This window comes from Capsicum annuum, chromosome 2 (assembly GCF_002878395.1).
Source record: "Capsicum annuum cultivar UCD-10X-F1 chromosome 2, UCD10Xv1.1, whole genome shotgun sequence".
Taxonomy (NCBI): domain Eukaryota; kingdom Viridiplantae; phylum Streptophyta; class Magnoliopsida; order Solanales; family Solanaceae; genus Capsicum; species Capsicum annuum.
In genome coordinates, this window is record NC_061112.1 from 134,082,419 (window position 1) to 134,154,507 (window position 72,089).

The following is a 72,089-nucleotide window of genomic DNA, read 5'->3' on the forward strand; positions in this document are numbered from 1 at the left end:
ATTGTCCATTGAACAAATTCTTGCAACTCTATCCACCATTTTGATGTCAGTAAGTACTCACCCTACGTCCCTACCCCATGCCCCCACCCCCCAAACCCTAATATCGTTTGTTATTCATGCATGGTAAACTAAATTTGTTTATTTATTTGACATTTTAGAAAAATAAGAACTCACCCTAATACTCTACTTAATGAAGTGTTAATTAAACATATTTCTTCAAAAAATAAAATGTACAATTAATTTTTTTCTTATCCGGTATGTGAAAATCTTATAATCGATAGTGACCCTACGTGATGAGTTGATGTAATGAATTGAGAAGGGCAAATAATGTTGGGACAAGTTATGTCATTCATTTAGTGAGTAAGTTGTAAGGCGGCCCTTCAAGTGTTAGTACAATTTCACTTTCAACAAGTTAAATTCATGTCCTAGAGTATCATAAGGTTTTCCTAAAATTTGGACTCTTTGATTTCTCAACCAAATAGTACCAAAAACAATGAATCATGAGTTTACATTTTTCGTCGAGTATATAAAAAATTCATCTTCAGTTTTACTTGTTTAATTCATAAAATTGAGATATAATTTGTCACTTACTTTCTAACTTGCCCTTACTACTATATATTCTTATCTGTATTATATTTGAAGAATAATATAATAAAATTATTATTCTATTTATTGATCCTTAAGGGGCGTGCCAAGTTAATAATGAACAAGTAAAAATAAATGAAAAGAGTAATATTTAATACTCACTTAGTTTTATTCATTTTTACTTGATCAGAATGGACTTTACACACATCTTGAAGGAATAAAATGAGGTGCATATTTTATCATGGTAGTTGTATTAATTGATGCATAGTTTTTAATAATTTTGATGGACTAAAGTGGATAAATAAAAATAAAAATTTATTTTTACTACGGTGGACGAGGGAAAGGGAAAGTAAATTGAGTGGGTGAATAAAAAGCAAAGGTTTCACAACTTATAACAAGGAGCACATTGAACGGTTGAGAAGTGTTTGGATATATATGCACAATACAGGACACAAAATGGAACCCACAAGGCAATTGTCTTTAAAGAAATATACAAAAAAACGTTATCATCATCATCATCATCATCATCCAACACTAAATAACATATAAGGGCCCCTTAATTAGTTACTCCCTTTAATTGGTCCAAAAAATATGCACTTTTGAGAGTAATTTCTTCTTAATTAATTTGAGGTAGTTGTTTGGTAACATCTCTCTTCAAAGACTTTTGTATAGTTATGTTACTGTAAATGGAATTGGTGGGAAAGGTGAGAGGAATCTAAAATATAAACATAAAAGGAAATAATAGTTTTTTTTTTTTTAACAGAGACTTGAATGGAGATCTTTATTGCTATAGGAAAATGTAAATGCATTCATGATTTTGACGAGTCAAGAATTTTAATTATGAGATCCCATAACAATTTTTAGGGTCTACATTGTGGCATCGCTAAAACAAAATTCTTATATAAAGATGTTCGCGCGATAATTTATATATATACAATCAATTTTTTTTTTTTTTTATCTGCAGCGTATATAGTTTTTTCCGCTAAGAAATTTCAATATAACCCTTTTGTAGGATAAGTATAGCCTTTTACTCTTGAGATTTTTGAGAGCCTAGCGATAGCTCAAAGTGATTGAACATCATCAAGAGCACTTGTATAGACCCAAATGAATCTGCTGAGTTCACCTGGTTCTGGGGGTTTGGGGGAGTGGGGGTGGGGTGGACCCTTGATTTTTTATTTTTTAACTATACCCCAATTTGATGGCACTAGGCTTGACAAAAGTATCCTATGCTGGGGATGGCCTCTACACTAGTGTTCACAGTGCTAAAATGGACCCTTTGTTTCATTCATTGTAAATTTGATTTATTGTGCTTTCTGCAGTAACATAAACTGTACTTTGCTCTTGTTGCATGGGCCTCATCCCTCATTTACATTTTTTCCTTTTCTCTTTTGTGGTCTCAAATAAGTCACAAAATTTTCACATTTTGATAACCTCCTAAAGTTCACAACTAATCGTTCTCTGTGCTTGCTTGTCGAGATCGAAATATAATATATAAGACGTTATGTGAAAGTTAATAATTACAAATTCTGAAAGAGGAGAAACCAAACAAAGAAACATATACTAAAATATGCATTCATAACTGTAGAAAGAATTAACCATCTCCATCTAAACAAAATTCTCTTAACAATTATAATGTAGATGTTATTATGTTGTACGTGTATGAGAAGAGAGAAACTTTTTTTAATAAAATTCCAATTTTTTTCCTCCAAGAAAACCATTTTACCAAAAAAAGTTGATTCTAATTAACATAGAAAATCAGGACAAACCCTAAAATTGCATTCTTGTTAAAATTTCTAACAAGGCGCCAGTGTTTAAGCTACTTTGGTCAAAACTTTGTATTTACATTAAAATATTCTCTTAATATTATATATAAATAATTTATTCACAACATAAGCATCTTTTTAGAATATCCTCTCCAATATCAATAAACTCAAAATTTTGAATCTGGTCACCCTTCGCTTAATCCCTGTAATTGGTGGCGGAAGAAGGAATATGAATATGAATTATATTCCATGTTTTTTTTTAACTTATGAAGGAAGTGAATATATTATTTAAAAGCAACATAAGAAGAATGGTCTTCACTTTATTGGCTATAATAACCTGACATGAAGTCTATGAGGATTTCACAAAATATTCTGCATGTTTATTGTGCTTTAATTTAGTATTTCACTTTCTTGGCTACTCTTTTAACATCATCCATTGGTTGGACATTTGTTATTTATGCTTGAATAAATTCTTTGATGACTACGAATTTTGAACCTTTTGTTTCAAATATGGAAATTGATGGTCTATCTTTTTCCTATAAGAATAAAGCACATGAGGTATGTTCTAACCAATTCTTTCTTTTTTATTGGATCGATCAACCTATGAATGATGATAAAAGAATGCAAGGTACGTAAAAGCGTTGGTGGATTTTTGGTTGGATTAAAATGAAAAACCTCAGTGATATAAGGTTTAATTGAAACTTACTAATTAAACAATATAATCTCAAGTTAGTGGTTATCGAGTTGTCTTTCCATCTACCATCCTCTTGAAAAATTTTATTCGTTGAAAATTTACACGACATACATTAGCAGTGGTGGAGCCAGGATTTTCGTTAAAGGGTTCAAAAGTAAACATACGAACTAATTGAAAGGGGTTCAACATCTATTGCATATACCTAAAAAATAATTTTAACTATGTATAAATAGTAAAAAAAATTTGCTAAAGAGAGTTCAGATGAACCCCTCGGCCAAGTGTAGCTCCGCCCCTGTACATTAATTAGGTGAAAATCTACTATATATATGTATACACATGGGCACACATAATAGATCCTGGATATTATTTGTTTCTTCGTGAATTTATTTATTTATACTTTGAATTTCTTAGTGAAAATTCTATATATAACTCTATTACTATTTCAAGGCAATGAAACTTTGAAAACGTTCTTTATTTCTTATTTTTCAGGAAGAAAGAATAATATAGTACAAGTACACCAGTAAATCATATATTAAACCTTAAAATGACAGCTTAATAACACTTAATATAGATAATAAAAGAGAAAAAAAAATAAGGATTCCATCTTAGGAGGTATATATAGTGGGTCATTGATTTGTCTATTTCTCTGATATTTATATATATGATAGAGACACAAAGACAAGATTTTGGTTGGCATTTCTTGCACAGAAATCAGAATCTCATGAATTGCATTGCATGCTGTTCTACATCTCTAGCTAGTTATTTCGTAGTGATTCCCATGTGATCATCTTATGGATTACAGATGGAATACTATATATAAATTTTCTTATATAAATATTATATATTAATATCCAAATTATATCGAACACAATCAGTAACATCATCTGTCTAATAACAAAAAGATATTTAAGGATCAATTCATCAGTAATAAAGAATTAGTATGTGATATTTTGATACTACGTACCTACAAAGTTAAATATGTGAGCCGCATGTTTTCCTTTTATCTTCTTTTAGTTGTCCATCGCAGGTCCTTAGAATCCTAATTAATTTAATTTTGTCAACATAGTAATAAATTAACATACTTGTATGAGAGGCAATATTTTCGTATACTAGATCACTCTTGTCCTCATTATTTGTCTTTTAAGATTTTCAACATAATTACATGAGTATTTATCTAATTATATATTCTTTATTTTTTTTCATAATAAACTACTTGTTATCGAAATACACGAATGGCAGATTTGAAAAAACAAATCCACTAAATTTGTTGTTTTACTAAAACGTCAAATATTTTGAAACGAATTCGATTTTACTATTATAATGAACATAATATTTGGAATCAAAGTTGTTTTAGTCGGTAAAAAGAAAAATATGTTACCATTTTATGATAATCAAAGATATCCACTAGCTAAATCGAGTAATTAGAACGAAGTCATTTTTGGTGCAAGTGGAAATCTACCTCAAATATATATCAACCACCCTTAATTATTTTTATATAATATTAAAATATTGCGAAGATCCACTTTCATATTACTAATATTGTATGATTGGAAATTAAACAAAGCACTAAACCGTCAACTAGTTCATCGACTTTGGGAACATTGCTGTCTTTTCAATTTAAATTGGTGCTTTGTTTTTTTGTACAAAAAATTAAACAGATCTTTAATGATATTATTATTTGATGGCTATTATTTTATTTGGTTTAAAGGAGATCTGATGAATCATGGACCTCGAAATGATTGTACTATGGCTGGATGGTTCATGTTATTCCTTTTTTTTTTTTTTCCATTCAGTATTCGGTGCTCATATTGGAATCCCGACTAATTCGGATCGCGCGTTATAGAGCCCATTAAAGTTGCAACGCTTCCAATTTTCCATCCGATATTCGGTATCCACATTGGAGCCCCGACTACTCCGGATCGCGCTTTGCAGAGCCCATTAAAGTGGTAGCGCTCCCAATAGAGTTTTCTCCATATCCAGGGTCGAACCCTCAACCTCTAATTAAGAATGTAACAGTCTCATCCACTGCACCACAACTTATGTTGGTGGTTCATGTTATTCAATTTTAGTTGTGAAAGGCGCAATTGCTGATTAATTTAATAGATTTATTGTACTAGTATAAATAATAAAAAAATTAAAGGAGTCATTTTTATATTTAATGTTTGTTGAGGGGTTTATTGTAATTAGGTGGGTATGTTTCAGGGGGATTTGTCAGAAAGTCAGTGAGCCCAGCCAATTCCCGTGTGCCTCTCTGATTCTAGAATTTAAGAGACTTAGGACAAGCGCATTAGTGACGCGTGTGGGTAATCGCTTTTATCCGGGAAGGGAGATTCTTCTTTGTATTTGAGTCCATGCAAATTACTCTTAAATCACTGTTGATTTTACACACATATTATAAAATAATAATAGATGTAGTTAATAAATTATATTTAATAATAAAAATTAAATAGAATAAAAAAAATTATGTATTAATTTTTAAACTAGACAGGTATTATTAGACATCTTATTTTAGTATGATGGACAAGTAAAAATGATCAAAGTTCATCCCGTTCTCTAATATTTTCCTTCATTTCATTTTACTTTACCTTTATTGGTTTGACACTCATAAAATATTGTAATTAGGGATTGATTATACAAAATTAGTCCCATTAATTATATTATAAAAATATAAATTTAAGTTTCATACTCTTTATATGGTCATTTAATGACAAAAATAATATCAATAAAACATGATAAACTTATCTTAATTCATAAATTGAATAAATAAATTGAAATAATTTTTTTTAATAAAAGAGCCAAGTAAAACAAAATGCACGCTAGTCAAGAAACTGTGTACTTATCTCGTTTAATTTTACTCGTTTCAATTTGATATTGCACATTGATTAAGAAAAACAATTAATAACATGACTACTTTATCATAGTACCCATAGTAAATAATGTTTATATTTTAATTTGAAGAAAAAATAATTAATACTAAGGGTAAAAAAGAAAAAAAAAATTCTTATCTTGATTAATAAAAAATAACAAGTAAAATGAAAAATCAAATTATAAAATTTGGAACGAGTAAAATGAGACGGAAAAAATATTTATATCATTATACCATTATTTAATTTCTTTAATTTCTTAAATTAATGAAAAATGTGATCTCACTTAATAAATGAAAAGTGTGCTAAAGAATAGTGGGAAGAACATACTCAATTATATCTAAATTTTTTAAATTGACAAGTATCGTGGAATATCTATTTAAAAAAAAGGATAAAATATAAATACTTCCTTCATCCACTTTTACTTGTCACAGTTTCGTATCTCGCAGTTAGTCTGCATGAATTTTGACCAATATTTAAGATGTATAAATTAATATTTTTAAAATTTAGATGGTCGAATACATATGAAATATTGGTTAAAGTTCATACGGGTTAATCTAAAAATGAACGGAGCGAGTATTTAGGAACGGAGGAGTATATACAGAAAAAAAATTATAATCCTATAATTATAGCACATTAAAGTATTAGTTTAATCAATAAAGTGAATTTTAATTCTTTTCGCGTCGACTGGATTTTGAAGATCAAGAATGTTGCACTCGTTTAGTCCAGCTCATTTAACACCATTTAGCTGAACTCTGTCTACAACTTTGTTTCAACACCTTACAATTTCAGTAAACTTTACAATTAAATTTGTTTGATATATTTCCCTCTTCAACTTGCCTGTTAATACTGACTTCTTTCTTTTCTACTAATATTTTGTTCTTCTTGCGTGAGCTTGAAATCTTTTTCTCCAACGTAACACAGTTATGTTCTATACTCAATAATAGAACACACTAGCTTAAAGCTCTAACCTCTATCTCAAGGATCATGATAAAATGATTAACTTTTCATGTATAGATTTTGGGTTCATGATCCTTAATTAATACCAAATTAATTACGATCTTTTTAAGAAGCACTTCATCCTAATTTCAAATTTCTTGGCACGAAATACATGTATCGAACATCATGTGATAAATAAAATAAATTAAAATGCTCATGATGAAAACCAAGACACATGAGTAATTAAGGGGAAAATAAATGTGAGAGTATACAAAGGAAATGAAGAGTTGGCATGAAATGTAATGTAGCTAACACAAGTTCAACAACAGCTTACACAGGAGACGAAAATGACAGCATGAATTTATCCAACACAGTACAATTAAAATTGCATCAAGTAGCCAGTAGGTGGGCTCAAATCTCAACTCATGATCAATTGTTTTGTCCTTTTATTTTGTCCAACATATTTAATTTCCTAGTCTTTTCAAAGCGTGATCATTCTACAGGCACAAGCACTCTCCATGGCCTCCTCAATCTTCTCCCTTACAAATCTATACGTACAGAATTCTTCGAAAGAAGTGAGTTTATCTAGTTACCTAGCTTTGTGTCAAGTAATTTGTACAATCAATTTTCTTTAAATCGTCTACGTAATGTATATCAGATTTTGGATTCGACCATTGATCTTAATGTATTAATAAAGACTAAGAAAGAAAAGAAAGTTGATGAGAGCCTACCTGATCAAGTTGGCTTGTGCATGCATGTGCAGTTTGGCAAGTTTCTGCTTAGGGCCAAATATCTATAATAGTATGAATTGTGCGTTTCATTCATAGAATTCAGTAGCTTTTCCCTAAATTCTTTTATCTTTATATTTAAAATTTATTATACATGTAAAAATTATCTATCCTGAATACAATAAGTCATTTCATCCTAAATAATTTAAAAATAATAAATTTAAAATCCTGCTGTCTCCCCTTTGATGAATGGCGATTTCATTCGATCCCATTTCCCCTTCACTTGTTGCTGGGCATAACAGTAAGTACGTAATACTATATTTTTTGCTAACTATTTTAAAATATCCTAAGCATATAGTATGTATATAATTGCTGGATCTTTTTTCCTCCATGTTATAATTAAAATTAGATATTATAGACGATTCTAATAGTGTTACTTAGCCGCATTAGTTGATGAACTGATTGATGTAGTTACAAATATTAAACTATAGACGATTGAATTGATGATAGCATAAACAAATAATTGAACGTAATCGTAGGTTCAAAGATTCCAATCAGAATTATTAATCACATGACGATGTCATCCTTAATATAAAGAAATTAACTTAGAGAGAATATCAGCCCTTTGATAATCTGAAAAATTAAAAAGTAAATACGACTTTATTGTTCAGAGGGTTGCAATTTTATCCATCACACAAGAATATAATCACTCTGTACGTCATCTTTTAAGCTCCACCATTGAATTTGTATTTTAGACATTTACCTAATTATTCTTCTTCTTTTCATTCACTTTAATCAATTTCTAACATGGTCACTTGTTATTATTATTATTTTAGTTAATTAGTAGTATTTAAAACTTAATATGCCAATTTCTGAACAAGTTGCAAATGACGACGCCTCCATTTGGAGAAGGAATCAATTGTTATATCAAATTACGCAATCATAAGTTTTGATCAAATAAATACTCAACTGCGTCACGATGACAGTGATATATGCATTACTTTAAATCTCTTTTTTCTTAATTTTAAGGGCAGTGAATAATCAAGATTAAAAGGGGGAATATATAATTAAGACACGCAACATCTTGACTTGATTGAACTATTATTTATTATTAAGCAAAGAGATTACATTATTAAAACTTGATAATCTAGTAATTTAGGAAAAACTTCAAAACATTCGGTAAAGAAAAACGAAATGAAATGCATTCGCTTAATTAAGAAAGTACAAAATATTGCTGCAACGGAAATAAATGAAATTCAATGGACACACAAAATAATAATTAACACGCTCAAATAAATTAGTTATATATATGTAGCAAACAGTAACGATAACAGTCATCTGATACTCAAGTTACTACATATTCTCACTTCAGTATATCAAATAAATATAATTTGCTATAAAAACCAGGTGTGGAATAAGTATTCATCGAATAGAAATACTTTGGACAATAATAAACCTCCGTAAGAAAACTAGTAATGAGCTAGGGGTCGCAACCAACTGTTAAGTCCCTTTCTATGATTAGTTAAAGTCTTAGATCAAATTAAATGAATAATTTTATGTGTTTACTCATAATAGTAAGATTTAACAGTACTTATACCTAAATGCATAATGCAACCCCTCCTGGATTAGCTTGTATTATATGATACTATACAATAATCATCGCTATTTCCTTTTAACTTTACTTCGTATATTCTGTTAATCACTTTGCTCAGCTACAAATCAGAATACTTTGACCGAATTTTCCAAAGTTAGGTTAATAATAGCTGTTGCATTGCAATCATTATATTCTAGACTTTTATGAAGTAATTTAATTAATCCTTAGCTTGTTTGTGTTTTAATTGATTGATGTCCCATTGAATGTGAACTTGTACCTTTAGCTTCTATACTCGTATTTTCCAAGTATCATTCTAATCATAAATAAATTAGAGAATTTTAGGTTTGGCCGGGTACATATATCGTTGTGTTGCTTTGTGGCTTTAGAGGGTTCACAATCTAGTTTGTCGACATGCTTGAGCTTGAGCCTCATTATATCCATTTGTTCTCAGTTCGTGAAAATTACTTTCATTAGTAACCAATTCAATTCGGGTTGTGGACTTTTATGTTTGAATTTTAAACCTCGAATCTGGACATGTTCGAGAAGGCCAGATCCTTGAAGCCGCCTCACTAGCATGGCGTTTCGTAACTGACTATAACTTAAATAGAACAACCAAAATAGTCTACCAGGAAAAATTCCTACATATATACTAAACCAATTTAATGCTTACTGCTATACCTTAGTTTACGGATGCCTAAGCACACATTATCATTGTCTCGAGATATATAAATATTTAGTTGAAATTTTTTAGGTAAGTACATATTTATACTAATTGTTAAGCAGAGGATTTGTCACAAAACATAATGTGAAAGAATACCATGAAAGAGAGATTGGGTTAGCTATGTACCTGACAACCCATGTCCATTAGTGCGAAAGTGTTCCAACGCTGAAGTCCATTAGGCTAAGTCTTCCGCTCCTTAGTGGCGAACCCAGCTTTTTTAGGTTGTGGCTGCTCAAAAAAAAAATTTACTAAACAATGCAGGTATAGGGATTCGATCCCAGGATGGGAGACATGAAAGTTATGTCTAAAGCTAGAGCACCCAACCATGTTTTTGTTCTCTGGGTGCTTTTGTATATATTTTACCATTTTTCTACTGTTTCTTATATAATTATACCTCTTCTACGTTGAGTTTAGTGGGTGCTCGAGGACCCGAAAATTACACGTCGGTCCGCCCATGTTAGGGGTCATTTGGTAGAGTGTAGAAGAATAATGCTGAATAATATGTATTAATAATGCATGCATTATTAATGTAAGTATTAATAATGCTGGTATTAGTTATACAAGCATTACTTTTTACACAGTTTTTGGTTCAATGTATTAAAAATAATATATATTTATATAAATTTTATAAAAAGATGTTTATTTATCAAAATATCCTTCTTTGTATCTTCTCTTTCAAGGGATAAGTAGCAACAACTGCCGTAAAAAGGAAAAGTTGGAAACCCAAAGAAGTTCTCTACATTAACCTTAAATCGGCAAATAATGCCATCTTCCCCAATAGCTGCTTATGCGTTTTGATGAGAATCGATAAATACCCACCGGTCCAATAATCTTCTCAAACACCCACTGATCCAGTAATCTTCATGCCATCAAAGATGGCTAATGTTCAGCAATCAAAGATGGAAAAGGAATCAATGGTTCGTATTTGATTTCTTGTGCACCCAAATCAGTAAATACGGAAAAGGAATCATAATATTTGATTGCTAAAAAAATAGCAGCAATGTTGAATTAGTGAAAAAAAGGTAGCAGCAGCTACATATAAGAGTAGAAAAGATAAAAGAAAGGGGCAAATTTGACATTTAACAAGTTAATACATGTATTCAAAGCCTTTGTATTACTAATACATGGAAATGGTGTGTATTACTAATACACATCTCAATACACAATAGAGTGTATAACTAATACAAGCATTAATTATACATCAACTAAAAAGTGAACCAAACGAGGTACTGATAATACACATTAATTAATGTATGTATTAGTTTTTTCAATACACTCTACCAAACGACTATGACTTAATGAGCCATCCCAGCACCGGCTCTTTGATTCAGAACAATTCATATCCACCATGGATTCGGGCCCAACATACATGAGGCCCAAATCATGTCCACCAAAACTATAGGTTTGTTTGGCACTTCGAAATATTCAAGTTAATGTCAAGTCGACACTGAAGAAAATTTTCCAATAGTAACAATAATAAGTAGTATCAACTAACAATCTTGGATCTGCTTTGACTAGTCCAGAAAGCCCAGTTATCTGTGAATTAAGCGGTTTGGTGATAAAGAGGTTTGAAGGGGTGGATAAGGAAAAGTCCTCTAGTTGCTGTGCAAAAAAAAAAATTTTGCTGACTCTGAAATTCCACAGTAAGTTACTGAAGAGTGTCCTACCTGGATTGATTCAAGGAATCTGAGACACGAAAGTCTGGGGCATGGGTGTCACCTGAAATGATGCAAACAGAAGCAAGAAAAAAATAAAAACAATCACCATCCAGACACACATTATTTCAGCAGTATACTGAAGATATTAACAGATAGTACAACATGGATATCTTTTGTGCCCCTACCCCTAAATCATTAGTAGGAACTAGGAACTAATCCATGGTGAATGAATTCACCACGCATTTCTGAGATCTCTCATTTTCATTTCTTGAGGTCATTCCATATATACTTTGAAAAATATTGAAAGAGATTAAATCTTCAATCAAGGTACAATCACTTTCATTAGTAGAGTCCCCATTGTGAGCAAGTGTTATACCATGGGACTTTGGATTAAAAAGGACAAATAAGTTGTCCGATTAAGTAGGAGTCCTTTAAGTTTTTTAAATTAGGTGGGAGGGACAAATTTTTTTTTTGAGTTTTATTTTTTAAGTTTTTCCGTGCCCCAGTTGTAGAACAACTTTGGTAGTTGTTTGACAACTTTGCGAAGTTGTTCAACAACTACCAAAGTTGTTCAACAACTGCGCAAGTTATAGGACAACTCGGCACAGTTGTCCTACAACTGCACCTAGTTGTTGAACAACTAGTTGTTCGACAACTGAGAGAAGTTGTTCAGACAACTAACCTAATTGTCCCACAACTATCCCAGTTGTTCAAGGGACTTAGTTTTTTTAGGAACAAGTTTGTGGGACCCACTTGTCTCCTTTTTTTTAATTGGAAACTTGCCGGGCCCTTCTGGCTTATTTTTCTCATCTCATCTTTAAGAAGTAACATTCAACTATTATCAAAGGCAACGATACAATGTTATAGTCTAAGGAAGGGCGAGAAACAGTTCAGACTGTTCTTTATAGTCCTCTCTGCTCCCGGTAAACACTTCTGGTTCACCTTCAAAAGTAGAAAAAAGATACCGGGAAAGAAAACAGGATCTTGAGGAAAGAAAGAGTTTAACGTTTAAGATCATGCATAGATAGAAATAACTCTTCGATTTTATATTGATGACAGGATTAAAATGCCACATTTTATGTAATGGAAGATGGCATGTACAAGACAAAAATAACATATCTAATGTGAACTTAAGGGAGATTAATGATATCTGGAAGTTCATTGAGAAGATGAACATCATTGAAATTCTTAAGAAGCAGTTATGAATAGCCAAAACTGTTACAGCTGCTCTCTACCACGTGAATTCAACTACTAGTTCATGAAATTTGTACAATTAATTACCTAAAGCAGTAAACTGAAGCCATTCCCCACCTAATTGAAGTGTTTAAGCACATTGCACAATTGCAATTTTTGGCTTTCAATTCTTGCTTCCAAGAGCTTGGACTTCAAGCCATGCTTCGGGATTCCACGTGTCCATTCAATACATCCTTTCATGGCTCGAGCGGTATGTGGATTTCTTGGACCACCTGAGCAGCAATGACTCACAAAATCTTGGTAGTCTAGTGCTCTTTCAGCTGGTACATTCTCGGACAAAATAACATCCACGTTAGGTATTGATCCATTTGAAAGTTTTCCACTGTCATCAAGTGATATTGTCTTGCACAAATCATCATTTGAGAGTGATGATCTCCAAAGCTTGCGAAAAGAGGATCCTTTCTTCTTTGATTTCTTTGGCAATACCGGGGAGATTTCACTGGTCTCAAAATCCAGAGGACCCGATTGACCAGTGGTCTGCTCATGATTCACTTTGCCACATAAAAGATATCTGCCTCGATCAATACCATTGGCAGAATGCTCAGTTTCACCATCAGTGTAATTTGAAAAGTGATCTTCAGCTTGGGTCACTGTTTTCCTACCACTTGCATCTTTCCAACTCTCGTCGTGATCAAGAAAGACATTCAGACATTCACTGCTGGTGTTCATAGCACCATTTCTACTCTCAGTACCAGCAATTAAGATTGCAGAGGAATGGCAAGGATTGTTATAACCAACACATTCATTAGTTTCCAATTTCTTAGCTTCAAAAATAACAGAACCCTCGTTTGGTGTATATATGCCATTTGATATTGGGGAGCTAGAAGAGAACTCCTTTATTTCTTGGATGTTCAACGAGTCAAAAACATGCTTGACCACTTGCACTTCAACTAAGTCAGTCATGTCCACAATTTCATTATTAGATCTCATAAAGCTCTGAAATTCTGATATAAGATCACTCATCAGGCAATATTTTTCTTCTAAAAGTAGCTTTGCATCAATCAGCTTCATTTGAACCCGTTCTTCGCGCCAAACCTCAGCCAATTGAAGCATTTTTCTCTCTTCTTCCACTTCCTCATCAAGTCTGGCTCTTTCACTCCTCAATGCTTCAATTTCAGCTCTATTTTCTTCAATCTCCTTGACTAGCTCACTGCACACATCCTCCAGCGACTCTCTAGATTTTCTCTCTCTCTCATAATCATGCATATATTGTCTGGAGGATAACTTCGAATCAGCTAGACCAACCAGTAATTTGGAATTAATAATATCCAACTGTTTACAGTTTCTTCTTTCTCTTCTCAAATCATCTTTTAAGCCATCAACTACAGCGTGCATCTTCTGACATTCTTTTCTCATCCACGAGGTTCTTTCTTCATTCAGATTCCTCACAAAGTGTTTGAATTTCTTCCCAAGACGCCTCCTTTCAGATTCTAGCTCTTCAATGCAAATTCTTGCTCTTACTAGTTCAACTTGTAAAGCAGGAGCAAGTGAGGTAGTTGCAGTATGTTGATCTTTATAAAGCTTTACGAGGCCATTGGGATGATCAATTTCACTGGACATTTTGTAGCGGCCAGGATCCCACTTTGTAGCTCCCTCAGACGCAGATTTAGGAATTGGTATCCAAGAAGGGAGCTAGCAATAACGAAAATAATCATGGAAATGGTCAGAAACTCTGGATTTTAATCAAAATGGGACTTCCTGTTATCTAGTAGAATGAAATAGAGGAAAGAGACGAAGAAAAACGATCAGACGTAAAGCAGGAATGGAGTGAGGCATAAAATAAAACTGAAAAGCTTCGCGTCCTACTTTAACTTCGCCTACTTTAGCTGATAACTATAATTGAAATCCCCAGCTACCCCATTAATTAGCAGATCAACACTCATAATTAACTAATCAGTGGTGAAATTGCACCATGTGAACAAGTTGCCTTTGCAGAAATGAGCCAAGAAAATACATAAACCATTATCACTATTTGATTTGTTCATTGATCATCAATTAGTGAAAACTTACAGGGTGAATCGAACCACACTGTAGCCGCTTCATGCCGCCACCACCATCATCGGAGGCGAACTCCGCCGCCAAATGCCACAGACCAGCGGCGAGCTTTCGAGCAGAGACACCCATCTTTTCCCCACCATTAAAACGCTCAAATCCTCTGCAATATTCCATTTCCATCAAAGGATCATTGCATTTTCCCTGAACCTTGCTCACCAAAATATGACTGGCTGAGGCTGATCCACTTTCACCCTTCACCCTCCTCCGACCTCCGGCCATCGGAGTTCTTGTTTTCTTCCGACGGTGATTCAGGTTGTGATCATATTAGTCAACTGACAATCAATTGAACTAGCAGTCCCATCTCTGATCTTCCTATTATTCAACAAGAAAACATCCAACACAATTTCAGTTTGTACGATTGTACTAATATGAAGCTCAGAGTCCTCATTCTATGGTCAGTCGCAGAAATAGTAGCAATGAACATGCAAAATACACACTTAGAAATTCGAACAACATTACATACTTATATGATTTAAGGAATAACATGTAAACTCACATGGGTGTACAGAAGGTAATAGGTGTCTATATTTGAATTACTCTATAAGCAATTAAGAAAGTTTGAAACAGGGGAAAGGGCTGGTGGGATTGTCGGACTTTTGGGATAGTAGGTCCACTGAAATTTAATACTAACATTGACAATTCCTATGACTGACTCTACCTTTGATTGTGTGATGTTATTTTTTTGTCCTCATACACTAACCCCATAATGCTTTAACCTTTTCTCGTAACTTTTTGTGCACGTTTAATTTTCAAAATGTCTAATAAAGAACTTTGGATACTCAAATATAAGAAGTTGATATGAAAACTTTTATTTTCTAAGAGGCTAATTTTGAGTTGAAAATAGTTTTGCTGATTATGCGGGGACAAATTCCTGTTGGTGCTAATTATCCTCACTACATTTTAATCATATATCATGCCTCTAGGCTCTAGCTAAACGTTTATGATTTCGTTAGTGTCAGCCATGTAAATTTGTCGGAAACAAAATGATTATCCATAATATAATTAACTACTGTTTTTCCTTAATTACCTGGAATTGCATTGCATGGGAGGAGAAATATAACTATTCGTGTCAAATTCAACTTATGATAATATAACTATCCAAATTAAATTAGAGACCATCTAACTATGTCCATGTTTAATTTATTTGGTTGATCAATATTTCATCTGATGAAAAAATTACTACTATATATGAGTGATCGTACCCCAATTGACCCTAACGTGTACAAGCATAGAAAGTGTCATGAAGGAGTATGGTATTCATTCGTGTATAACAAATGAAAATTTTGGTCCAACTTAATTTCAAAAATTAGCTCATGAGTAAAATAAGGTCTAAAACTATATATGAAGACTGAATACCTCATCCATACCCAATGTAAGACTATGACACTCCAACGCTTGGAATAAAATATATTAAATATGGATAAAATGGAAATTCTTACATAGTGTGAATCAAAAATGTAAAATAAGTCTAACTTTAATATCATGAAATGAAAAAATTAAGAAGGAAAACTATGTAGATGTATCGTTTGACTATCTAGTTTACTACCATGACTGAAGTATACACTATTATACACTTCAGTTATATATGTTGTGTATATATATGTATATTTTATGTATAGTATATGTATATGAATAAAGTATATTCTCTACTATCTTCCCTACTATATACACAATATGTGTTAAAAAAAAAAATACTAAGCTAGCATTTGGCTATAGATTCTGATCAAATATTTTTGGCAAGTTAATTTTTGAATAAAGATTTGGGTGAAATCTCACAATGTGCTTGACTGTAGTATTTGAAAAACATAGTTCACTTAAATAAGAGTTCACAAAAATAGAAATTTGGCCCAAATACTAGTATTTATTTGCCAAATAATGACAAATTCTATGATCAAACACTATTTGCCAAGTTTTTTCCCAAAAAAACTATTTGGAAAATCTATGGTCAAACGGGGACATATTTTGCAAACTAGATGATCCAAAGACATTGGGCTGTAATTTTCCCAATTAATTAAGAAGCTAAAAATGGGTAGGTACAGCCCAACCCAATCCTGTCTACGGGCTAGAGCAAACTAGCCATTCTAAATGGCAGGCCTTCCAACTTACTAATGTGAGAAATAACTTGATAAAGCACTGGACTAAATAGGCATGTTTGTGTACCTTTGAATTATTGGCCATGTTGATGTATATAGTTGGTTGATTTATCCATATATATATTGCTTGTTTGTTATTAACTTAATCTGATATATATATTGCTTGTTTTGTTTGTTATTAACTTAATCTGATTCCAATTGTAAATTTGTAAGAAACAAACTCAATTGTTTCTTATGATGATTACAAGATAGAGAACCAGAAAATTTGATGACTGGAAACTTACTACCCTTACTATTGATAAGTGTGTTTTGTTGATCTTGACTGTAGTTTCTATAAATGCATGTATGTAAACAGAAAGGCTTTGGATATTTTCAGCAGCTTATGTACTAACTACTATGGCAAACTTAATAATTTAGAACTAATAATTGCTAAATTAACTCAATCAAATCAGAGGGACCATCCTACTTTATTCTATATTTTCATCTGTCGTACAATCTTCTTTAATAATTGAGCTTAAATATTTAAATCGGTTGCATTCAAGTACAACAATGTCACCTAATTTTACTTTTAACTTCACTTTTTTTTTATCTTAATTAAACTTGCCATCCATAAATTCTGTATTCTTTCTGCCTATCCTAAATTAGGGGAGTGAATTTTTTTTTGCTAATTAAATCAGTGAGACAATAAAATATAAGGGCTTGAAGTTCAAGTTAAAGTGCAAATATATAAAAACCTGAGGCATGTTATTACAAACAAGTATGGGTAATACTCTTTCTCTGTCCACACTCCACAAGCAATAAGCAAAAGAATCCTCCTCGAGTGATCTTTTGAATATTTGTTCTGGTCTAGGGAGCTATGTGACCTATGGCTATAAGTGGACTATGACTATATGCTAAAGTATAATGTGGCAAAGTGTAATGTTTGTATACTTTCACTCTTGAATCAATAATTCATCTTAAGGTATAACCAACTCAATTTCTTGGTAACCACCAAAGTATGCATCCAGAATGTGATGCAGTGGATGAGTTGTTTTTTTCTTAATTAAAGTTTTCGATTTCGAGTTCTGAGTATGAATAAATCTTTGATAAAAAGTGGTATCCCAAATAAAATCTACCCGATGCGAATTTGGATGAGTTAGACTTTAATGTAAATACTGAACAGGGGATGAAAACTAAAAAAGGAAAAAAAAAATCTTGGTTCCTTGAGGGGAAAATCTCAAATTATTGTGAATTGATCACACAACAAAACAAGTCTCTTTCTTGAATGATAGGCTCTTATAATCAAGCCACCTGTCTGTTTATTTCTTGTTTGCTTTCGACTATCCACATTAAAGTAGTAATGGCATTTACCTGTCTTCCCTCTTGTATAAGACTCATGGTCCTCTTTCTCTTTGTTTGAACCTCAATATATTATTATCATTATTAGTTTTAGCAGCCATGACGTAAGTGATGACAATGTTGTGTAATCATATTTTCTCATGTAAAGGAACTTCTTTTTTACTTTTTCTTTAAAAATTGAAAGAAAAAGAATTGTTTTCACCATAGTTTATCCAAAAGTATGTAGGCCTATTTTGCTTTTCTGCCTCAACTTCCTGATGCTTTTCTTTATTTATCATTGAATGCCACCTAAAGTTGCTGGTACTGTTAAAAAGTGAATCTTAATGCAAGAATCATGTCCAAAGAACCATCAAGATCAGCACTCTTGCATAGTAAACACATCAAACTAAAACCTTCATAACTTAAAAGGGTAGGCTAAAACAGTGAATTTTACAAACAAAACATGGAATGTAATGAACATGGTCACCACCACTTTCATGCCCACTACACAAACTTACAACACTGAGAAAAGTGAAAACCATCTTATTCCTAACATTATTCACTGTCCGCTACCTCCCTCACATATACACAAGAGGAAGGGGAAAAGTGATAACGAGTACAAGCACACAGCAAAAGCAGTATCTTTAGTGGAGCTTGTTGGCAAGATTACACTGCTTTCTGATCTCACCCTTTGTCCCAGTAAGAGGGTTGTTCTCAGAAAGAATAGCGATGGCTCTTGAAAATTCCTTGAAGAAATAATCTTGGCTTTTTGCCATCTTCTTCACATAGGGCTTAGTCCTCTTGTCAGTTGCTAGTTGGTGGTCAACTAACATTAACCCCTTGTTGTCTAATATGTTCCTGTAGTAGTTGTTGTCTAGAATCATGGGTGTGCCTCTGTCATTTCTCACATACTGCACAGCCTTTGGATCTGGGATTGGGTCTGGGCACTTCTTGAGCATGTGAGGTACATGAGATGGGTTCAACTGAGGGTCTACTTCTGGATACAAACGGTGTACCAACTTCACACAGTGTGTTCTTCCCACACTGTGTGACCCTGTTCAACAACACCAAATCACACAAAATTAGCTTTCATTTCCTACACACAAAATTAGCACACAGTATAAGGTACCTAGCAAGGCAACAACTCCAGGAGTGTTGATTCCAATGTTGGCAAACCTCTCAAGAACAACACTCATGCTTTCATTGTGATCTGGGAGGTGTTGTTCAAGAATGTCTGCTCTGCTCTTCCTTCCATCTCTTCTTCCAGTTTTGAGTGGGATGTGTGGCCCTCCTAGCTGTGTATAATTAGTCCATTATAAATATTACTAGTACTTAACCAAACCACTTTTAAGAACCAAACTAGAAAACACAGACAAATATCTAAGCCCGTCAAGAAATACATAATTGGAATAGTCTGCAGCAAGTATAAGAGTAAATGCCCAGAGAGTAATGAACTACTGTCTTGATGACTACGACAAGTCCGGATCTACTACTAAAAGTAGACATAAAAATAAAAGGAAACAAACATTTCAAGAAAGAAAAGTTCTTGTAAGTCTAGTAAAACTTACAGCCACAATGCCATCTCTACCAGACAAAACAAGAATATCAGCACAAGAAACAACACCAGGACACTCCCTTTCTACAGCTTCCTTAATAGTCTCAATGTATCTGAAATTTCTCATACCAAAACTCCTGTCCGTCTCTTTCTCAGACAGCATCCTCCTCGTTGAGTCCAGCAACAATGAAGCATCACACGACTACACACACACCAAAAAAAAAAACATCAGTTGTCATTTCTTCAAAAAGGGTGTCTAAAAAAAGAAGAACTTTTTGGTACCTCAACAAAGCAGTCATGGAAGATATTTCTGAGCCAAGAAAATGCAGTGTTCTTGTGGCGTTTGTAGAGAAGCTTGACTTGTTCTCTGATGATATCTTCAGCTTGAGGGCAAGTGTCCTTGTAATAGTCCATTACAAGGCCATGATTCTCCTCTGCTAATACAGAGACAGCTGAAAAAAAGAGGATGCTAGCAAAGAAGAAGAGATGTTTGGAAGCCATTTTTTCCTTGTTCCTTGGAAGATCCCTTAGCTATCCTCTTAAATAAGGAAATAAATGCTAAAACTCCCCACTATGAAATCACCTTTTTCTGTCCGTTCAAGTTTAATTGTCACGTTTTGCTTATCGTTAGTTAATTTATTTAAAAAGTTGATCAAGGTTTTTTTTTTTTTTTACGTAACTTAAATTCTCGATAAGCTAAATATGATAACTTTCTTTCGTCTGAAATTTCATATTCATTTTAAAATTTGATTAATTTGAATTTGAATCAAGTAAAGTTCACCAAAGGGAGTACTTTTATCAAGATTTTTTCTAGGAGTTAGACCTTTTACTTAATACTGAAATAATTTAGCTACTAATCTAGTTTTTTCCTATCTACTAAACTATATGCTTGTGCTTGATCATGTAGATCGTGACAAGTATGATTGAGGATTTTAGCAAATAACCATATGCATGGAAACACATTTTCCCATTTTGATTTTCTTTTCTCTCATTATTTCAGAGTTTGGTTCAATTAACTTTTCATCAAAAAAAAGAAAAAAATTACAAAGGCTTGTTGAATTTATTTATATTTTCCTTTCATGTTGCTTATTATTTTAATTAGGCTTCACTTAATTGCGTAAACTTCAATCAAATCTTGGTTTCAACCCCACAATTGTTTTACTAATATTTTTGTAATATAAAAAGAAGCAGTAATATATTACTACTATATTTTAGATTCTATTGAAGAAAGAAAGATAGGGACAACAAAGTCATAGAAGTGAAGAAACCAATACGTAAATTAATAGTAGCTTCGTACGTACATGAAATACTAGTATTCTTTTCGGTACCGTTTGTCGTTTTTACCAAAGACAGTGCTTGAAAGCGGGAGGTGTCGTCACAGACTCACATGATGTTAATTAAGGTAAAAAGATAAGAAAAATATATCCAATTAAAAAGAATAAATAAACATTGGATGGAAAATTATAGAAGTACAATTTATTACTAACATTTTTTTCCCTGGTGAAGCAAAGCTAATGGATGTAGAATCACAAATCTTGAAAACACAGGTCATCTCAGAAGTCTAAGATAAAATAAATAATTTTCTTTCATCGTTATTGTTCTTGAATATTACAAACGCTACAATTATGGACATAAATAAAGTAAAATTTCAACAAAGAAATATTACTCCATATCTTAAGATACACACAGTAGAGAAATTGTCAAACACTCCGCTTGATTAAGTGTATTTTGAAAAAGATATCCAAATAAATATTTTAAAATGAGCAGAGTAATATTTTATGAGAAACAATCAAATGTAATTGATCATTTATTCCAAAGGAAAAAACAAGAGTTTGGACTGATGTTTGCATGGACACATGTACGTGAGAAGCACATCCACATGTCAAGTGGTACTATATATATATATTGGCAGAGGGGATACCCTAAGAAAAATGATGATGGTTGAGAAGCTTTAATCAATGTGGGACATCTACCAAGAAATAAATAAGTGCTTCCTTCTTTGTAAAAGAATAATCTAATTTCTTTTTAGTTCTTTTAAAATAAATATATTTTTTTTAATAATTTTTTAATTTTAAATTTTCATATATTATTTTTAAAATCACAAGATTGAAGAATATTTTGATACATTTGACATATTTTTAATTTATTATTATAAGATTCAAAAAAAAATTTTATTTTCTTAAATTTTATATCAAATCAAAGTAAGTCATTTTTTTAAAACGGAGGGAGAGACACTTATTTGGGAAGCAGTGCCTTCACTCTAATTTAATCCCAAGAAAGGGAGAGATGCATTATTGATTTTTAGAGTGATTATACAACGCTCTGAGGGTCCTTTATTTACTAGTTTGGATATGTAATTTTATGACTGTGATATAAAATTAGATGAAATTGACGTTTGTTTATGTGATTTAATATTATGACATGAAATTTTATATTTTTTAAAAAGAATGATTTAGAACTTTCAAATACAAAAATTAATTCTCAAATTTATATATTGTAAAAAGAATTCTACCATTTATATTTATTAATCATTTATTTCATACATAGATAAAATTTATAATTCATATTATTATTTTTATCAATCTTTAAATTATTTCTATCTCATATAACTATCAATCTCACCAACATAAAGGCTCGTTTGATCATGGGAAATATTCTTTTTTTTTTCGAAAAATCTTTTATTTTATTAAAAAGTGATGTTTGACCATAAAATCTCCAAATACAACTTCAAATTCTATTTAAATCTTTTTATTTTATTAAAGTCTCAACTTATTTTTACTTTTTATTTTTAATTTCAACTTTATCTTTAGTTAAAAAAAATCTCTCCAAAAAGATACAATCAAACACAACTCCTACTTCAAGTTCAACTCCATTTTTTTTCACTGCCAAACACCTACAAAATTTATGATCACTTCAAATCAATTCCTACTTTGTCATTTATTATTCACCAAATTTATCATTGGATCGATAAATATTATATTTTTTAAAAATAATTTTGTGATGGTATATTATACTTTATTATGTACTTTTATTTATTTAATAAGATTATATAAATCATCAAGACAATTTTAATAGATTTCACAACTTATGAAAAAAATTTATTTATAAAAAAAATATAACTTAAATTTTAAAATTACATATTCAAATAAAACCTCAACTACATTTTATATATTTTATATCATAATTTCATCTCACGTCACTAAGCAAACAGGCACTTAAAAACATGTCAGGAACTACTAATATACTAGTAAAAAAATGCTAATTAAATATTATAATGTAAAGATTAATTCTTTTCAAATGTTTGAGTTATCCTTTTCAAAGATTAATTAAATATTATAAATTTAATGATTCAAAAAATATTTGAGAAATAAATAATATTTAATATAAAAAATACAATAAATTAAAAAAAATTATTGAATTTCTAAACTGGATGATTATAATTAGATTGAATCTTTTTTTAGTAACATTGACAAGTAAAAATATGGGAGAAATTTCATCCGTTTTATTTTAATTGATCTTTTTACTAAAAATATTTATTTCAATTGAGTTATTTATAAAATCAAGAAAATTTTATTATGTTTTTTCAACACTTCTCCTATTATTAAATAATTATATAAAATATGTATACTCAAATTTATGTTTTTAAAATATAATTAATAAAAATAATTTGATAAAACAAATTCTGTAATAAATATTTTCTAATGAAAAATATCATAGTCAATAAAGATTTAAATAATTGAAGTATTTAAAATCAGTTTGAGTGCAAGTGCTTAATGAGCACCGACACTTGTGATGAGAGCAGTGACATGAAAGTGCCCCCCACTGCTTGCTGCTTACGCAACGCAGTTGACCCTACTTATCCCAATGCACCAATAGAGAATTTTAGTAACGTAGTTAATTAGTTATTTGAACTCTTATTTTGTTGGCGAAGGTTTGATTCTTCACAGTGTAATTTCCTCCTCATTTTCCTTTCCCTCCGTCCAATTTTAAAAGAAATAAATGCACCACAATTATAATAATTTTTTATTAATTTTATTTAGAAAGATAATTACTAGTCTTAATTACATAAAAGTATTTTTGTATATGTTACTCTCTTCATTCATCTTTATTTGTCTGATGTATTAAAAATAAATAATCAATGATGTTTGTCAAACAGAAAATAGTTTTTACTTCTTCTTTTTCAAATACAAGTCGTTATTTGGTTTGTTTTCTTTTAATTTGAATTTAATTAGACCTTTAAGTTTTGACAATATTGAGGAGAATGAAACTTATTACTACTAGTTTTGGAGTTTCAATTCTCCAGTTTGGAGCTGAAATTGCCGAAAGTCTAAATTCAAATTCTAAAGCATTTTTGAGTTTCAAATATACAAATATGAAATTGATAATATTAAAACATAACTTCAAACATAAATGGCTGAAATTCAAACAATCACATGCGAGATGTTAAGTTCAAATAATTGGATCTAAATTTAGATTTAAAAATCTTCAACTTTAAACTACTCCTGATATACAAGCGATTATCAATTTTAATCTCGCAGTGCCCAGTGACCCGATACCAAGATAAACTAAAAGATCTCGAAGAATTGTGAAGTTAATTATGGGGGTTAAACTTTAAAGCTTTATAAAAATGACCATTCTTTAAATAAAGTATCCCAACTACTGTTACTTGTGCACTTGCCCCTTGCCAAATTCCCATGATGGATTGATTACATGTTCTTTTCAATTGGGCTCTTTCTTTTGTGAGTTTTATATTTAAGAAGTCCCGGCAAATTTTTTTAGAGAAAATTATTCCCTAAATTTTAGTAATATTCTTAGAAAATTGCATTAATATCAATTTAGTTACAAGTTATAGCAACTTATTAAAAGATATATTATTTTAATTGTATTTTTAAAATTTATTTTTTATTATATAATTTAAAATCAATTCCATATTTATAGGGTTGTAATCAATATTCCCCTTAAATTGTGTATTGTTAATTATGGTAAATATATATTATTTTATATTTAAAAGATTGCACATTTTTATCAGATAACTTTATTGAAAGAAGATTATATATAAATCAAATTAATGTTCCGAAAAAGTATCTCAATCACCTCTCCATCTCTATTCAAATACCCTAACCTTCAAAACTTTATTCTCTTTCTCCATTTTAATACTCAACCTTTCAAAACTTTATTGAAAATTCTGATTCCATTAACTTACTCATATAATATTCATATTCTTCCCTTGAAAATACAAGATTGGAAAAAAATGGGTTTCATATAATATTCATTTTTTTCATTGGAAAAAAATGGGTTTAAGATAATATTCATCTTCTTTCTGAAAAACATAAAATTGATATATTTGTTTGTTTTTTTTTCATTCTCCATTGTGAATTATGTCTAAACCAAAATTCGATTCTACTCCTCCGAGTAGAAGTCCTAGAATAATCGAAAATAGTAGCCCTATTAATTTTTCTAGACCTTCATTTGATTTAGGTTGTTCCACTCCTTCTCCTCTATCGAAGTGTAAAAATAATATAGTGAAATTATCTTGTATATACTTATTAAACTGTTTCGTGTATGAATTCTGTATAAAATTAGTATGAAATAAGTATAATGATTGCAGAAGTTGGTATAGAAATCGACTTTCACCAAAATTATACGTTATTATTTATTTTAATGTATGAAATAAATATACAAACTTGTATTTTTTGAATTATTTTATGTATGAAACCTGTATAATATCAATATTACATTCAAGGTCTATAAAATAGTTTCTTACATGTTATATTTATATGGAATGAGTATAATGTTATTGTGATATTCAATTAAGAAGATATACTTAAGATTATAAATTGAATGGAATCAGTTTATTAAGTGTTTTCTCACATGTCACATTTGTATGAATAGATAGATAAATTGATATGTATAGATTGCGATATTAAATTTAGGTGATACCAATTTATATACTCATTCCATACAATATGTGCTTCTCTCTTTAAATCTAGATTTTATCACATCTACGTTTGTATTAAATTAAGATTTAATGAACACTGTCATCTTTCATACTGAAAAAAATAATCACAATTTGTAAAGAAAATTTGCAGTAAATCCAGTTGACACAAACTTCATTGATATTCAATTCATTCAACGATGTGAAATACAAAACAACTGTTAAATTAACATAACACCGAATAAAAACTGCTTAAAAACAAAAACTAAACTTTATTTGTACCAACAATCATAGAAAGACAACAATAATGAGCACCAAAAAACATTAAAATACAATATTCATGTCTATGTATGCAACTTTTACTACCCTTCAATCACAACCAAATTGAGGAGATGGGGTTAAAGTTTTATTAATCAAGTAGTGCTCCCTTGGAGACATATTGATCGTGCTTGTTCATTAAAGCGTTTGTGACTGGAACAACTAAATGGTGTATAAAAAGAAGGTAGTGTATGAAGATGGAAACTCTTAATGAAAGCATTAAAATAGGAGAAAAGAAAAATGGTTAGAGAGATTTAGGGTGGATTGAAATCAATAATTAAGGATAACTATATTTAAGGAAGGATTATTGCATATTAGTTGTATTAAATCTTTATTTTCCTTTTCAGTAATTACTTTTTTGTATTTTTTTTTAAAAAAAAATTAATTTATTTTTTATTTTTTTTATAAGATTTGCTACAATTGAAAAAATGAAAGTTACGGTATAAGGTGTAATTTCCTATCTAATAATTGCTATATACTTTTTTTTTCCCTTGTGTAAGATGTTTTTTTCTCTTTTTCTACTGTATTTTTGTGTAAGATGTTGAAGGTCTTGATATTATTCTTTCACTTTACTCTTAATGACATGATCTTATAATTATTAAAACGTCATGTTTAAAATTATAAATTCAAAAATTTCTTTTGACATGTACCAAAAGTAGCTCTTCTTTTTTCCAAAAATGGTGTTCTCGGTTAAACATTATCATATAAATTGATTTTAAGAAAGTATAACTCAACGTTCAATAGCCAAAAAGTCACAATTTCGAGCTAATAACCTCCCAACTAATAAATTAGTTTCTTTAATTTAGACTCAAAAATCACATTTAGTGTATTCATAGTAATCGTGCAACATTTTATTCTAAGACAACTCAATTTAGAACCCACCAAACAGCAATAATTATGACATTGAAAAGCTGGTAATTAACTAAAATTTTAGTGCTTTAACCACTCAAATTATGTATCAATGGAGAATATAAACAAGGGCATGAAATATCTACCAAGTACAAATCCAGTGACTAATATTCCAGCAGAGAGACCATCCAATGGGGTCGCTGAGAGACCTTACACATTGATGACCATAAGCGTTCTCATCAATGATCACGCCAATAACAACGACAAATTCTCACAAAGTGGGATCTAGCAAGATAGAATGTACGAAGATATTATTACTATTTTTTAAAAGTAGAAAGTTTATTTTCGATAGAACCTCTGCTCAAGTTAAAAAACTCAAATTAAAGGCAAAAGAACAAAAACATGACAGCTAATAGGAGGGGCAATATATGTAAGGAACTGTATATCTAATTCAACCTCTGTGAAGTGCTATTACTATAATATTTATCAAAATATGACTTTATTTACCACTCCCTCCAACTTTATTTGTCAAGTTTGAAAAATTAAAAATAATTTGCTATTTTGTATTTATTTTATACTTATCATTAAATAATAATTTATTTTTCAATATTTAGATGACTTGTAATTAATAAATGTAGTATACTAAAATTATTAATTTATTTATTATTTTTTAAGGATGAAATCAAATATGGAAAAGTAAAAATGTAGGAAGGAGTCCCAACAAAAATTTCCAACGCATGAACATTTTTTCACAAGAGAAATTTAACTCCAAACTATGCAAAATGGTCCAGTTAGCCACAATATCTGTACATTTACCTAGTTAATTTTGTCCTCCGGGATAGGATTTTCGCCTCTACTAATACTTGAAATCATGATCTTTTATACTTTTTCACACTTGACACTGCATTTGTAAAGTTGACTAAATAAATGTACATTAAAAACAATACTTACAAGTAAGAAAAATAAAAAAATCTGACCGACCACTTTCATAATAATAGCAAATCCATACTAGTTTTCATTCACAAGTCACAACCGCAATCTGCAACGGTCTAAATCCCTTATCCAAAAACCTCATCCTATTGCTCTTTCCCTCCACCTCTCATTCCCTCCTTCTCCCTTCACCCCACACCACCAAACACCAAGATTTCCACCATTTTGATAAGAATCAAAAGTACCCTCAAACAAAACCCAATCTTTATCTCCCTCTTTCTCCTCCTCTTTGCTCCCCCATAGGGGCCACGTCTTTACTTTGCATTGGATAGCAAAAAGAAGAACATGTCTTGCTCGAATTTGACAATGTTGGTGTCCTCAAAACCATCTCTTTCTGACTCCTCTGCGCTTTCTTTCCGCTCTGCTGTCAGCCCTTTTCAGCTTCCTAACCATAACTCATCAGGCACTTCAAACCCCTCAAGATCATCATCAGCCGCCACGGTTCGATGCGGTCTCCGTGATCTGCGTGATCGAATTGATTCTGTCAAGAACACACAGAAGATTACTGAGGCTATGAAGCTTGTGGCTGCCGCTAAAGTCAGAAGAGCTCAAGAAGCGGTTGTGGGTGCTAGGCCTTTCTCCGAGACTTTGGTTGAGGTCCTTTACAACATCAATGAGCAGCTTCAAACAGATGACATTGACGTTCCCCTCACGAAAGTAAGACCTGTCAAGAAAGTGGCTTTGGTGGTTGTCACCGGTGACCGTGGTCTTTGTGGCGGTTTTAACAACTACATCCTCAAAAAAGCTGAGGCCAGGATTAAAGATTTGAAAGCTCTTGGCCTTGATTACGTTGTTATCAGTGTTGGCAAAAAGGGTAATTCTTATTTCCTCCGCAGGCCTTACATTCCTGTAGATAAGTTTCTTGAAGGAAGCAACCTGCCCACTGCTAAAGATGCTCAGGCCATTGCTGATGATGTCTTCTCGCTTTTCGTGAGTGAAGAGGTCGACAAAGTTGAGCTTCTGTACACAAAGTTTGTGTCTTTAGTGAAATCTGAGCCAATTATTCACACCCTGCTTCCATTGTCACCGAAGGGAGAAATTTGTGACATCAACGGGAACTGTGTCGACGCAGCTGAAGACGAGTTCTTTAGGTTGACAACAAAGGAAGGGAAATTGACAGTGGAAAGAGATATCATGAGGACCAAGACAGCTGAGTTTTCAGCAATCTTGCAATTCGAGCAGGACCCTGTTCAGATTCTTGATGCCTTGCTGCCGCTTTACTTGAACAGTCAAATCTTGAGGGCATTGCAGGAGTCATTAGCCAGTGAGCTGGCTTCTAGGATGAGTGCCATGAGCAGTGCAACAGATAATGCATCCGAATTGAAGAAGAACCTATCTAGAGTATACAACAGACAGCGTCAGGCAAAGATTACAGGAGAAATATTGGAGATTGTTGCTGGAGCAGATGCTTTGGCTTAAGCATACGAAGATTCCCCTGCAATTGTGCTTCTCTGTAGGTACAATAATGAAGTCCAGACAATTTTTATTTTCTGCTTCTCAACCTGGTACAAACTTTGTGCACAAGAAGAGAACCACATTATATTTTGTACACAAGGCCGGACCAAACCTATATTTGTATTTCAATTTTTTCTGATATATTTGTAAAACATGAATTATTGAAAGCCTGAAATTTTCACTTCCCCAAATTGCTTTCAACTTAACAGTATCAAACTGCATAGACCAGTTAAAGCTCTCATGTCATAGTATAGTGCATCCAGTCTTTATAGTTTCACCAAGAAATATAAAGGTAGATTACATATGGATGCACCACAAGTCTAGCAGAATAGACCGAGTTCATCAACCAGTTACACTTTTAGAATATGGCATGGATTGTCCTCCTCTTAAGTTTTGATGACAAAACTACAGCTCTGTAAACTGATCTGCTATGAGGTTCGATAGGACAAGAAGGATACATTGTAAACTTCAGCTTTGACTCAGATCTCTTCCACTTATTGGTAGAAGATGATCTAGGAACATTCTTCTGATAAATATTGAATCATATGCCAGGGTGATTTCTCTCCTCTTTTAAACATGTTGGCATATGTCTAAGCATATAGTACTGTTCTAATACTATGAGGGTTATTCACTGATAACTAAATCTGGAAGGATGTCTGACTCTAATGTATATGTTGATGCTACTACAGCACAGTAATTACTATATGGATCAATAGAATGTAATAAATGCCAAAAACAGATTAGTAAGTAGTAGCGATTTGGAAATGCAGAAGTGCTGCTCGACATTCACCACCGCGGAGAGTAATTTAATGACTTCCTCATTAGATCTGTATCTATATAGAACAGAGGGAGATGCAATCTAACTTCATTACTACCACATCTAGAAACGTACATAGAAGAAGCTCTATCAGAATCTAGAATCTCAGATTGCCAATTTTATGAATTCAAGATACAAGTTTAATGTGAAATTTAAACGCTGAAACAAACATGAAATTCTATCCTCAGAAGGTCATGACTCAATAAAATACATTTAATGCTAGGGGCAATGAAACTTGCCCTGCCATGTCGCGCCCGCACACACAAGGAGTAAAAGGAAATCATTATGCATTACTTCAGTATTAAAGCTTCTTATATAGAGTGAAAAGATACTTCAAACAGCTATCTCCATGGGTAGCTCTACATGGTTTTTTGCAAATTAACAATTGTGTAACTTCGATAGGGGATTACCAGAATTATTTCTACATTACCTTCTTAACTTAAAGCTAGTGCTAGCTAATCAACCACTTTGCTTTTATAGCTATCGTTATGGCTCCATACCATTTCAACCTGTGAAGATAATATATAACTGAAGAGGATCTAACAGAATTGGGAGGAGACTGGAAAACCTAGTGGATGTTGGTTCATAGTATATGAAAGAAATGTGAATGGAAAAATGGAGAGTAAAATGGTGAAGGAAAGGAGACACTAAAATGGAGAGTGTACTCCCAAATTAGAAAGTTTACTCTTTCTTCCACATTGGTGGAAGAAGAGAACTTGGAAGTGTTTATAATCAAGAACACTTACTCCACATGATAAGTGAGGCAAGAAATAAGAGATGCCTCGCGCCGTCATCGTTGCTCGTGAAAATCTACCTTAGTTCAGTTTAAGGGATGGCAACAAAAGATGTTCTTTTACTGCCCGAGGTGAGCGTTTCGTAATTGTAGAGGCTTGGAAACATTCAGACTTCCTTTCTCAGAATTATATTCTGAGAGGTCTCCAAGACGACCTTTACAATGTTTATAGTGGAACTAAGACATCGAAGGAATTATGGGGGGCACTTGAACGAAAATATAAGACGGAGGATGCGAGAATTAAGAAATTTCTTGTTGCAAGGTTCCTGGACTTTAAAATGATAGATAGCAAATCGGTTGCTTCTCAAGTGCAGGAGTTGCAAGTCATCATATATGATCTCCTAGCAGAAGGTATGATTGTGAATGATGCATTTCAAGTAGCAGCGATAGTTGAGAAGCTACCACCTTTGTGGAAAGACTTCAAAAACTACTTGAAGCATAAACGCAAGGAGATGACTGTTGAAGATCTTATTGTCCGACTGCGTATTGAAGATGATAATAAGGCTGCCGAGAGAAGGTCAAAAGAGAATTCTACAATTAATGGAGCACATATTGTAGAAGATGATCAAAACAATTCTAAGAAAAGGAAGAAAGCTGAACAAGGAAGCCATCAACCTAAGAAGAAATTCAAGGAAAAATGCTTCAATTGTGGCAAGATTGGCCACAAGTCCATGGATTGTCGTGCCCCAAAGAAAGGCGAGAAAATAGATCAAGCAAATATGATTGAATCCAACAAAGAATGCGATGATTTGTGTGCTATGTTCTCAGAATGCAAATTGGTGGGAAATCCTCGGGAATGGTGGATGGATTCTGGTGCCACCTGCCATGTATGCGCTAACAAAAAGTTATTTTCGTCATTTGCTCCGGCTCAAGTAGAAGAAATGATCTACATGGCTAACTCCGCTACTGCTAAGGTAGAAGAAACAGGAAAAATATGCTTGAAAATGACTTCAGGAAATGTCTTGACACTTAACAATGTCTTGTATGTTCCGGAGTTATGTAGGAATTTAATTTCTGTTTCACTTCTAGACAAGAACGGATTCAAATGTGTAACCGTTTCTGGAAAAATTGTAATTAACAAAGAAGAAATGTATGTAGGAAAAGGCTATCTCACTGAGGGCCTTTATAAGATGAATGTAATGACTGTTAAAATAAATAAAAGTTCAAATTCTTCTTACTTGCTTGAGTTATATAATTTATGGCATGAACGTTTAGGCCATGTTAATTACAAAACGTTATGAAAACTGATTAACTTAAAAGTTTTGCCAAACTTTGAGTGCAATAAATCAAAGTGTCAAACGTTTGTGGAATCGAAGTATGCAAAGCATCCTTATAAGTCCGTTGAAAGGAATTCCAATCCCTTAGACTTAATACACACTGACATTTGTGATATGAACTCAACACTATCACGTGGTGGGAAAAAGTATTTTATAACTTTTATTGACGATTGCACTAGATACTATTGTCTACTTGCTAAATACCAAGGATGAAGCAATAGATGTGTTTAGGAAATATAAAACTGAAGTTAAAAATCAGTTAAACAAAAAGATCAAAATGATAAGAAGTGATAGGGGCGGAGAATATGAATCTCCCTTTGCGCAAATATGTGTAGAAAATGAAATCATCCATCAAACTGCGGCCCCATATTCACCTCAATCTAATGGAATTGCGGAAAGAAAAAATCAAACTTTGAAGAAAATGATGAATGTCTTACTTATAAGTTCTGGTTTACCGCAAAACTTGTGGGAGGAGGCTATCCTTACGACCAACCGTATACTCAATAGAGTTTCCCATAGTAAGACACAATCAATTCCTTATGAAAAGTGGAAAGGAAGAAAACCCAGCTTGAAATATTTCAAAGTGTGAGGGTGTCTAGCAAAGGTCCAAGTTCCTGTGCCTAAAAGGGTTAAGATAGGACCTAAGACGGTGGACTGCGTATTCATAGGATATGCTAAAAGTAGTAAAGCATGTCGGTTTTTGGTTCATAAATCCGAACATCCGTATATAAATAAAACTACGGTAATTGAATCAGATAATGCTGAATTCCTTGTAAACATTTACCCGTATAAACTTAGACATGAACAGTCTAGTGGAGGATCTAAACGACCTCAAGATGAACCAAGCGAGAATGTACATAATGAAGAAAATCCAAGAAGTAGTACACGTCAAAGAACGTCAGCTTTGTTTGGATTGGATTTTGTAACATTTCTATTAGAAAATGAGCCTCAAACGTTTAAAAAAGTGATGTCGTCGTCAGACTCATCCTTTTGGAAAGAGGTAGTTAATAGTGAGATTGATTCAATCTTAAGCAACCATACATGGGAATTGGTTGATCTTCCTCCCGAAAATAAACTTTTAGGTTCTAAATGGATCTTCAAAAGGAAAATGCAGGCAGATGACACTATTGACAAATACAAGGCAAGACTTGTAGTAAAAGGCTTCAAACAAAAAGAAGGCCTTGATTACTTCGATACATACTCGCCAGTAACAAGGATAACATCGATTCGAATGTTAATTGCCTTGGCTGCGGTATATGATCTTGAAATCTATCAAATGGATGTGAAAACCTTTTTCCTAAATGGAGAATTGAAGGAAGAAATATACATGGAACAACCTGAGGATTTTGTGGTTCCAGGAAAGTAAAACAAGGTGTGTAAACTTATTAAGTCGTTGTATGGACTAAAGCAAGCACCTAAATAATGGCATGCGAAGTTTGACCAGACCATGTTGGCAAACGAATTCAAAATAAATGAATGTGATAAATGTGTTTATATTAAAGACACTCCAAATCACCAAGTCATTGATTGTTTATATGTAGATGATATGTAATCATCAGTAGAGACATTTCTGACATAAATGCAACAAAACAAATGCTCGAGAGCAAGTTTAATAAGAAAGACCTTGGAGTTATGGATGTGATCTTAGGTATAAGAATCCATAGACTCCACAAGGGTTGGCATTGTCACAGTCTTATTATATCGAAAAGGTACTTGACAAGTTCAAGTATATGGAATTCGATATTGCCAAGACTCCATTGGATGCGAGCTTTGCACTTCGAAAGAATGAAGGTGAAAGTGACTCACAATTGGAGTATGCAAGAGTATTGGGATGTTTAATATATATAATGAACTGTACACGATCAGACATAGCATACGCTATCAGTAAATTGAGTCGGTACACGAGTAATCCCAATAAAACTCATTGGATGGCATTAAAAAGAGTTTTAGGGTATCTTAAATACACTGAAGATTATGTTTTGCATTATAATAAATATCCTGCGGTACTTGAAGGATATAGTGATGCAAATTGGATCACCGGATCGAACGAAGTAAAATCCACAAGTGGATATGTCTTTACTATCGGTGGAGGAGCAGTCTCTTGGAAATCATCCAAACAGACTTGTATTGCTCGCTCTACAATGAAATCTGAATTTATCGCATTGGATAAAGCCGGTGAAGAAGCAGAATGGCTCCGAAATTTCTTCAAAGATATTTCATATTGTCCCAAGCCAGTGGCACCAGTATGTATACACTGTGATAGCCAAGCGGCTATAGGTAGGGCATGTACAATGGTTAATCTCGTCACATACAACGGAGACATAATACCGTTAGGGAACTTCTCTCTAGTGGAATAAAACTGTTGACTATGTAAAGTCTAAGGATAATGTGTCGGATACACTTACAAAAGGCCTATCTAGAGAAGGAGTGGAAAGAACATCCAAGAGAATGGGTTTAAAGCCTAGGACGAGTCAGCTGGTGGTAACTCTACCTAGCAGACTGGAGATCCCAAGAGCTAGGTTCAAGGAAATCAAACAAAGTTGTGTCTGACAGGTTCAACATTGTCAATTACCCAACTCATTCTCGTGATGTAGACAATGTATAATAAACAAGGATAAGACTTAAAGGTGAAAAGGCTTTTAATGATTATCTAAATTTGGCAGATTTGACCAAATAGTTTAATCTATAGGATTGAACGTTTAGAAATCACCTATGTGAGAGCGAAGTGGAAGCCGCTTCAAGGAGAATGTTAGTAAAGGCCTATTCTCTAAGCTTTCATGAAATCGGGATATGTTCATCGCTGAAAAGAACAAAATCGTAAGAACCATAAACGTTAAAAGGCTGGTTGTGTGACATGTATTGTCTAGGTGTACATTAAAGCTCGACGGTTCAAAGATATCAAATCTATCGATTGACCGAGTGCATCCGATGCATGTTCTCTATGAAAAGTTCAAAGGAAAACCCACTTATCCAGATGCAATTAGTCTTTGCTTGATGATCACATACTTGTCCGTAAAACTTTTACGAAAAATATTCATTCCCCATTCATGTGGGGATTGTTGAGTTCATAGTATATGAAAGAAATGTGAATGGAAAAATGGAGAGTAAAATGGTGGAGGAAAGGAGACACTAAAATGAAAAGTGTACTCCCAAATTAGAAAGTTTACTCTTTCTCCCACATTGGTGGAAGAAAAGAACTTGAAAGTGTTTATAATCAAGAACACTTTCTCTACATGATAAGTGAGGCAAGAAATAAGAGATGCCTTGCGCCTTTGTCGTCGCTCGCTTGGCTCGGCTTCGGCTTCGAATTTGAATTTGGATTTGGAAAATGATCGATCGCAGGAAATTTTTCTGTGTGTTTAATAGTCCATTTATATGCATACAGTAACAGATGCAATGTTTTGACCGAACTGATGCACTGTTTCTGTTTCAACTGAACTGATGCAAATTTTCGAAACAATGTCTCCTGAACTAATACATTAGTTCGAACAGATGCAATTCTTCAACGAAGTGCTGGTGCACTGTTTCGTGAAATGGTATACTGTTTCAGCAAAAATACTGCACTGTTTTGGGTAAACAGACATGCATTTTCAAAAAAGTCACACCTCTAAATTGAACCCCTGTCACCTTTTCAAAGAGGCATGTTATGGCTATATAAACCTGGTTTCATTCACAGGTTTTGATATGAACGAAAATTTCAGAATAAAAACACTTTTCTTGCCTTAAAAATATTCTGTGTGATCACTCAAAACGTTCAGTGAGTTCGACAATATTCCAATTGTTTGAGGTACCACTACAGTTGGTTTGTTTGGTCATTTTATCCTGCGAGGAAAATTCCGCAACCTCGGGTACAGTGAGAGGAATTATTTCCTTAAGGAAAGTCCGTGAATTCGGACGACTTGACCATTTCTGTTTCATCTTTATTTCTGAAAATAAAATACACCTCTTATAAAGATCACTTTGATCTTGGGTAGAGGGCATTTTCTGTACTTCATTGCGTTCTTGTTCTTAAACTTGAACTAGTTGAAGTGGTAGTTTCTAGTATACAAATTCTTGTATCCATAGAAGGAAAATAACAGTGTAAACTAAGTTGACGACAGTTGAGCTTCTCCTAGCTCCAACAGAGGAACTTGGAAGTAGCTTGTATGAAGTACGTTCAAACTTGTACTTAAAATACGTATGCTGAAAGTAGGCATATAGTAAAGTTGAAAGTAAAGAGCTTGCATGGAGGATGTGCAGCTTTGATCAGCCAGTAAGTAAAAATGAGGAGCTACTAGCATCCAACTCAAAGAATGTCCAGGTAAAGCTTCATTTTTCAAATTGCTAAAAGAGGCACTCTCATCCATTAGTAGCATAGACTTTTTAACAGTCGAAGCTGATTAATTGGTTACTACCGGATTGGAATCATGAGGAAATGATTCCAAAGACTAAACATTACAAGCCTGATAATTTGATGAAGGCAAAGAACATTAAAGATTAGACACAACATGAAGAGTATGACATCATTTGCTTCTCAATCGAACTTTCTTCCAGGCTCAGATTCGTGAATCTAAAGACTTCTAATATTACCCTGAATTCTTGAAGCATGAAGGTGGCAATACTTTGAAGAGAAACCATTCAATAAGAGCATGATCATACTTGCACAACTACATCAAGCACCACAAGCATAGTAGCCAGTTGCTAATCAACATGCATGAAGCAGTACCACGAATTCACATAACTACCTGATTATAACTAAATAACCATATCAAGTGATCACACAATCAACTGATTGTTCATTTGACTATTTTCTATATTCTCTAAACTCTTGTGCAATAAATTCACCAACTTAACAGAGACTGATCGTGTCAGTAAATGCATTTCCTATCACAACATCCATTTAACTTAAAACTACTATGTTCATAGAAATTAAAGAGAACTAAGATCTCAAGTTAAATGATCTGATCCTTGGCACTTCAAAGAAAGCATTAAACACAATAAACAACTCAGTTAAGTGTGAAACAACACAATTCTTCCTCGCAGGAATTCAAATTTAACTCAATTAACCATAAATAAAGCAGAATTCATCACTATATTTATATAAAAACAAATCCACAATTCTTTTCCGTCCCAAATTCAAGGTAAATACACAATTTTACATTAATCCCAACCCACATAAAATAAACCCCACCAAAAAAAAAAACATAACAGACAATTTAAAAAAAAACTGAATTCAAGTAAAACCCTTTAGATAGTAACGAGAGAGGGGTCGTGATTGGGTTCATAAAAAACAGGCGCAACAGCACTGAGCTTCTTTCGTTGAAGACAACAAGGACGATTGTTCTTGACCTTCAAATTAAAGCAAGGAATTCCCTCCATGGTCGGTGGTGTTGCCGCCGCCGCCTGTGAAACTTGAATATCTGAATTGGGCTTTTGTTGGTACATCGCAATCACTCTTGATTTCGCCGTGATTTTGGAGTTTCTGATTTGGGCTAACGCTCCGGGTTTCAGGTACGTATAGTACGACGGCATAGAAGAACGTCTCGAGTTTCTGGTTTTCATCTTTGATGATTTCATTCTGTTTGGGGGAAATTGGGGATTTGGGGAAGAGCGGTTTATTGGATTTGGATGAAGAAGGAAAAAACGTGGGAAATTGGGTTTTGAAATTATAAGGAGGTTTGTAAAAGCGGGAAAAATGGCAAAGTATAGGCGGGTCAAATTTGGTCTAATTAAATCTTTTTTTATACAAAATTACTGGTTAATTAATCCTCAAAACTTTTTGCCGACAATTTGCGCTTACGAGATTACGATTGGATATATATTGTTATTATCTTAATTTTATGTATTATGTTTCCTTTTATGGCTAATTATTTGAATTGATAAAAAAACTTCATCGTTAAGTTTGTTTATTTTCAAATTTTGAATCTATCTATATCTTAATTATAAAGTGTCTCTTGTGTGTGTTTTAAACAGTTTAACTACTGTGTATTATTGCCCATCGTTATTAATTACCACTGTCCACAATTATCATCTAAATTATAACTCTAATATAGTATTTAATTAATTTAATATTTTATTCAAAAAAGGGTCATCTATATAGAGGCTATTTTCAAAACTTGAAACACCTCCTCATCACATGACAATAACTTTATCAATTACTCTAAGGTTCCCTTTTTAATATTTTATTCAAAGTTTATATTTATTGATTTTCTTAATACAGACAAATTTTGATACATTCAAATATTGAGAAAATAAAGTGGCTTAATTATTTAGGTCGAGGTGCTTCAAAAATAGTTCTTCTTCTTTTAACTCTATTCTACTTGTTTCCCACGTATAAACATAAAGGTTGTTCTGACGCACAGCTTCTTATTGTTACAAACTGGAATGATACATTGATTAAAAAAAATAATTAATAATATGGTTAGTTTATCATAGTATCTATATTAAATGATGTTTATATTTTAATTTGAAGAAAAAATAATTAATAAAAATGGTCAAATATAAAAAAAAAAAAAAAATTATCTCTTCTTGATTAATGAAAAAAGACAATTAAAATGAGAAATCAAATTAAGAAATTTGGGACGGAGAGAGTATTAAAGAATCATTTATTATTCATACAAACTCTAATACTTTCTCAGTTTTGTGTGTACGCACTACAACAGACACATAGAATTGGTTTTACTGTCGACTGCTGTCATATAACTCTTACCAAAGCATCAAAGTAATCTCCAAATTAGAGAGAATGTGAAATTATGCCGAAATAATCAAACCTGTATTTTGATAGTAAGATCTTGGATAGTATAACATATGAATGGTAATGGAAGATAAGAACCCACAAGACCCAAGTTATTAAGAGAAAGCTGATAGCAATGAGGTTGTCAAGTTCAAACTTGATTACAGAACTACAAACTTCTTTCCTCACATGGAAATACTCATAAAACAAGTTTAGACTTAATTAGTTACTATAAGATTCCTTCTCACATGGCAATACTCATAAGACAAAGTTCAGTGCCAGGCTTGGGAGGGGGGGTGCAAAGAAGATGACAAATAGGATATATAACTATCCTAATTTTACTTCTGTAAGAAATTTCAGAATCCTATGCTAACTTTCTGGATACTTCTGGTTGCTGAGTCACAACCAGTATCTCTTTCACTGTAATGGTTCTACCTACAATGAAATGAAACAAACAAGATATCAAACTCTAAAGACATTATCAGTTGAAACTTGGATCTTTGTAAAGGCACAAATCTGTAGAACTTCAGACGAAGATCTCCACAATCATATCATTTTTCACTTCACTTGTAGCAAAACAGGATAAAGATCAAGTCACAAACAGAGAGACGGATCCAATGATCAAACGAACTTAACAGCAGATATCGAAATTGAGAACAGAATATACCATGTTCATTGCGTACATTGTCCCCTCAAATACATATTTGGAGCCAAGCAGGATAAACATACTCACATGTAGTTTCTAGCAACATCATTGCTTCATAGTACTTCGTCTTCAACAACAAGATACAGAGTGTAATTCCACAGGTGGGGTCTAAAGAGGATAGAGCGTATGCCAACCTTAAACTACCTCTTGGAGGTGGAGAAGTCCGAAAGACCCCCTGCTCAGGTAACGCATATCAAAGAACGTACAGAAGTAAACAGACATAACAAATACAAGAGGAAGCATTGCATAGCCTACATGAAAAAAACAATAGCATTCTGTCCTGATGATCATGAATAAGAATCCGAGTAAATTGCCTTGATCCAAATGATCAAATCATACTGAAGGAAAGAAGAAAAGGTATGCAATGACTACAACAAACAAGTAGCAATAATCTCCAGAAATTTCAATCATAGTAAGAAAGCTCAAGTGTTTCACTGCTAGGATTAATAAGGAAATCCATCTAGATACCTTAAGTAAATTGCAGTCTAGTGTCTCGGTAAAACCAAAAATGCTAGTCTTTTAACTAAGCACAAGACACCATAAAGCAGGAAACATGTAAATCCTGCAAGCAATATATCAACTCTGCATCAAACTGACAAATGGACGCAGCCAATGTTATGATAACATATGCAAGAGAAGCAGTTTTGTGGGAAAGCTCAGAAAGTTTACACATTGATCTGTTAAAAGAGCAGCTCATCAGCCTGTAATGTGTAGTTTTGAGCACATAAAGAAACAGAGCAACCAAATTCATGGGGAAAGATTGCTTACCTTCTAATGCATATCACGAGGAGGGATTAACTAGAAACTTCTTTAAAACAACTTTGTCAATTCCCACAAATGCATCAAGAACAAAATTATGTTAAGTTGCCACTGAATAAGCATTGAACACGCTATAATTGAACAACCATAAAAGCAATCTCCCTAACAAAGAAAATCAAATTTCCTTAAATGACAGATCATTTAATACGTGCAATAAAGTAACTGATGAACATTAAATTAATCCGTAAGATTCACTTAAAAAAACTCATGCAAAACAGAAAATATAACTGTGTAGATCTCTTTATTCATATGAATTGTATTTTTCTACATCTTTTGTTTGTTGAAATTACAAGGAACGAACCTCCACCCACCTACCGACACCGCAACCAGCCCCAAGCAAATAAATAAGCAAAAAAAACAAAAATCAAAGGGGAGAAAAGTCTCCCGATCTAACAAAGTTCCATTTTTTCTATAGATTTTTTCACTAGAATTACCCAATTTGAGACCCACAAGTGGTAAACACAGCAGTCCCGGGTCTCACCAGCTGATCCATCAGGCATTGGATTCAGCAAAAATGGGAGCAACAGCACTGAGCTTCTTCCTCTGGATAAACCGAGGATGGCGAACTCGGATCGAGGAGCTGAAACAGGGAAGTCCCTCCATGGTTGGTAAAGGCTCAGATGAAGGCATCACGGTAAACGTAGCAAACTGAGATTGAGCAATTTTCAGCCTTGACTTAGCAGACATTTTTGAGTATCTGAGCTGGGCAAGTGCACCAGGTTTCAAGAAAGTGTGAAAAGAAGGGGATGCAGATCTGCAAGTTCTGGTTCTCATGGAGGATTTCATTGTTGGAGGTGAAGGGAACTTGGATATTTTTGGAAACCCTAGAAAGAGAAAGAGATGGTGTTGTTTTGGGGATAAGAAAGAGAGGGAGGAGGGAGAGTATATAACGGTTTGAAAATACAGAGACTGAAAGGCGGGAAAAGATTGGTAGGGGCGGCAATGGGTGCAGCCTCTTGGGCTTGGGCTGCTACACTCTTTACCAAAATAGCCAGTGTGGGACCCATCTAACTTCATAATATTTGTACTTTAACCACTTCACAATATTGAAGTTACAAAAATGTGTGTGTGAACTCTGAAGTACTCCCTTCGTTTATAATAAATGAATTGTTAGATTTTAGTATAGATATTAAAGAAAAAATATTAAATACATAAATTTAACATAACTTTTTATTTTTACCCAAAAAAAATCTTGTAATATAATCATAAGGGCAAATTTGAAAAAAAAATTCAATAATTCATTTATTTTGAAATACCAATAAATACCCCAACAATTCGCTTATTTTGAAACTGAGGAAGTACTATTTAATAAGTACTCCCTCCATTTCGTATTAATTGGTCCCTATAGATTTGACACATCCATAAAAAAAATATTTATTAGGGATCTATTTTATCAAATTAGTCTTCTAATTATCCTTTGAAAATATAAATTTGAATATATTCAACTTGTTTAGTCATTTAATGTCAAGGTTATTATTGAAAGAACATATTAAAATTCTCTTGATTTCATCAATAGAACAATTAAATTGAAAGAAATATTTTTAGAAAAAGGACCAACTAAAAATGAAACGGATGGAGTAGTAGATTTTATTTAAATTTTGACATATTTTTAAAGAAATATTCTCGATATTTATTTGATACTTGGCTTGTGAAGATCAAACCTCATACATGTATATTTCAAACTAGATGCATAGAGCCCGTGCATGCACGGGCCCAACATAGATTTTTTTTTTTTTATTTTAATTTATATGATATAGTTAAATTTTTAAAAGTTAATTAAATTATTTGAAAGATTTTTAAATATTTTAAGTTATTAATTATTATGATGTATAATACTTTATAATTTTGTAGATAATATATGTTACTTTTGTTATTTCAATTTATGCGACACCAATGAAATTTAGAGAGATGATGAAATTTTTAATATAATTTTAAAATTGTCGTGTGTTTTAAAATATTTTAAGTTGTTAATGATTGCAATTTATAATCTTTTTACATAATTTTCAGATAATATATTTTGTTGTTTCTATTTCAATTTATGTGCATTGATAAAATTTAGAGAGTCAGCTAAATTTTTTATATAAAATTTCTACACAATTTGATTTTTTAATTATTTAATTTATAGTACTTCCTACTATTTTTCAAACAATATATGTTATTCCCTCTATCCCAATATATGTGAGTGTGATAGTATTTAACGAATCAATTAAATTTTTTATATGTCTTTAAATAATTTAAGTTGTAAATCTTTTAAATTTCTTAAGTTGTTAATTATTGTGATTTATAATATTTTTACGTAATCTATTAAAATATATAACAGATCAATTATTTTAGACATTTTAAAATGTTAACTATTATAATTTATAATATTTTTCATGTAATTTGCAATTAATATATGTCACTCTCCTTATCCAAACTTTTATGGTATTGATAGTCAATTATATATTTAAAATAATTTAAGTTTTTAATTATTATGATATATAATATTTTTTCTTCCATTCCAATTTAAGTGACACTAGTATAATTTTGAAATCCGTCAAATATTTTATATGTTTATTTTTTAAAAAGTTGTTAATTATTGTGGTTTATAGTATTTTTTACGTATTCATTTGGTCTCAATTTATATGATATAAATAAAATTTAGATAATCAATTATATTTTTAATATTTTTGTTTAGATATTTTAAGTTGGTAGCTATTGTAATTTATAATACTCTTTCCTTGTCCAGACTTTTGTAGCGTTGATTGTCAATTATATTTTTAAAAATAATTTGAGTATTTAATTATTGTGGTTTATAATATTTTTTTTTCTTCTATTTAGATTTAAGTGACACTGATATAATTTTGAAAGTCAATCAAATATTACGATTGAAGTAGTGAAGAATGCATGTCTTAAATGACTCATAATGATTAATTACAAGTGATATAACAAAATCTCTATAAAAAAAATACTTGTGAAAAAAATTTAAGTGAGTCTCATATAAAACGCCAAATTAATATAAAACATCAAGAGTTAATTTATCATTTTATATCTACTTTATTTTTCTTATTAAATATTATTAATTTTTAATATTTAAATGACTCGTGATAATTAATTAGGGTGATATAGTAAAATAGTGGTTTAAGCAACTGAAACAAACGTGTCATAAATGTTTATTTTTATTTTTTCTTACTAAATATTATTAATTTTCTAATAAGTAAATGACTTATAAAAATTAAGTTGTGATGATATACTAAAATCATGGGTAGAAGCAGCTGGAACAGATATGTCAGAAATGTTTATTTTTTATTACATTTTATTAATTTTTTAATATGTTAATGATTTATAGAAAGAGATGAGTTTAAATTATTAAATTAACACCTTTCCTTTATTTTCGAGGCACAATTCACATTGCTTTTAGTACAACACATAACTGCAGTGGTGGGTAAGCTGACAGGATAACCATGTCCTGCTTGCTTTACCACACTTATATATATTAGTAATATAACCATCCATCTCTGAAATTTTACATTTAAATATATACAAAAATAAAAGAAATTTTGAAGTTTGAACTACCTAGTTGTTTTAATCGTAATTTTACTAAATATCACCCCTAATTGATAATTATAAGTCATCTAAATGTTAAAAAAATAATTATATTTAATAAAAAATATATAAAATGATATGTTAACTCTTGATATGGGACCCATTTAATTTTTTTTTTCACAATATTTTTTTATAATAGTTTTGTTATATCACTTCTAATTAGTTGATGTGAGTCATTTAAGACATGTCTGCTTCGCTGCTTCAATTGAGATTTTATTATATCACCCTAATTAATTATTATGGTCATCTAAGCATTATGCCACTTAAATTAAAAGAGAAGGAAAAGTATTATAAATTAAAATAATTAAAAACTTAAATCACTTAAAAAATATAATTGACTATCAATGTCATAAAAGTTTGGATAAGGAAAGTAACATAGATTATTTGAAAATTACATTAAAATTACTATAAATTACAATAGTAACAACTTAAAATATCTAAAAAAAAATAAGTAAGAAATACTATAAATCACAATAATTAACAATTTAAAAAAGTTAAAAGATATAAAATATTTAATTGACTCTCGAAACTATATCAATGTCGCTTAAATTGGAATAAAAGATAAGTATTATAAATCACAATAATTAAATATTTAAATTATTTTAAAAACATAATTGACTATCAACGACACAAAGTTTAGATAGGAAGAATAATGTATATTATTTGAATTCTACATAAAAACATTATAAATTACAATAGTTAACAACTTAGAATATCTAAAAACACATTAGAAGTATTATTGAATATCTAAATTTTATTTGTGTCGTATAAATTGAGATAAAAAAAATAACATATATTGAGCCCGTGTTATCTGAAAAATAGCAATATAAGCTTATCAAAATTTGTTTTTCATACTCTTTATTAATTTATGTAAAAATTATATATATAACGACATGTTTACCAGTATTTATTAAAAATCCCAACTATTTTCAAAATTTCATTAAATCCCAACACTTAGCCTTTGAAGATATATATAAGTTAAGTTAGATACGTCCTACAAATACATGTATTTGTTAAACTAATTAGCATGTTTTAAGGGATTAGTTAAACTAATTAACATGTTCTAAGGGATGTAACAACTAAACCAGCATTAATATAGCAATTAACCTAACTGATTATGGTAAAAACTAATTAATATCCCACGATATATGGTCATTAGTTTGTTATTCCACCATTTTAAATAAGAACCTTTCCATAATCAGTTTTCAGGTTGCAAAACTTCATACGTTTCATCAAAATAAATTCATACGACCTCTTTTTTTTTTTTTTTTTGAGGTTTGTTGATTTTATTTCATCAATTGCAATGAAAGTTCATGCGTTCCATAAAAAAAATCATAGGACCTCTTTTTTTTTCTCTCTCATCAATTACAATGAATATTTCAGTATTCATACACCATTCCGACGTTTGGATTAACGATATTATACCATAATCACCCAAACCCCTTTCGTTGTTGTTGTTTGATATGAAGGGAAACTAGATCATTACAAGTTGCAAGAATAGTGAAGTTAAGGTTGGACAAATCTACAAGGACAAGCGTACTGTTATTTCAGTTATTGCATGGTATGCCATTGAGCATTCCTTGTAATTGATCTAACAAAAAAGATCTGTAGCTTGTTTATGCCCAAAAAAAACTGACAAAAAAAGTTGTATCTTGTTTACCGTTTCAAAAGTAGTTATTTATTTCTTGTTTATTCAATCATGCATTTAACGTAAAATTGATTGTTGTTTTACGTAGTTCTATTTTTTGTTATTTTTAGTAGGTTGAGATACAGATTTGGTCTAACTAGATACATTTTTCTATCATCTTGTATCTCTAGTTCGGTTTATGTATATATATGTATCTCTTGGTGTTTTAGTTTTAGTGATATCAGCATACCGAAAATACATATTAGTAGTGTTAAAGATACATATTGTGCGAGATTGTACATATATGTATCTCCCGTTAATTTTTTATGTACGATAAAATACATTTTTTAACATATTGCCGTTGAAAGTACATATAACTAACGTGAGATACATCATACAGATTCGTTTATGTAATTTTTCCTTGATATTATTCTTGTTTAAAAAATAAAAGGAAAAAAATGTTGAATAGATACAAACAAACGCTAAATTTCACGTACTATTTTTAATTGTCTTCCACCTATGAACAAATAGATGAGTGACATCAAGAATCTCAATAAAGACACTAATCAAATAACTCATTTCTGCCTTTATTGGTGATATACTCTATGTAAGGATAATGTAACGTAGGTGTTCAAGTGAATGTCTATTTGTATATAGTTGTTTATTATTAGGACTTTACTTGAATGAGTGGTGTAGTTGTTTTAAATCAAGAGTCCTCGGCAGTAATGATTTTAGAGTCTTATTCTCCAAAACAACATATAAAAAAAAAAAAAAAAAAAAAAAAAAAAAAATATATATATATATATATTGATGTAACAAAACATTTTTGTATATGAATTAGGTATGTATAAATGTATTTCTTGTTATTCCACATTTTAAAATAAAAATTCTTCCATATTTTGTTTCCAGATATAAACGATTCCTACGATCTTTTTGGATTAATAATATAAAGTACGAGGTCTATAAGAGCGATGAAATCGTTGTTTGTGATGGACAAGTGTACTCTTATTTCAGTTATGACGTGGTATACCATTGAGCATTCCTTCAATTTCTATGCGAAAAGATACAAAAAAATATTTGTATCTTGTTTAGCGTTTCGAAATTAGTTATTTGTCTTTTGACTATTCAATTATGCATTTAACATAAAATTGATTTTTGTTTTACGTAATTTTGTTTTTGTTATTTTTAGTAGGCCGAGATACATATTTGGTCTAATTAGATACATTTTTTCTTCATCTTGTATCTTTTGTTCAGGTTGTTTACATATATGTATCTCTTGATGTTTTTGTTTTAGTGATATAAACATACCAAATATACATATTAGTAGTGTTAAATATACATAATGTGCATTATAGTACATATATGTATCTCTCATTAATTTTTTTTGTACGATAAAATCCATCTTAATTTTTTAACATATTGCCATTGAAGATACATATAACTAACGTGAGATACATCCTACAGATACATTTAAGAATTAAACTAATTTACATAATCTAAGGGTTGTAATGATTAAAGTTCCTTTAACTTAGCAATTAACTAAACTAATAATGGTAAAAATTAAATAAAATTTCATGAAAATAGGTAATTTGTTTGTTACTCCACATTTTAAAACAAAATTTCTTCCATATTTTGTTTCTAGTTGTAAAGGATTCCTACGACCTTTTTATTAATTTTTCTTGATTTCGTTTGAAGTAATTGCAATGAATATTTTAGTGTTGTTACGTTGTTCAGGCATTTGGATTAACGATATAACGTACGAGGGCTAAATAATTGAATTCAAGAAAATAAATTAAATTAAAATAAAATAAATTAATGCGAGATACACATAGCATACCCTCATACACTATATGTATCTTTAAGCTTACTAACATGTATCTTTAGTATGTTGATTTTATTAAAACTTTAAAACAACAGTTAAACAGATAACTATAGATACAAAATATTGAAAAAAAGTATCATGCATGTGTAAATATGTATCTAAGCGTGAAATTATCCAGATTCAAAATAATAAGAGATACATAAATGAACAATAACACAAAATCAGATATACAAAAATCTTAAAATGTATCGGTAGTTTTATAGAATATGTATCTTTTGTATAAATATTTGAATTAAAACAAAAAACAGTGTGAGATACATACAAAACAAATTCGTACACAAGATACATCTTTAAGTTTACTAACATGTATCTTTAATATGTCTATTTCACCAAAACTTAAAAAATAAGAAATACATATAACAACAAATATAGAAAACAACATATACAAGAAATTGCTCTGAAGGTCTCCATAGATCTTGAATTTTTATTTTGAGATAATGATGCACAATTTTTTTCCCTAGCAACTTGATGATTAGAGAATATTTTCAAGGTGAGTGTAGTTGGATTTTTTTTTCCTCGAAAAGATGAATAACTTTAAATCCGTCGGTCACTGTATCAGCTTTTGTCCGAGGTTTCAATTATTTTTTTTGCTTTGCGCAACAAAATATTATTGGATTAGAAGGTTTACTTGAAGTACTGATAACGGAAAATCAGTCGAAAATAACCTCACCGGGGACAATTTTCTTCCCCAAAATAGTAACTTTACCCATAACTCAAGCACCCAAAACATCATCATCTTTAACACGAAACTCCAAAAGATCAATTGGGTGAGCTAAAGGGATATGATGTTTTTTAATTTGATTTTTGAGAAAAAACATTGAAAAAAATAAGAAGAAAGCGAAGATGAATTTAGGGGAAAAAATACCTTAATTAAAAAGTGTGAAAAAGAAGAAGAAGAGGAGAAAATTGTGGGATAAAATCATGACCAAAATTTTGGCGTTAATGTAGCCATTAATGTAGAAGAGTTGGTAAAGTTAAAATTGGAAAGAAAAAAAGTGTTTTAGGATGTATCTCAATTTTTAACCTAAATTAATAAAAGTTGGGATATTTATAGTTTTTTCAAACTGAAGGGATTTTTAGTAATTTTAAAACTAAAGTTGTATTTTTTTTATTTTTTTCTTAATTTATAAATTTGTAAAATTTAATTTTTATCGTGAATTAAAGTTTTGTAACAAAATTACATAGGTGAATAATAAATCACAATTATTGATAATTTAAAATATTTTAAGAATTTATGCAAAAATTACTCTGCAAAATAAATTTATTTAAATCTCAAAATTCAAGAAATGTCATAATAATTGACATGATTATTGCTATAATATTAATTTAGTACAGATGTTGGGCTCGTGCTTTGTACGGATTTCTCCTAACTATTTTTTTATATGAATTTATAAAAAAAAAAAATATAATAAAATAATCATATACATTGATGAGTTAATTTGAGGCTGGCTGCATTTGTTTTTTTTTAAGATTCAGACGTCTGAATCTGAATGCACGTCTAAATGATTAAGATATTGTCTTTAGATCTGAAAACTGAATGTTTAAGACTGTTTGTTTTTCAACATCTGAATGTATAAAAAAAAATTATTTGTTGATAAAATAAAAAATACTATTCAAATAAAAAACTAATTATATATTAGAAAAGTGTGTAATTTAATACAACAAAATTATTATTTGATTGAAAAAAAATATATATTTATGTTTGTTTGATAGTGGTAGTTAGCGGTGATGCTAGTTGTGATAAATGAGTTGGTCAATAGTAGGGATGTAGTGGTTGATGATGTTGTTGTTGTTGACGGCGGTAGTGGCGTTAAATATAATTAGAATAATATAGGTAGTAGATGTGGTAGTGGTTGACAATATTGGTTGGTAGCAATATTTGTTGTCGATGGTGGTTGTGATGGTGGAGGTGGTTAGTGGTGATGGGTGGTGGTTGACAATGATGGCGGTAGTAGAGGTGGCGATTGATGATTATGAATACAGTGACAGTGAATATTATCCAACACAAAAATACCTTTTCAGACCTATTAAAACTTGATTCTATGTCTGAATGATTAAGACTCATTCAGACCTATTAAGAGCTAAAATTTTAATAAAAAATAAATGCACTTAATGGTCTGAAGTCTGAACCATTCAGATTCAGATCTCCATTAAGTGCAAACAAATAAACCCTATACTAAGTTGGAATTTTTTGTAACATTGGAAACATAAGTTGTGTATTTGTGTAGTTGTAAAAAAAAAACAGAATCTATACTACGTGGGAGATTCACTTGTCCACTCACGCAAGAGCTAAATGTCCAAGGAAAAAATTAAAATGTCTCTTCTCAAATAACTAAACTTTTTAATTAGATGAGATAAAAAATACTTGAATAAAAGTTTTAACTTTGTATTTGCCTCGATGGCCTGCTATTTCTTAAACCAACAATTTCGACAAGTTATATTTTTGTGTATTTAGTGTGACTATCTTTGTTATTACTTATTTTCTTAAACAGTTTAACAATTATTCTTTTTTTTTGTCCCTCTTGCTCATTCGTTTAGTTAGATGTTCCAGTTCATAGCAGAGTGTTACTTGATGTAACGTCTAATTTGATAAGATTTTTACGAGATATGAATAAATGATTCACGATATCTGTTAATTTTGACGTAAAAAAAAATTAAGAAAAGTATTTTAGACAAAAACAATGCAGTCGAAGTTTGAAAGTTAATTTTTCTATTATATAGAAGAGGTGGTTTTGGCCACCTCTTGCAATTACCAAAAAAACAACTACTTCCACTTAATTATATATCATGTCCCAATATATAATGATTTTATTATTTTATCATAATGGTTTAAATATTTAATATATTTTTATTAATTTATGTTAATTAACTATACCTACATACTGAAAGTAATTTTTTTTATTTATTTAATTGTCTATCATGTTCAAAACTAATTTGTTATCACAAATCACAATAATTAATAACTTAAAATATTTAAAAGACATACAGAAATTTTATTGACTCTTACCAAAAAATCTCTCTACTCCCACTTAATTACATATCATGCCCCAATATATAATAATTCCATTGTTTCATCATAATAATTTAAATATTTAATATATTCTATTAATTTATATTAATTAACTATAACTACATGTTGGAAGTAATTTTTTTATTTATTTAATTAGCTATCATATTCAAAACTAATTTATTACCACAAATCACAATAATTTGTTACCACATATAGAAATTTTATTGACTCTCATTATTTTAGCAATGTCATATAAATTGAGATAAAAAAAAGTACTGCAAATTATAATAATTAACAACTTAAAATATTTAAAAGATATATAAAAATTTTAGTTGACTCTCAAAATTGTATCGAAGCCACATAAATTGGGACACAAGGAGTAAATATATTATTTGATAATTATAAAAAAATTATTATAAATCACAATAATTAACAAGTTAAAATATTTTTTTTAAAATAGATAAAAGTTCTATTCAACTCTCAAAATTTTATCGGTGCAGCATAAATCATGACAAAATAAAAAATTAACTTAATTAATTGCAACTAAATATTTAAAGTAAATCAATTTTATTACTTTAATTAACTTTTATATAGAAAATTAATCTTTTTATTTATTTATTTATTTTAGTAAATTAAAATTTTAAAGTTATTTTTTTCTTATATAGAAATACTAATATTTAAACTTAACTTTAAATTTTTAAAGTAAAAAATTAATAAATTTAATTTAATAAAATAAATTTCTAATGAATATTTTCTTAGAATGTGTTGGGTCAATATGTATCAAGTTTTTTTTTTTAAATATATATATAATAAAATTTTATTATTGTGAAAGATAAATATAATGCACTATCCAATAATGTTTAATAATACCATATTTTGCATATGCAAATACAGCATCCTGTATTTAATTAATATAATATTTCGGTGAATTATAGATGATTATTATTAGATATGATAAAATTATATTAATTTTTATAGTAATAACATAATCGGTCGCTCTTAATTAACTATTATGAGTTATCTAGGTATTAACAAAATAAATAATATTTCATGAAAAATAAAATAGACATAAAATGCGAAATTAACTCTTAATGTTTTAAATTAATTTTTCGTCTTTCGAACGATGATTTTACTATATTACTCCTTATTATAAGTCATTTATGTATTACAAAAATAAGAATAACAAAATAATATGTCAACATAAAATATTTGATTTACTATCAAAATTATATTAGTGCCACATAAATTGGGACAAGACAGAAGAAAATATAAAGCAACATATATTATTTGAAAATGAAATAAAAAGTACTGTAAATAACAATAATTAATAATTTTTTTTAAAACAATTGACTGATTTCTGCTTCAGCTGCTTCAGTCGTGATTTTATTATATTACCTCTAATTAGTTATTATGGCCATTTAAGCATTGTGCCACATAAGTTGAGATAGAAAAAATATTATAAATCACAATGATAAAAAATTTAAATTATTTAAAAAATATAATTGGCTATTGTCGACACAAAACTCTGGACAAGGAGTGTAACATATATTATTCAAAAATTACATAAAGAGTATTATAAATTACAATTGTAAACAACTTAAAATATCTAAAAAAAAATTAATATGTTATATATTTCAAAAAAATTACATGAAAAATACTAGAAATCACAATAATCAACAACTTAAAAAATTTAAAAGATATAAAATATTTGGTCGGCTCTTGAAATTATATTAGTGTCACTGAAATTGGAATAGAAGAAAAGTATTATAAATCACAATAATTAAAAATTTAAATTATTTTTAAAGTATAATTGACTATCATTGTCATGAAAATTTGGACAAGAAAAGTAACGTATATTAATTTGAAAAATACATAAAAAAATATTATAAATTACAATAGTTAACAACTTAAATTATCTAAATACATATTAAAATAACATATGTTGAACTCATGCTAGATTTCGGATGAATCCTAGAAAACATATGCAATCCTTTTATTAAAATTTTTTATTTAAATATATCAAGACTAAAAGAAAAATAAATATCTTAATATTGGGTCCGTGCTGACACGGGTCATGCTTGTCTAATATGTGATAGGTGAGTTCATTTTCAATAGTTCAATTTACAACTCTAGTCAATGAAATCTAGGGCCAAAGACCACCAAAAGATGTGGTGCAGTGGATGAGGCTGCTCATTCCTTAATCAAAACTTTCGGGTTCGAGTCCTGGGTATGAAAAAAATCCTTGATGACAGCGTTATCCCTGAATGAGCTCTACCCGATGTGAATTCATATTGGTCGAATTTTAATGTAAGTATCGGACATCGAATAAAAAAGAAGAAGAGAAATCTAGAACCAAAGAGAATTTCTACATAGTGAGGAAAATAATACAATTTCCCAAAGAAAAGAAAAGGAAAATAAAAACACGTGCTTACTCTGCTTTTCTTGCAATCAACTATTTCCATATATACTTATTTAGCTAAAATACCAAGAAAAAAAGAGAAAGATAAGACGAGCTGTAAATTGTGTTTTTGGTCCACTAATTCTTTTTTTGTTCTTGTTGGGTCGGAGAAAATAATCTTATATTCTAATTTATAATTTAAATAAAAATAATATTTTTGTGAAAAAAACTTATATGGAGTATACTTTTTTTTTCGATAAAAGACGATATTATCATAAAACTAATTGAAGCTTACTGGGAGGTAATTTGTGGCAGAGCCACTGTACAAGCGCTAGCATTAGTAGTAGCATTACTATTATACAAACTATTATACAAAATCTCTGCACTTATTCTATTTTTAGTCTGTCTAGTAATTGGTCCTCCACAAGTATCAGCTTGCAAAATATCCTTTGAAAGATGTGGAAGGGTCCCAAAACAGTAAAGGTCTATCAATGATAGTAGTAGTATGTACAGTCACTCTTGCCAGCGCATCCGTCAATTTATTCTGTTCCTTGTAAACATGTTTTACCTACTGTTTACCAAGAGTCAGTAGTAGATACATGCAATCAATTAGTAAAGATGAGTTCACGTTTGACAAATTTTTTGCAGTAGTCTTACTAAATACTCACAATCTAGATTTATTTCCAAAGGGTGAAATCGGTATTGAAGAGCGATCGATAGGCCTAGCATAAAAGAATGAGTTTCTGCCTCCAAATGGCTAGTAGTGGAAATGTGATTGATAAAACCTAAGAGCCACACTCCATTTTGGTTTCTAAAGACTCTTACTATAGTAGCACGATCGAAAACAGGCTTAAAGGTTGCATCTGAATTAAGCATTATGGAATCAGGTGTCGACGATTTTCATTTAACATACGTAGGAAAAACATGCATTTTAGTAATTGTTTTCCCTATCAAGAACCAGAATTCTTAAGCTACGTGTAAAACAAAAGCTGGGCTAATCTTAAAAGGCGTTTCCTCGAAGGTACATTTATTACGACCCATCTAAATTGACGAAAAAAAGTAAACTGAGGATACCTTTTGAAGGAACGAACAAGATAAGGGATTGGTGAGAGTTAATTGAATTAATTTCTAGGATCCTATGGAGCCACCTTCGAGGGTGATGATCCGTGAGAACTAACAAGATGCTGTCTATTTAAACCGAGATGCCTAACTCTACCCAAAACGGCTCCACAAACTTATATTTTAAGAAAATATGGGATATAATTTTAAGGAAAGAATGGCAAAGAGGTCAGAGAGGGGAGGAAATACAGTTTATATAATGCAGGAAGGAGGCTGTTCTGATAAAGAAGCCATAAAAAATGCCTAAGCTTTGGAGGAATACTTAGCTTCCATATCCACAAAAATTCTACGTCGCCTTTATCCATAACCTTTTTTCTGACTAAGGCATTGTAATAGGACGCAACCGAAAACATTTTGTTATTCGTAAGTCCCCAGATGATTCCGTCAGCATAGGAGACATCATAGCGAAGCAAATAAATAGAGCTAATACGAGAGAGAACGGCCTAGAGAAAGTCAAAGGAGAGCTCAGAGAATGTCCACCGATTATCAGTTCTGTAGGAGTCAATTTTAGCTTTTGATTCATGTCTCTAAGGTGTTCTTGAATGAGGTTACAAATAGAACAATTTGGCCCAAACCAATGGTCAGTAAAGAAGAGGATACATTTTCCATAAGAAGGTTACCATTGGAGCCCAATTTGACATTGAGCCCAACCTGTCCTACAAGCTTATTCGGAGTATACATATGATGAAAAAGTCGTACAAATAAAACATTCAATTTTCATTCACTAAAATCTAGTTTTTTTTTCCTTCAAGTGAAAGAGATATTCAAATTGAACTGTTCTTAGTACTATTTTTTTTAGTTAGAGGTGTGCAAAAATCGATCAACCAATAAAATAAATTTATAAAAATATTATTGATTTATTGTTATTGGATTATTTGGTTAACGGGTCTTTAATTATTTATAATTTTTTTATTGGGTTGTTAGTTTAATTTCATTTTTTTCTTATTTGAATTATTGGGTAATTCGATAAAACTAATATATTGTTTATCATATAAGAACTGATAAAATCGATATATATATATATATACTTATTATATGCTTCTCTTAATTTCTCTTTAATTTTACAAACTAACAAATCAATTCAATTTTCTGAACTAACATTCAGTTTAAACTTGAAGATTCTTGTAATTAGAATACATCATGTCGTATTTTGGTTGCAACTAAGATTAAGTTTTCATTCATGTTAGTTACTACTATTTCTATTCATGAGTATTTCTTATCGGTTAAATTGAAAATTGACATGTTAAGGACTAAAAAATGATAAAGATTATCTTATTAATTTGGTTATTGATTTAACATATTTAAAAATAAAAAATTAATAAATCAAATTGATAATATCTAAAATCAAACGAGCGATGCACACCTCTATTTACAACTAGCTTTATAAATTTCAAGTAATTGTGTAGACATATATGTAATTTGATTGCATATTAAAAAAAAGAAGAGTAGGCAATAGCATTATATCGTAACAACATAAAATTTCAATCCAACTCAAATAAATTTAGGCCACTGCTATCACTCTCTAGATTTCCCATACCCAAATTTGTCACATATCTTTTTGCTCATTTCAAATGGAAAAAAATATATACACTACATAATTTTCTTCCCACAAAAATATTCTTTTCAAGTCCACGTGTCAATATGTAAACGGTCGCCGCAATTTCAACCGTCTGATTTGCAGTGTACCACCTAAACAAAAGTACACAACATTACACCCAAACAACTCTCTTCTGGCTACAAATTTGTAGGACTCCTCCCAAGTTGTTACGCAATTCACAGAATCTCTTCGGTATGTTTGTTTTGTTAATTAAATTGTTTTTTTGGAGATGAAATAAAATAGCTTCTGATTAATTATAAAATACTCCATTACATTTCATCTTATTTTCGCGTCGAAACAAAACCTTAAAAAGAGTATTTTAAGTACACTGGTCACTCGATATTTTCCAATTATTAATATTAAAAGACCCAATCAAATGGAATAGATATATCATCGCAGCACAGATATAGAGAGAGAAAGTGTGTAGATGAAGGAGAAGGGAGATAGTTCACATGGGATGTTCCATTTGATTCTGTGGTGAACAGTATATTTTACAAAGAACATTCCTTTTTTCTTCTCATTGTTTGTGTTGGGGGGGTCAGCCATGGATGTTCCGTTGCCACTACAAACACCATTGAGTTGCACGAGTGTCTCCACTGAAAGAACCCATCTCAAGATCAAACCTTTTCTTGGCTTTGTCCCTCATCGAACCACAAGTCTCACAGTACAAGTAAATTGTCTCTTTTCAATCAATATGTTTGTATATATATATTGTTTGTTTGTTTGTGTGTGTGTGTATGTGTGCATTTGGAGCAGCTTTGGGATACATGTAGTTTATTGCTTTTAATTGTTTTCTTGGATTCTGAGTGCACCCATGTTTCATATTTTTTCAGTATTGGTACCAATTCTTTCATATATGGAGTAATTTGAGCTCAAAATGGAATCTTGATTGGCATTTTTTGGGCATCTGCACCAACTTGGGGATACATGCAGTTATTGCTTTTAATCGTTTTATTGGATATTTGAGTGCACCCATGTTTCATACTTTTTCAATTTCAATGGCATCTCTTTCATATTGGTGTAGTTTGAGCTCAAAATGGAATCTTGATTGGGTTTTTGTGAGTATTGGAGTTGGGCATTTTGTGGTTATATACTCAACATCATCAGTATTTGCATATTTTTTGATTCTCGTTGTATGTTAGTGCTCACGGTGCCAGTTAATTGAATCTAATTGTTTTTGACAGTTCTTGATGTTATTGGTATGACAAAATTTATGGTTTCCTCCTTTAAAACAATTTATGGACAATATTTTGTAAATTTTCTTATACCTGTTGCTATTTATGCAGTCTTCTTCATGGAGGTACGATGGAACGGTTGCCGGGGTGTCATTTCCGTTATGTGCAAGTGAGGGTTCATTGCTATGTTATTTAGTTGTAAATATTAGTCTATGTTTGATGCTAGCTATTTGTCAAACTAATCGGAAAGATTGTATTGCTGCAGATTTCTCCAGAAGAAGACGGAGAAAAGTTTCAACTCCTAGGAGTCAAGGCTCTTCACCAAAGGGGTTTGTGCCAAGGAAGCCTTCAGGGATGAGTACACAAAGAAGGGATCAGAAGAGCAATGTTGATAAAGAAAGTCAAAGCACTTCACCATCTAAAGAATCTGAAATTTCCAACCAGAAGATGGTTGAAGCAAAGGTTGAAACTAGTGATGATGACACTAAAGGAGTGGTAAGGGACCGCAACTTTCTGGAGGATGAGGATGAAATCCATGGTTCCCCTAAATCAATAAGTCTGTCACCTGTTAGTGGATCAACTCAATTTGTTGAGAGTGAAGAAACTGGTGATGATGACAAGGATGATAAATCAAAGAGAATGGAAGAGAGTGATTTTCTAATTGATTCTGTAATAAGAGAACAAAGTGGAGGTGACTACTCTGAAAATTCTCAGGGGGAAACTAATGCCAGTAGCAAGGGCAGCCATGCTGTTGGTACAAAGCTTCCTGAGATATCGCAGCTGGATGCTGGTGGAGGTTACAAAATCGAACAATACAACTATGATGAGTTGGATGAACCACAAAAATTGAAAGAAAATAATGATGGGTATGTTGAATACAATGCACCTGTAGCAAGTGAGCTATTGGAAATTACTAAGCCTAGAGATGTGGAACATTCTGAAAGCAATGAGATTGATGACTTAGACAGTAACAGTAATAACTTCCTTAAATCAGATTCAGTTGAAGAGGGTGATCCATTAACTGTAAGAACTGTAGAGACTGAAGATTCTTCTCTAAACTTAAGATTGGAGATGGAAGCAAATCTACGTCGGCAGGCTATAGAAAGGCTTGCTGAGGAAAATTTATTGCAAGGGATCAGATTATTTTGTTTTCCAGAGATTGTAAAACCTGATGAAGATGTTGAGATATTTCTTAACAGAAGTCTTTCCACTTTGAGTAATGAACCTGATGTCTTGATTATGGGAGCTTTTAATGATTGGCGCTGGAGATCTTTTAGTACTAGGCTATCTGAGACTCATCTAAATGGAGATTGGTGGTCTTGCAAGATCCATATTCCCAAGGAAGCATACAGGGTTGATTTTGTTTTTTTTAATGGACAAGATACGTATGACAACAATGATGGAAATGACTTCAGTATAACTGTGGAAGGTGGTATGCAAATTATTGATTTTGAAAATTTCTTGCTCGAGGAGAAACGAAGAGAACAGGAGAAACTTGCTAAAGAACAAGCTGAAAGAGAAAGGCTAGCAGAAGAACAAAGACGGATAGAAGCTGAGAAAGCTGCAGTTGAAGCTGACAGAGCACAGGCAAAGGAAGAGATTGCAAAGAAAAAGGAAGTATTGCAAGCATTGATGGCAAAAGCCTTGAAGACTCGTGATATCACCTGGTACATAGAGCCAAGTGTATTTAAATGTGAGGACAAGGTCAGGTTATACTATAACAAAACTTCAGGTCCTCTCTCCCATGCTAAGGACTTGTGGGTCCATGGAGGATACAACTATTGGAAGAATGGTTTGTCTATTGTCGAAAAGCTTGTTAGATCTGAGAGAATAGATGGTGATTGGTGGTATGCGGAGAGTAAGTGTGGATATTATTATGATATATTCTCTTACTTGCACTTCTTTTAGCCAAACTGATGAATTTTCCTTTGCGTTTCAGAGTATGTTTTCGACTATCAGGAATAATATGTATATTTGTACCTGGACAATGTGTTCATTTGCTATGTTTATTTTTTAATACAACATTAACTTTTAGTCCGTCTAAAATATTTTGTACTATGCAATCCTAGATTGTCCACTAGACTTACAGTTGACAGCCAATATTAAATCTTTCGTGTCAGCTGTTGACACTTGCCATCTTTGCAACACACTAGTGCTTTTCAATCTGGCCTCATGGTTAAGTGAAGGCAAAGATGAGATAACACCCAGCAAACGGATTGGAATAAATTTTGTGTGTGATATATGCTTGAAATAGAATTAGCATCTCGTATGACTGCAAACACATTGTGATTTGTAAAAAGAACTGGGTTATCATATCCTCGGAGCATTTTGATTGTGATCTGTAACAGGCTATATATGAAAAGCAAGACGCTGGTTTTAGTTTCTTAATGGCTAGCTACAAGATTGAGCATATCTTTTTTTTTTGCATGACATAGGTTTCAGCTTTCAACAGTGCACTTAATTTTGAAAGTTGAGGCCACTTTAACCTATTATGGTCTTATATAAGCTTTCCAGCAATTGGCCTTGCACTAGTTTACACAATTGTATTTTTGTCCGTCTACTTTTCTTTCTTCCAAATATTAGACTACACTTCTGAGAAATGTACTTTTCTGCAGTTGTCGTTCCTGATCGGGCACTTGTCTTGGATTGGGTGTTTGCTGATGGTCCACCCAAGCATGCCACTGCGTATGATAACAATCATCGCCAAGACTTCCACGCCGTTGTTCCCAAGCACATTTCGGAGGAATTTTATTGGGTTGAGGAAGAACATCAGATCTTCAAGGCACTGCAGGAGGAGAGAAGACTTAGAGAAGTGGCTATGCGTGCTAAGGTTGGTTGTAATAATGTCCCTCTCAAGGTTAAAACTAGTGAAGTGGATTTGATGGATCAAATTTTGAAATCCTCATTATTCCAAAAGAGAAAATAGACCTGAATTTTTTTCGATAATGGTAACTTTGTAGGATATCACAACACATGGGTTGCACTGAAAGTCTGAAACCTTATATACAAAAATTCTCCAATACACTGAAAGTCTGAAACCTTATATACAAAAATGCTCCAATACACTGACCTATGTCATATTGAGTCTAAAACATCAATTATAGAAACAATGTCATTAGAGTATAGTTGGTTACACCGAAAACATAACAACAAAGTACAATTCAAACTGGTCTTTTGTGCACTATTCTCTATGCTCTCAAAACACTTGGAATTCCTTTCTTTCTAGATTGTCCACCAAATTCTTGCAGGGATAATTTTCCATCTATTTCTGTCTTTTGCATTTACATCTGCTTCTTTCTAGCTTTTCAAAGTTCAGAAACCTTCCTAGGTATGGTCCAGGAAATGCCTTTATGGTTTAAAAAAATTCTCCATAGTTGTTGAGTGTGTTTGCAATGTAGAAACAGATGGTTACCGTCTCTGATGTTTCTCCACATAAAAAGAACCTAGAGCATAAGATCATCCCACTTTTCATCAGATTGTCCTGGGTCAGGGAAGCTTCTTTAGCTAGTAACCAGATAAAACAGGATACTTTATGAGGGATCCTGCATTTCCAGATTTGCTTCCAAGGCCAACTGATCCAGTGTGTTAAAGAAACCAGTCACTCTTCCTATCTCCCAGTAGACCTCCTGATTTTTTGTTTATAGAGTAGTCCTGCAAGTTCTTTTTTTGTATTACTAAATTCCATTGTTTACCTCTCATATATGTTTCCATCTATTGTTTTCTGATCCCACTTCCAGGCTGAAAAAACAGCACTCCTGAAAGCTGAAACAAAGGAAAGAACTATGAAATCATTTTTGTTGTCTCAGAAGCACATAGTATATACTGAGCCTCTTGATATCCAAGCTGGAAGCAGTGTCACAGTTTACTATAATCCCGCCAATACAGTACTTAATGGTAAACCTGAAATTTGGTTCAGATGTTCATTTAATCGTTGGACTCACCGCCTGGGTCCATTGCCACCTCAGAAAATGTTGCCTACTGAAAATGGCACCCACGTCAAAGCAACTGGTTAGTTTTCACGCACTCTGATGTCAGTCTACATAGACTACAGACTGTTCAATCATCATAGCTTCAAGTAAAAATAATTTTCGTGCAGGCTTAGTATTATCTTTAATATTAAAAAGAAACAGAATTTGAGTTGCACTTTCTTGCACATATATTTCTCTATTTTACTAGACAAATGAATGTTCTCTCTGTAGATTGATAGCTAGAATACAAATTATGAGCTGAGATGAACATCTTGACATGGGATCCAAGACCTTAGGATTCTAAGAAGTAGAGAAGTAACTTAAGTCTGCAATGCATTAATGTGGAATAAGTTCTAACAACTCATGTCTGTAAACATTTTTAATTACATATAGATACAACTTTTGCTGAATAAAAACTAGTTTCATCTGAAAAACATTTTCACTTTCTCTTTTAATCCCGGCTACTGGTGTTTCAGTGAAGGTTCCATTGGATGCATATATGATGGATTTTGTATTTTCTGAGAAAGAAGATGGTGGAATTTTTGACAATAAGAGCGGAATGGACTATCACATACCTGTGTTTGGAGGAGTCGTAAAAGAACCTCCCATGCATATTGTCCATATTGCTGTCGAAATGGCACCTATTGCAAAGGTAAACTTGGGTGATTCCAACTTTTGTTTTATGCTAAATATAATACTTTTCTGCTTTAACTGATCCTCCTTCTCTGCAATTTAAGGTCTGAAGATGTTATCTATTCTACCAAAGACTATTTGTGCTTAACCCATGGTCTTGTAGCTACCTATCCCACCCAAGTTAGATAAAAATGTCACTTGCTATACATTTCTAGAGTTGCAAATTTTCTGTATTCAATGTTTTATTTAAAAAGAATTCCTCTGGATAGTAGTATCAGATGGGTATATTCAATTTATTTCCTGGACAGCTACTTATGGGAAAAATTTCAGCAAGCCATCAAGTAATATCTTGGAACACTTCTTGGATCTCTATGTAGGTGAGACGGCCTAAAACAGAAGTTCTATTTTTTGATGATGCCTTACCAGAGGTTTAGTTGAACTATGAGATATCTATAGATTCTGGTATGTGGTGATCGAAAGTTCAGCAGTAGCAAAACTGCCTATGTGGAATGTAATTGTAGAGCATGTACTGTGAAAAAACATGGAGATGCTATATTGCGGACAAGGAATCCAACTGAGTAACTATATTTGGGACCAGTAATCTCTGGAGGAAGAGAGATAAAGTGCTGATTATAACGAAAGGGGAATTGGGTTTGTTTTGGAATAATTTCAGGAGAGCCTTGCTGCATCCTCGTTAATTACAAAAAGAAGTTTTGCTTTGATGATATCCCCCTACACTATGTAGTAGCAGATGTTTGGTTGTTACAAAGCAAACAGTTAATCAAATAAATGCAGTCCATTTTAAAATAAATGATATTCTTGTGCCTTTAGGGTTATTTAGCTTAGAGTTTTCCTTTCTCATAAAAAATGGTTAATTAGCTTATAGTCAATGTTTATTGTTTAATATTTGAGGGAGAGAAAAGCGAGGCTATTGGGAATTATTAGGTGAAACTAGAATTGATAAACGAAAGAAAATTTTCCACTGCCTCTACTAAAATGGACAAAATGGACATTATTATGTAATCCACTGCCTCTACTAAAATGGGCAAACTTTTCCTATTAGGGACAGCGGACAGCATTCTTGGGTGATAGAAATTAGAAAAATCACCAGTTAGTTTAGTAGAGGCAGTAGATTACATAATAATGTAAAGATGGTTACTTGTGGGGGGAGGGGGTGGGGATAGGTGGGGAGGAGGAATAACTGAGATATCAATTGAGGTATACGTTGAGTACATTCAACAAATACTTGTTCATTAACCTATCAAAAGGAGTGATTCTATTCCATGACTTGGTAAGTAGTAACATCTATTAAGCTTTCATTACTTTGTTTTTGCAGGTGGGAGGCCTTGGTGATGTTGTTACTAGTCTTTCCCGTGCTGTTCAAGATTTGAATCATAATGTGGATATCATCTTACCTAAGTATGACTGTTTGAAGATGAATCATGTAAGGTTACTGCTTCATTTACCAAGTCTGCTCATTGTTTATGAATCAACTTCCGCTCACTGTTTCTGCAACCCAAGAAGGCTTCTCATTGGCACTTAAGATAGCTACCTTTTGGCATCAATATTTTGTCACTAAAAATGAAACATAGAAACCATGGTCTTCCTGGCAATCACTTATTAATGTTCTGCAACTGTTATCCCCCGTTCTTGGATCTGGTGAAAGTACAAGTCTAAATGCTTCATGATTCAAGAGGATGCTCAATCAATTCCTATTAATCTTTCGAGTTATCACTTATCACATATTTTCACTAATATATTTTTTTGATCCGTAAAAGATAGTTATTACGCAATATATGCCTTGAAGCATGAACAGAAAGGCTACTACATATGTGTAAAGATCTCAAAAAGTCAGTCATGGCTTCTACATCATTAAATGAAGCCATGTTACACCGAAAATATGTTAGGAGATACACACTTTCACTAATGTTATTGCTGTATTGCATGTTGCTATGTATTCTTAATAGGTGAAGGACTTTCGGTTTCACAAAAGCTACTCTTGGGGTGGGACTGAAATAAAAGTATGGTTTGGAAAGGTGGAAGGTCTCTCGGTCTACTTTTTGGAGCCTCAAAACGGGTATGCTTACTACGCTGAAAATAATGCATGATGTTTTAGTGTAATCAGAAAAAATAAGTGGGCCCTTGAAAGTACATCAGCAGCCTATGGTCCTGAATATAGTCAGCACTCTACTTTATACATGTTTCATATGGGAAATTGAGTACTATTTAAAATGCTCAGTGAAAACAGCTTGACCTAATTGGCATCAACAAATAAAGATAACTCAATAGTTCGATTTAGAAACAATCAGACAATGTTTAGAATTTTATGAACTAGTTATGAATTTTCAGCCGTCAGATTTTATATTTACAAACACCACCTTGGATCTCGTACCGTAAAGAATGGAGAATCAATAATTATACTGAATGACTTGCAACTGAATATAGGCCCTTCTTCCATCATCTTTTTTTTTTTTAATAACCATGGTGTCTAGGCTAGCTTTCGTGCACCTCTACTAAATGGACATGATAAATTTAATTCCTTACAGAATCAATGTTTATGATAATGTGCAATTCTACCTTTTGGATCCTTTTAATTGTAACAATATAATGGTATATAGTCCAGCAGAACATGAAATCGCATTCTCAACTAGTGTTCTTGTTTTTTTTTTTTTTTTTGATGATCGATCATCAGTGAATTACGCTGGCTTCATAAGTTTAGTGCTTCATTATTGTTCTTTTAGGTTATTTTGGAAGGGTTGTGTATACGGTTGTAACAATGATGGTGAAAGATTTGGTTTCTTCTGTCACGCTGCTTTGGAGTTTCTTCTGCAAGGTGGATTTCATCCGGTATTTTCCAGATTACATCAATATGCTAATTTTGAGGTTTCATGTTTTCTTTATTCCTATTTCTCCAAATCTTAATCGTATAAAATTCTTTGGACAGTAGCTTATTCGGGAAAGCTATAAATATTTTCTGAAGGAAGCAAGTCAACTGCAAATATTTTATTGGAATAGCGTCAGATTAGAATTTTTGTTGCAAGGAATGAGTTGCTAATTACCAAGTCGTTTTAATTTCTCACTGAAGTTGTTGAATTAATAGGGTCTGCGATATGCCTTTGTGGTCCCAAATTAACTTCCTAAGTTCGCCTTCGAGGATACAATTTGTGAAATTCAATAATTAATTTGTTCATAATGTCCTTAGGGGTCGTTTGGTTGGATCCAGTAGAAAAAAATGCATGCATTGGCTTTGTGTATTACTAATACCTTGTTTGGTATAATTTTTCAACCTATATATATCTAATACATGGCCAAATCCATTCATTAGCTTTGTGTATTACTAATACCTTGTTTGGTACAATTTTTGAACCTATATATATCTGTTACATGGCCAACCATGGCGTTAGCAACGCAAGGGTTCTTAATGGATGCATTAGCATGGTTAAAGATACAATTACCCTCAAAATGTTTTCCACATCCTTTTCATCATATTTGTGGACAGTATTTTTGTGCAACAACAACAACAACAACATACCCAGTATGCTCCAACCAAGTGAGGTCTGGGAGGGTAAGTGTACGTAGTCCATACCACTACCTCACATGTGAGGTAGAGAGGCTGTTTTTGATAGACCCCCAACTCAAGATACAACAGTCTAATAAAGAAATAGCTAAAGGGACAAGAAACAATAGGAATAACCACACCGAATAGTAACATAAACAAGACTCACCAAATACTACGACAAATAATAACACGCTCTGAAATAATACTAATGCATAGCTACAAGGCTAACAAAACAAAGTCCTCATACCTACTAACAATGACGCACCCTACCTATTAACCTTCTACCCTAATTTGCCTCCGTTAAGGGTATTTTTGTAACTAAATATTTCTAAAAAATAATTATGCAATGCATGTTATTTTTAATACACCAAACCAAACAGTGAATAAGAAGTAATCTCAGCATAACTAATGTTACCATTGCTAATTTCAGCATTGCTATTGTCAACATTACTAATACACACTACCAAATGACCCCTTAGTCTTTTGCAACCCCCCAAAAAGTTGATTGTTTGATATCATTTTATATCTTAGTTTGCTAAGACCAACTATTAGTTTCCAAAGTTTAAGGTTTTCCTTTTTTTTTTTTAATTGAGATTGGTAACTTAGTTTCCAAAGTTTCAAGTTTTAAGGTGAAAAATCATTCTCAAGACGCAAAATTCGACATTTTAACCTCTAAATTCAATTTTGTACATCTAAAGTGGGATGGATTGTGTACAACTTGTCTCTTTTTGTAATCTTCTTCCTACATGTTACTGCTTGCTACAATGAACAGGAGCTTTGGGGCACTAAAGTGAGAATCTCAATGTTCACCTCCATGTGATATGGTTTTGTCACGTCCTGAGCCTACACTCTGTATGTAACAGACACCCAAAATCACGAGTGGCCCGAGAGAGCTACTTGGCCTGGCATGAATCTAGGAAAGTTAAACTTCGATAAAAATTGCAGAAGCTGAAAGCATGAGCTAACTTATGTGAACAAATGAAATGAAATAACATAAATCTTATTAACTGAATATTAAAATGTTTAAAAACTGATTACATCTGACTCGACTTGATTATGTGTCGATGAAGCCTCTTCTATTTTCGGAGTACAACTACCTTTATGTTACAAAACAAACTGATGACTGAAATTCTGCCAAGTCCTTGGGAATAATTAGAACTCACTCAAGCTGATAGCGTAGCCTACTGAAAAGTCTGTTCACGAACCTGCATGCCTGAAAGCTTGGGGCTACATCGTCCAATGATGTAGCGCCAAAAAGAGGCGTCAGTACTTTGAGTGTACTGACATGTAAAGCTGTAAAGTGATACAGTTCTAATATCTGAAACTAATAAAGGTGGGACATTTAAGACATGGATATCATAATCATAAAACGAGATTGAATAACCGAAAGGAAAGATGACTAACCTGAATGCTGAAATTTAAAGAAGTAAAACTTTCTTAAAACATTTTCTTAAAGCTTAAACTGCAACTGAAACTAAATAACTTAAATCTGAAAACAATGCTTCATAAAATTCTTTTCAAACTAGTGGCCTCGACCAATCATAGACTGTCTGAAAATAAATAAGTTTCTTTTGTTGTGGAGTTTCTCTTGACCGACATAAACCAAGTGAGCATCGTGGAGTCCAATGTCTTGGCCATATTGAGAAGAGCCATCCTATACCTTGCCAGGGTACAAAATGAAACATAACTTATGAATCCAAATTTGAGCTCAAAGGCTAAAAATAGAGTTGCCCTAACCGCGGACGATCCTATCCTACGACAGCAATGAAGTTTTGGGGCTTGTGTTGTCTAAACGCATACTCATCTCAGTACTAAATAGTCCTTCCAAAACATTCTAGTTGCTCACATTATAAGTCTCAAAATTTTTCTAAAAATCATGCTCGACTCTAAAATATTGTATCATGAACATATCTATTACTGTGAACCTTGCCTCTAAATCTTTATAACTTTGCCTTTATGTTTGAAGATACGATAAATTTTTAGTTTTCAAGTCATGATATTATGCATAAGAGTTCTCCTAAACTTTTCATGAATCTACTACCTTTAAACATACTTTCAAGTAAATCTATAATCAGTCAACTAAAACATGACATAAGCTTTCAATAATTGAAAAAAATATTCATAAGCTTTATATGAAGGAAATTGGTAGACTTGCCTTGAAATTCAATTTTTAGGAGAGACACCACTCCTTGGAATTAACATTAATACCCAAGGAATATTCAAGAAAATTGTAACATGGATCAAGAATAATGTTTAGAAATATTCAACCTAGAAACCCCATCTTTGAACCAATCTGAAACTAAGACTCCATTGTGGGGAAGAACGGGGTTCCTCGCGAAAGGTGTTGCTATTACATACCTTGATCCTGGAGAAGCTTGAAATAGAATTGAAGGAACCTTGCTTGGAAGTCTTACGTTTTTTGATTTTCCTTGCGAGTTTCGCCTTGACTTTTGGTAGAGGGGAAGGGGGCTTAACCTATGGAAATCTGACCCTTTAGGGGCTTAACAGAGTTAATTAATCGGGTTAGGGAATTTCATGGGGTGAAAGGACCAAAACACCCCTAACTAGAATAAAAGAGGGAAATTTTTTTTGTATGTTTCAAGTTTCTTATCTCTTCTGTTGTTGAGAAGACATTATATTTGCTTGTCTTCTTACTGTTCATTTGTCCGGCAGGATATCATTCATTGCCATGATTGGTCTAGTGCTCCAGTTGCTTGGCTCTTTAAGGAACAATATAAACACTATGGTCTAAGCAAGTCTCGTATAGTCTTCACGATCCATAATCTTGAATTTGGGGCAGATCTCATCGGAAAAGCAATGACCTTTGCAGACAAAGCTACAACAGTAAGTTTCTCTATTGTCTGTATCGTATAAATAGCTGTTTGTGCTTTATGCTGTTGTCTGTTAAAAAAATGGTGCTATGCATAAGTCAGAGGCCTATTTTGTCACTTGCTGGACAAAAAATTTGGATTTGAATTCCCGAAGACAATGGTCATCATTTTTTCCATCTTCATATTTGTCTTATATTTGTTTCTCCTTCTCATTTTTTTGCAAGAAGATTGTAAAATTCACTCTCTTTCAGAAACATAAAATTCACTCTCTTTCAGAAACTAGTGTAACTAGCTAGCACTGTCTGATGGCCTACAGCAATGGATGCTGTTAGAGATTAAGTAAGAACAGACAAAATAAATCTAAGGAAGCTACATGAATAAATGTTCTCGAAGTATAGACAGAAAAAGAGTTATGGGCACCAAGTATACTCCCTTTATGCTTTATCCAAAAAAAAGTATCCTTCTTTGTTGGTTGTAGAGTAACTGTAAACTCTATCCTAACAGGATTTACATGCAGGTTTCACCAACTTACTCACGGGAGGTGTCTGGAAACCCTGTAATTGCACCTCACCTTTACAAGTTCCATGGTATAGTGAACGGGATTGACCCAGATATTTGGGACCCGTTAAACGATAAGTTCATTCCGGTGAGTTGTCTCTGCTTTTCTCATTTACTACACTACCTATAAGTGCAGGCGTTGGTAAAAGTTCACACAAGTTTGTGAAACTCATGTGCTGAACTCCTAGATTTTGTGATTTGCTCTGAACAACTTGCTAGATTGTCTGCTTTAGTTTTGGTGGGTTTTAAAATGTTTTTTGCCCTTTAATTGCTCAATATTAATAAATTAACTGAGGATTGCGAATTAGTTGAATATTAAGTGTCCAAATTCTTTTCTTCCCCTTATCTTTCTGCATACAAACTGTCCAACTGCAGTTCTTGAGAGTGACCTCCACCCTGCTGATGTTATTGTAACTGGTTATTGGGCAATTGAGGAATGAAAGGATATCTAGTCACCAAAAAAACAGAAGCTTAGTGGTACAGCTTTCTTTACTCTTTTGCTTGCAAGAAAGGCTGTATACCCCCCAGTATTGTACAAAAGCCTGTTGGATATGCGGAGAATATTTGATCATGAGAAATGATTATAACTGAATCCGTCATATGTACTTGTGGTGGTCATAAGCTGCGGATCTTTCTACTCTTTCTAAAAGGAGATGGCAATCAATGGAAGTTTGGGCTATCAGTGCAAAGACATTTCAGTTTTTACGGATTTTACCTCATTTTTAAGTAGTTGATTCATGAACAGTAAGGCTATTGATGCCCAGATATTGTCCTATTGTTGTAAGTCCATATAGAAGTGACTTGTAGAATTTTAAGCATGGGCTGTTTGACAAGATCTTGTTCTGTAGAGCGGCAATTGTTTGATTTCTTTTGTGTATCTGTACATGAGCAGCACCAGACTCTCCTATGGCTATCCTGTCATTAGTTGTTGTTGTCTTCTGGTGATGACTTCATCAGTTAGGCTTAAGATCTATACACTTCTCTTGACACTGTTATTCTTTGCTGTGTCTTGATGAAGGTTCCTTAAAGTATTTTTGGTGTGTACAGAAGGAAATGAACCTCATATATTTTGATGGAATCTCTACGCCAAACCATTTCCTGAAGGCTAGATGCTCACTTGTTCAGTTGGGAACACTCAACTAGTGTATCTAGCTCTGGTCAATTTTATTTGTTAGCACCCTACTCCTAGCATAGTCTTTCTCATGTGTTGGAGCTAACACACTTGTTTTGTCATCTTTGCATATTCTTGATGCCTCCTTAATGAAATTTCTTACTTCATAGAAAAATTGAGTTAAGAAATGGACCTTGGACCTAACCAAATCCCAAAAGCTAGCTCATGAGGTGAGGAATGAGGATTGTCCAAGACCATTTAAGGAGACATAATGCCTTCCCACTACTATATCAAACTCTAACACTCGCATTCCCAGGAGTGTCCACATCTTCAGCATGGACAGTAGAACACGGGTACCTGACATCAAGTAAACGAAGATCTCATCTGGAGCATGGACAATAGAACATGGGTACCTGATACTATGATAATAAACAGCCATTGGGCCTAACTCAAAACCATAAGTCAACTAATGAGGTGAGAATTGGGCAAAACCATTTATGGAGCCAAATAATTCCATCTCACAACCCAACAAACAGTTTACTGCCTATATTATTAGCACATAATACAACTCCAGTAGTGTTATCTCTAAAAAGTTATGGTGTTTATCTACCTTTATTGGTTTGTTAATAGAGTTAAAATAAAAATGAAGGTTTTTGATGCTTTTGTAAAACATGCTCTTGACATTTATGCAACTATAAATCATCTCTTTAAGGGTAAAACGAAAATTTTGAAGTTAAATTGTATTTATATATAAAAAAGTTCATTCTTTTTCTCATAATTTGAAAAGGAAAGTGTCACGTAGATGGAGTATTATATTTGCTTGTTGGAAGGTTCATTCTTTTGTAGCTTTAAGTTCTTGGACATTAAATCATGTGTCATCTTTATTTGTCTGATTGTTGTGGCACTGTTGGAATGCATGCAATTACAGATTTCGTACACCTCGGAAAATGTTGTTGAAGGAAAATCAGCAGCGAAGAAAGCTTTGCAGCAAAAACTTGGACTGAAACAGGCTGACCTTCCTTTGATAGGAATTATCACCCGCTTAACTCACCAGAAAGGAATTCACCTCATTAAACATGCTATTTGGCGTACCCTGGAACGGAACGGACAGGTTTTTTTTTCTTAAAGTTCTTAAGTTCTTCAGATGCCGCCCCTTCGTTTGCTTGGGGGAGGAGGGAATGTACCCATCTTAAGCTTTTGGCTTGTCACTGTTGTTATATGCTCTGATAATAGCTAGTATAATTATTTTACTAAATGTTTTTGGTTTTAGATATCATATCTAATTTGTAGATAGTAACTGATCTAAGATGTCAGAGAGTACCAGTTCATTTTTTTGGAAAAAGCCAGAGATAGCAATTCTTGAATGTTTTTGTTACCAATTCTTGCAGCTCGTTCTCACTGGTTTTATTCTTAATGAAATCTCATTTTAGAAAGTCTATTTTAGCAGAGCTATGAACTTTCATTGACAAAAAGTTGTGACAGGTAGTCTTGCTTGGGTCTGCTCCTGATCCTAGGATACAAAATGATTTTGTTAATTTGGCAAATCAATTGCACTCCACGTATAATGACCGGGCACGACTTGTTCTAACATATGACGAGCCACTTTCTCACCTGGTACTGTTTCTCCTTTCCTTGCTTGTTGCATATTTTTGTCTTCACGCCTTATGGTACCTTTTTATTATATTATTACTTTGGATACAATTGCAGATATATGCTGGCTCTGATTTCATTCTAGTTCCTTCAATATTTGAGCCATGTGGACTAACACAACTTACGGCAATGAGATATGGTTCAATTCCAGTCGTGCGTAAAACTGGAGGTACCTTTTTCTTATGATCTGTGGTTTTAGAAATTCGAATATCTTACCATTTGTAGCTTGTTTAGTACCTCTATTTCGCTTGCTCTGTATGTTCAGATATTAGCAACTCAATTTTTCTAGCGAAGCTTCTCTCTCTCTTGACCTTAACATTCCCTTTTTCACGATGTAACCATCTTTTTTGAACTACAGCTGCATATCTACGAATGACCATTTTGGATTTGGTTAAGCCATAATTAACAAATAAAAATCTCTTTTCTGAGTACTTAATCTTTTAGATAAGGCAGTTATGCAATTCAACATGGTAGCAAGGTAGATAGATCTTTTGGGTTCAAGTTTCACTACCACCCATTACCCGTAAAAGAAAATTTTCATTGCTGCCCATTATCAATAGGTATCTCTGCATGCTTGGACCATTTGGCCCTCATGTGTGGGAACAAAATTTAACCATAATTCATAAAATATTACTTAATAAAAAAAGACAATAATTCCTTATAAAAAATAAAAAGAGATAATAATTAATTAAAAACCTGTTTTTCCCCTTACACTTTAAAGCTTTTAGATGTGGAGATCACACACTACAGCAGTTCTCAGTCTCTCGTACCATTGCAATTACCAATGTTCATATGTGTTTTGCAAGCCACCAATAAACCAACTACTACTGCTACCGATCAGAATGTGTCACCTGTAGTTTCCTCTTTTAGTAGTGAACTCACTTGGTGTATAGTG

General features: G+C 32.1%; 4 protein-coding genes across 9 annotated transcripts in view; 2 read left to right on the forward strand and 2 right to left on the reverse strand.

Moving 5' to 3' along the window:
- Positions 1 to 10,942: 10,942 nt before the first annotated feature.
- Positions 10,943 to 15,511, reverse strand: LOC107859583. Of its 5 annotated transcripts, none has more exons than XR_007052406.1 (4): positions 14,811 to 15,511; positions 12,858 to 14,432; positions 11,556 to 11,607; positions 10,943 to 11,424 (listed from the first exon to the last, which is right to left on the reverse strand). XR_007052406.1 is itself a non-coding variant. In XM_047407056.1 (3 exons), exons 1-2 carry the CDS (start codon positions 15,072 to 15,074, stop codon positions 12,858 to 12,860), a joined length of 1,839 nt encoding a protein of 612 aa, XP_047263012.1. In that variant the 5' UTR covers positions 15,075 to 15,511; the 3' UTR covers positions 10,943 to 11,607. The 5 variants fall into 5 exon arrangements, 3 of the variants coding, with proteins under 3 accessions (XP_047263012.1, XP_016560121.1, XP_016560120.1); XR_007052405.1 differs by having other exon boundaries at positions 12,828 to 14,432; positions 14,811 to 15,510; XM_047407056.1 differs by having other exon boundaries at positions 10,943 to 11,607.
- A 3,147-nt stretch (positions 15,512 to 18,658) lies between these two features.
- LOC107859584 (peroxidase 42) lies at positions 18,659 to 20,892 on the reverse strand. Its single transcript, XM_016704636.2, has 4 exons — positions 20,103 to 20,892; positions 19,834 to 20,022; positions 19,395 to 19,560; positions 18,659 to 19,319 (listed from the first exon to the last, which is right to left on the reverse strand). The coding sequence occupies exons 1-4, from the start codon at positions 20,319 to 20,321 to the stop codon at positions 18,910 to 18,912; spliced, it is 984 nt and encodes a 327-aa protein (XP_016560122.2). The 5' UTR covers positions 20,322 to 20,892; the 3' UTR covers positions 18,659 to 18,909.
- Positions 20,893 to 27,833: 6,941 nt separating this feature from the next.
- On the forward strand, positions 27,834 to 29,558 carry LOC107859585 (ATP synthase gamma chain, chloroplastic). The gene has a single exon (XM_016704637.2). The coding sequence runs from the start codon at positions 28,198 to 28,200 to the stop codon at positions 29,329 to 29,331; it is 1,134 nt and encodes a 377-aa protein (XP_016560123.2). The 5' UTR covers positions 27,834 to 28,197; the 3' UTR covers positions 29,332 to 29,558.
- Positions 29,559 to 55,883: 26,325 nt separating this feature from the next.
- LOC107859587 (soluble starch synthase 3, chloroplastic/amyloplastic) overlaps positions 55,884 to 72,089 on the forward strand; it is a 19,251-nt gene continuing 3,045 nt past the window's right edge. Inside the window, exons 1-14 of one of the 2 annotated variants that reach the window (XM_016704638.2) lie at positions 55,884 to 56,379; positions 56,996 to 57,053; positions 57,150 to 58,742; positions 59,500 to 59,714; positions 60,622 to 60,892; positions 61,329 to 61,504; positions 62,822 to 62,929; positions 63,453 to 63,562; positions 64,227 to 64,332; positions 67,718 to 67,888; positions 68,393 to 68,521; positions 70,473 to 70,655; positions 71,027 to 71,158; positions 71,252 to 71,363. In XM_016704638.2, coding sequence (XP_016560124.1) covers positions 56,254 to 56,379; positions 56,996 to 57,053; positions 57,150 to 58,742; positions 59,500 to 59,714; positions 60,622 to 60,892; positions 61,329 to 61,504; positions 62,822 to 62,929; positions 63,453 to 63,562; positions 64,227 to 64,332; positions 67,718 to 67,888; positions 68,393 to 68,521; positions 70,473 to 70,655; positions 71,027 to 71,158; positions 71,252 to 71,363 — 3,490 coding nt within the window. In that variant the 5' untranslated portion in view covers positions 55,884 to 56,253. Of the gene's footprint in view, positions 56,380 to 56,995; positions 57,054 to 57,149; positions 58,743 to 59,499; positions 59,715 to 60,621; positions 60,893 to 61,328; positions 61,505 to 62,821; positions 62,930 to 63,452; positions 63,563 to 64,226; positions 64,333 to 67,717; positions 67,889 to 68,392; positions 68,522 to 69,860; positions 70,019 to 70,472; positions 70,656 to 71,026; positions 71,159 to 71,251; positions 71,364 to 72,089 lie in introns of those variants that run through there. The other variant, XR_007052407.1, reaches the window with a different exon arrangement.

Bases quoted from the DNA above. Each gene is read 5' to 3' on its own strand.
- LOC107859584 (XM_016704636.2), bottom strand. From the start codon at position 20,321: ATGGCTTCCAAACATCTCTTCTTCTTTGCTAGCATCCTCTTTTTTTCA. The intron at 20,023-20,102 runs GTACCAAAAAGT...GTGTGTGTGTAG, and splicing joins TCCATGACTGCTTTGTTGAG to TCGTGTGATGCTTCATTGTT. The intron at 19,320-19,394 runs GTACCTTATACT...GTTGTTGAACAG, and splicing joins TGGAGTTGTTGCCTTGCTAG to GGTCACACAGTGTGGGAAGA.
- LOC107859583 (XM_047407056.1), bottom strand. From the start codon at position 15,074: ATGGCCGGAGGTCGGAGGAGGGTGAAGGGTGAAAGTGGATCAGCCTCA. The intron at 14,433-14,810 runs GTAAGTTTTCAC...CGTTATTGCTAG, and splicing joins AGTGTGGTTCGATTCACCCT to CTCCCTTCTTGGATACCAAT.
- LOC107859585 (XM_016704637.2), top strand. From the start codon at position 28,198: ATGTCTTGCTCGAATTTGACAATGTTGGTGTCCTCAAAACCATCTCTT.